The sequence below is a fragment of the Ruditapes philippinarum genome, unplaced genomic scaffold (genome assembly GCF_026571515.1).
Source record: "Ruditapes philippinarum isolate M1 unplaced genomic scaffold, ASM2657151v2 ctg4996_1_1_1_1, whole genome shotgun sequence".
NCBI classification, from domain to species: Eukaryota; Metazoa; Mollusca; class Bivalvia; order Venerida; family Veneridae; genus Ruditapes; species Ruditapes philippinarum.
The window spans coordinates 79,827-151,915 of NW_026863171.1; the positions used below are offsets into that span (position 1 = coordinate 79,827).

At 31.7% G+C, this 72,089-nt stretch overlaps 4 protein-coding genes and 1 long non-coding RNA gene across 9 annotated transcripts in view; 1 reads left to right on the forward strand and 4 right to left on the reverse strand.

Annotated features, from left to right (window-relative positions):
• The first annotated feature begins 946 nt into the window (after positions 1 to 946).
• LOC132721326 (cyclic nucleotide-binding domain-containing protein 2-like) lies at positions 947 to 14,501 on the forward strand. Its single transcript, XM_060705609.1, has 17 exons — positions 947 to 1,905; positions 4,505 to 4,728; positions 5,378 to 5,451; positions 7,784 to 7,913; positions 8,405 to 8,479; positions 8,856 to 8,944; positions 9,636 to 9,709; positions 10,145 to 10,382; positions 10,733 to 10,810; positions 11,090 to 11,150; positions 11,372 to 11,486; positions 11,771 to 11,829; positions 12,225 to 12,314; positions 12,532 to 12,690; positions 13,102 to 13,161; positions 13,727 to 13,861; positions 14,166 to 14,501. Exons 1-17 carry the CDS (start codon positions 1,533 to 1,535, stop codon positions 14,253 to 14,255), a joined length of 2,124 nt encoding a protein of 707 aa, XP_060561592.1. The 5' UTR covers positions 947 to 1,532; the 3' UTR covers positions 14,256 to 14,501.
• On the reverse strand, positions 14,182 to 23,302 carry LOC132721327 (acid ceramidase-like). 2 transcript variants are annotated; one of them, XM_060705610.1, is made up of 13 exons: positions 23,186 to 23,302; positions 22,665 to 22,731; positions 22,386 to 22,429; positions 21,967 to 22,051; positions 21,388 to 21,471; positions 20,775 to 20,853; positions 20,290 to 20,410; positions 19,868 to 20,012; positions 19,554 to 19,608; positions 19,168 to 19,331; positions 18,579 to 18,755; positions 16,066 to 16,122; positions 14,182 to 14,721 (listed from the first exon to the last, which is right to left on the reverse strand). In XM_060705610.1, the coding sequence occupies exons 2-13, from the start codon at positions 22,725 to 22,727 to the stop codon at positions 14,632 to 14,634; spliced, it is 1,164 nt and encodes a 387-aa protein (XP_060561593.1). In that variant the 5' UTR covers positions 22,728 to 22,731; positions 23,186 to 23,302; the 3' UTR covers positions 14,182 to 14,631. The 2 variants fall into 2 exon arrangements, with proteins under 2 accessions (XP_060561593.1, XP_060561594.1); XM_060705611.1 differs by having other exon boundaries at positions 22,665 to 22,733; positions 23,220 to 23,263.
• A 4,989-nt stretch (positions 23,303 to 28,291) lies between these two features.
• LOC132721328 (acid ceramidase-like) lies at positions 28,292 to 38,770 on the reverse strand. 4 transcript variants are annotated; one of them, XM_060705615.1, is made up of 13 exons: positions 38,647 to 38,770; positions 37,478 to 37,546; positions 36,820 to 36,863; positions 36,278 to 36,362; positions 34,727 to 34,816; positions 33,704 to 33,782; positions 31,669 to 31,789; positions 30,874 to 31,018; positions 30,419 to 30,473; positions 30,042 to 30,205; positions 29,260 to 29,430; positions 28,840 to 28,896; positions 28,292 to 28,400 (listed from the first exon to the last, which is right to left on the reverse strand). In XM_060705615.1, the coding sequence occupies exons 2-13, from the start codon at positions 37,541 to 37,543 to the stop codon at positions 28,311 to 28,313; spliced, it is 1,167 nt and encodes a 388-aa protein (XP_060561598.1). In that variant the 5' UTR covers positions 37,544 to 37,546; positions 38,647 to 38,770; the 3' UTR covers positions 28,292 to 28,310. The 4 variants fall into 4 exon arrangements, with proteins under 4 accessions (XP_060561598.1, XP_060561596.1, XP_060561597.1 ...); XM_060705613.1 differs by lacking the exon at positions 38,647 to 38,770 and adding an exon at positions 38,263 to 38,360; XM_060705614.1 differs by lacking the exon at positions 38,647 to 38,770 and adding an exon at positions 38,040 to 38,067.
• A 3,664-nt stretch (positions 38,771 to 42,434) lies between these two features.
• LOC132721330 (uncharacterized) lies at positions 42,435 to 46,827 on the reverse strand. The gene is made up of 2 exons (XR_009624449.1): positions 46,027 to 46,827; positions 42,435 to 43,429 (listed from the first exon to the last, which is right to left on the reverse strand). It is a non-coding gene; the product is annotated as an uncharacterized LOC132721330 (long non-coding RNA).
• A 20,326-nt stretch (positions 46,828 to 67,153) lies between these two features.
• Positions 67,154 to 72,089, reverse strand: part of LOC132721321 (PDZ domain-containing protein 8-like) — a 25,277-nt gene continuing 20,341 nt past the window's right edge. The window contains exons 16-20 of the mRNA XM_060705605.1: positions 70,637 to 70,788; positions 69,580 to 69,734; positions 68,994 to 69,137; positions 67,964 to 68,153; positions 67,154 to 67,276 (exon numbers count right to left, since the gene is read on the reverse strand). Coding sequence (XP_060561588.1) covers positions 67,167 to 67,276; positions 67,964 to 68,153; positions 68,994 to 69,137; positions 69,580 to 69,734; positions 70,637 to 70,788 — 751 coding nt within the window. The 3' untranslated portion in view covers positions 67,154 to 67,166. The remainder of the gene's footprint in view (positions 67,277 to 67,963; positions 68,154 to 68,993; positions 69,138 to 69,579; positions 69,735 to 70,636; positions 70,789 to 72,089) is intronic.

Genomic DNA, 72,089 nt, shown 5'->3' on the forward strand with positions numbered 1-72,089 from the left:
TTGAGATATCAGACTCAAGTACTTGGGTAAATAATGGTGTGATGATAAATCTCCTCTTCGTCACTCGACATTTCAGCCAAGTAGAAAATAAACCCCACGCTTCTCTAACGTTACCCGAGTGAAAAATACGTTACATTAAAGAATGTTAAACATTGACTTAAAAGGAGCTGAGGTTCGTGTTGAGGGTTTGACTGAAAACTTAAAAAATGATTATCATGTTTAAAATGGTTTGCCAATAAATGAAATTAAGTAGATCATTAACTTTTAATTAACGTTCATCTCCATGTATATCGGTTTAAAACAATTTTGTAGTCTGAATTTATTTCAATATATTGGAATAAACAGTAAACATGTACGAGTATACATGTTTATAGAGCATATGTTTGGTAAAAAGTTTATCCTACATTTTTATGTTTAACATACATTTTCAACTTTTGTTCATTTAACTCAAATTACTGGTTAATTCCAATGGCCCTTTCACATGCTTATTAATTATCAACATATCAACACAATTATGCCGTGTCTAACATTGTCCTCCCTAATCAAATGTGGAGAGAAAAAAATGTTGATTTAATTTTAATCGTTCTTTTATTCAACTGTTTTAATATAAAATGAGAACATCTCCCTGGCCTCTTTTAACCATCCACGTTATTTATGTACATTCAATCATCATCCAGCTTTATTTATTGTTATATAAAATACTATGAATTTTTTCAATTGCCTTTTAACCATAAATAAAGACCGCCTCTCCATTTAAAGTTGTTTAAACATTTGAAAAGAGACGGTGTTTGTTTTTGTTTATTGCGCCATTATCAACCTTTTAAATACAAAGTGTTCCTTGGTTAACAAGTCGTTAATATTTTGAGACTAAAGCACACAGTAATTTCCGTTATTTATAAATATAAAGAAAGTTCTCGTGAGAGATTTTTTTCGGAAGAAAAATAGCCGTTTCAGTTCAGCTCCTTTTGGTCATCTAAATCACTGTAAAAAATGTTCGGGTGCTTTATTTTTTCAAATAAAAAAAGATAAGTGAAACACGTTTAACAAAGGTTTCGTAGAGGATTTAGGTTTATATATTAAGATAAATAAATCTCCTTACAAACGACAAAGATAAAACCGCTTTAACATATTACTCTAGGATGCGAACAAAAGTTGATTGTGGCTCGTTTATATGAAGGGTTTAACACATTTACGGTAAAATATCACAGAAAAATAGCAGCTGATTAAACTGGGAGCGAGGGTTTTAATCGATGTCCTCACTGTTAGATCTTTCAGAGCACAAAATGGTATCGTGGATTTATTGAATGGTGCTATTTCTGTAGGCATTTTCTAAGGAATTAATCCTTTTGGATTAATCTTTACATTACAACTAGTTATTTGAAGTGAAAATTGAATGTACAAATAATATTCATAATTATGATGATTTCAATATCGAAAAAGAACGTTCGCGACGTCATGACGTCAATATGTTTACGTCACTATATTTTTCGTTGGTAAGGACGTAAGGCGTCGAGAAGGTGTGGTGACGAGCGATGGCCGGTAAACATGACCCGGCGGCAACGGATTTGGACTATTATTCAAAACCAGAGAACTATACAGGTTCAAGTCTTCAAGCGTTTCAGCGTTTTGTCGTAGATAAAAATAAAGAAGAACGAAATAATCTCCAAAATGAGAAAAAGCGAGTTGTTAAGGACGCAAAATATTATTTTTTCAATCGTTACAAACACATTCTTAAAGATGTAATATTTTTGGACGAAATTGCGGAAAGAGAAAAAGAAGAAAGTTCCGATGAAGATGAAGATGAAGAAATAGATTTACCAACAAAAGATGACACTGGAAAATCTGGCAGGAAAACTCCAGTGCCTGACATTTTGCAGCCTATAACTGAAGAGGGCGGTGATAAAGGTTAGTTTATTTCCTTGATCTATGAACGTTGTAGTATATGTCAGCACAAGTGGTTATTTCATTGCCCCATGATACATATTTAAGCCGCGTCAAGACAAAACTAACATAATGGGTTTGCGACCAGCATGGATCCAGACCAGCCTGCGCATCGCTTACCAACCCTATTACAAGTATAGAAACTGATAGCGAACAGCATGGATACTGATCAGCAGGCTGGTCTGGATCCATGCTAGTCGCAAACCCATTATTAGCTCGACTTTTCTATGAAAAGGGGAGCTATCCTACTCGCCCCGGCGTCGGCGTTGGCGTCACACCTTGGTTAAGTTTTTCGTACCACCCCACTTTATTTCAGAAGTATTACAAGTATGGCTTTGAAACTTACCATACTTGTTCACCATCATAACCTCCATCTACAGACAAGAGTACATAACTCTGTCAAGGTTTTTGACAGAATTATGGCCCTTTTTTGACTTAGAAAGTGTATTGAGCTTGGTTAAGTTTTTTGTACCACCTCACTTTATTTCAAAACCATTGGAGGTATTGCTTTGAAACTGACCATACTTGTTTACCATCACGACCTTCATCAACAGACAAGAGGACATAACTCTGTCAAGGTTTTTGACAGAATTATGCCCCTTTTTGACTTAGAAAATACATTGAATATGGGTAAAATCCACTTATTGCCTTAACCCTTTGAGATATTGCTTTGAAACTTTTAATGCTATTTCACATCATTACCCCCATCTGTACGCAAGAGAAGGTAACTCTGTCAAGGATTTGTTTTAAAAATTAAGGCCTTTTATCGACTTAGAATCTTGGTTAAGTTTTTAGTACCAGTCCACTTTTTGACTGAACTGTTTGAGATATTAATTTGAAAGTTGGAATACTTGTTTACAATCATGATTCCCAAACATGTCCAGGAGAAGGTAATTCTGTCAAAGATTTTATTTGAATTATGGCCCTTAACTGTCAATGTTTTGTATTATAGGCAAGCACTAAAAAACTTAAAAAATCTAAAAAAATTCATTCCTATCCACTTGTTCACTTTACCATAAATTATGTCATATAAACATTGCTGTAATATTCAAGGGTATCAAACAACTAGTTATTTTTCTTTTTTTGTACTTGAAATTAAAATCAGTAGTATATGCATATTTCATATATCATATATACTGCTTCCTTGGCATAGATTTCTTGTAAAATTATGTTATTATGTCATTTACCAAGGTGTTCTGAGTGACGTAAAAATACCTTATTCTCTCAAAGTGGGTTTAATACTATTAAATTTATTTAAGGCTCAACTCAGTTTTTTTTTTCTTTCTTACCAGCCCTCTTTTGACTTAAACATTTCAAACTTTGCTGCAGTGTTCAAGGGTATCACACAATTCAGTAAAATAATTCTTCACTAAATATCTTAATGCTCATGGCCATTGTTCACTTTAAAAATACAGAGATTCTTGTATTGCCTTTTACTGCAAAAACTTTTTTTATTGGCAAGCAATAAAAAAGTCGAGCGCGCTGTCTTACGGACAGCTCTTGTGTTGGTTTTGTCATGACGCGGCTCATTTATGTACTCGTTCCTTTCCTTGTGTGTGGCAGTGAGCCTTTGACGATATAACAATTTCTTTAGAAAAGATTTTCTATTGCATTGATTTTTTCTTTGTAAGCATCTATTGCACTAAACAACTATTAAATGCAGCAATTACTTTTTAATGACATTATATATTGGATAGAAATTAGACAATTAATGGCTTTAACTAGTGTGTGTTAAGATATATTAAGAGGATATTTTTTTTCGATTTTTGTGAAATATGGAAAATATTTTCACGAAACGTGGTTATATTTAATATATTTTCACGAGACGGAACGGCGTGTGAAATATATTTAATTTTATCATTTTAAGTGAAAATATATATCAAATTTCACGAAAAACGAAAAATAACCCTTTTGTTTAATTTTACTTTTTCAAGAAAAAAACAATAAAAAATGTTTACGAAAACTTCTTTTTGTTACACAGCGAGCTGTTACATCGACATTTTTAAAGGTGCGCAATACACAAATTATCAGTAGCCATCCTGAATTGTCTTGTGAAAATATCTGAGAAAGTATAGACCTACAAATAAATATGAATTTTAGCTCTGCCACTTCCATATTATTTACTTTTCATAGTTGATTTTCTTTTACAAATATGATATATATTTGACTGATATAGCACCATATATCATGGGTAAAACTAAGTATTTAAACTAATAAGTATTTATAACGTATTTTTGATATGGAGACAACCACATTTAATAAGAGCTGTAACTCGTTTCTGAACAGGAAAAGTCAGGCATTATTTAGAAATCACCTTAATAGGTTTGTTTTGTCCGTTCAATGGTTTAGCAACTGACTAAAATAACTGAATTTTATTAATTAAAACCAAGTCTTGTTCATTTTTTTAGCAAATGCTTGCATGATTTGTGAATCACATTTTTTGTTGCCACTATCTTTGGTAAGTTTTTTGCAAACAGATCCGTTTTATTTCGATCCTTTCTTAATCTAATTGACATTAATTTAGGTCGTATTGGACTGTCACAATATAATTTAACTATTTCAGACCTTGATGCTAAAAGTAGGGCGTCTCTGTCCCCCGAAAAATCTGTGGGTGCTGCTATAAGTGGAATGACTGATGACCGCTTGACCCCTGATTCTGGAATACTTACGCCTCTTGGCGGCAAGAAACGGAGCCAAATGGTTATGTCAAGCCCAAGTGGGCGTCAGTCAACCGCATTTCAGCGCATTCAAATGGAAAAAACTGCGAAAGAAATTAGAGCCAAGCAGGTAGTCACTGATATATGATATAAACGAAAGACCGGTGAGGACATTTCAACTTCTTGAATTCAGGATTTCAACTTCATGATTCACAATTTCAACTTCTGGAATTCAACTTCATGAGTTCACGATATCAACTGCAAGAAATTCAATTTCCCTCTTCACGAAATTGAAAATCATGAAATTTACGAAGTTGGAAAATCATGAAAATTTACGAATTTAAATCGTTTATTCCAAACGTGAATTTTTAAGTTTAAATCGTGAACTATGAAAATTGAAATTTTTTAATTCCCAAGGGAAAATTTAAAACGTGATTTTTGTTTGTTGAAGACGTGGATTCACGAAATTGAAATTGAGAATTATTGAAGATGAGCCCGAGGATTCAAGAAGAAGAAGTGTCCTCACCGCTCTTGTGTAGTTATATGTTTCAGTTTTTGCATGACTTAATACATTGTATGACCATCTATTAATTCTTGAAAATACTGATTTTGTAATGATTTTAAGTTAGTTATTTTCTGTAATTTTATAAATGATAAACATATTAAGCAAAAAAAAATAAAATAATTAAATAAATCAAAGTTTGTCTTACTTTTGAAGTTCTGAACCATTTTATTATCAGCTTTATTAATGTTGAAATTATGATTACTTTATGTTACAGCTAAAAGATAGGTTTGTGAACTGTGTTAAAGGGATCAAGGCGATTTGTCGTCTGTCAGCCTCGGCTAGAGGAAAGTAAGTAGTTTATTGAATTATAACCGAAATTCAATGAGAAATATCTAAATACAAATTTTACTTTGCTCAAAATCACTAGTTTTCTTACGTAAACGTTTTCCAGTCCGATGAATTTCAAACTGGGACACATCCTTTCTCTTTCTTTTTTCGTATATATTGTTCATGTACATAAATTTCATAATATAACATTGCAATCGGATAATGTTGTATTTATTTGGCTAAAAAATTATTTTTGACATCTGTCTTAGTTATTGATTTATTGAAAGTTTACATGTCTAAAAGATGCCGCTTGAAAGTGCACAGTGCTATATATATGACGATACGATAAAATGCTAGCTATATTCTTAAAAAAAAACAGAATTTCAAAAATTGAATTTTTGAGCATTTTCTGGCTGTATGTAGACAATCTAAATCTAAGTGTTCTGTAGCTAGACCCTTTCAACTTGAACGCAACTTAACCCTGGACATGAGTTTCCCTTTGACGTAATTGAAATTTAGCATTAACACATTTACCTTGACCTTCAAACGTATTGCTCAAAATTAAGGAAAATAACGTTACATATTTTTCCTTATTTTATTTTTATTCATCTTAAGATTTTGATGCGGTTGCATTGTGTTATGCGAACACATTGGCTGCTTCTTCTGTCTTTAATATGGAAAACACATAGTTGAATTACCGTTTAGTTTATTATAAGAAATAAACCCATAACTGAATTACCGTTTAATTTATTACACGAAATAAACCCATAGTTGAATTACCTTTTAATTAGTGACACGAAATAAACCAAAAGTTGAATTATCGTTTAATTTATTACACGAAATAAACCCATAGCTGAATTACCGATTAATTTATTATACGAAACAGTAGCAGATAAGTTTAATAATTACCGGACTCATAAAAGTGTGTTAATAGTGTTGAAAATAAACTACCATTAACGCGGATCTTTTAAACTTCGACATAAATGAGTTTAAATACAGCTGTAAATTATTATATATCTATATATAGCGATTCGACCTTTGTGTGAACAGATAAATGCTCATAAACTAACTTTAGAGCTTTAGTATAAAGATATATAGTCAAGATGAATTACTATAACTTTTGGTTGTTATCGAGGGGTCCCCGTTTGGTCAGATTAATATTTTGAAACAGTGAATTGTCAAACCATGTAATAAAAGAAATGTTATTTACTTATAATGTTTGATGAATAGCCGAGCGATTAGTAGTTTGTAAAAAATATGTTGATGATGAACATTGTCATCATGGAACAGTCTGTAATTTAGTATGAACTGACTTTTTACTTATTTCGGAATCATTGCGAATTCAACGCGTGTTATTTTGAAGCCTCCCTTATTTTATGAAATATTCATTTTCGAATATCGTTAGCATTATTTTTCTAGTTTAGTCAAGCATTTTCCTTTGGGTGATAATTTTATTGACATATTAATACATGGGTCGTTATCAATTATCTTTTTTTTCTAAATTTTATAGTTTTGCCATCGTTGTGCGTCCATGCTTTAATTAATCTCAGATCTTACATGCCAGATATTTGCTGATTGACATTATTGTTGATATTTAAGATATTTCACTGAATTCTGTGAAATGTTTTAGGGCGGAGAGTATGAAACGGTAATACCAATCGCAACTTTCTTACCTTCTTTGTAAAACATAATCTCTGTCGTAGACAAAAATTGTATGTTTTTCTCTACTGTCTGTTTATTTTTTATCTTCAATGTAGAAACATATCGGACAGTTTTTGCTTGTAACAAAATATCTCAAAATCTCTTCTTGTTCGGACATTACCACATTCCATGATCTTTTATAAAAAAAAATCTTTACAACTTTCTGTGAGTGAAAACTAGGATCAGTCTTGTAGATTAATAGTAGTAGTGAACATTGTGTATATCGTGTATCCAACTTCTAAAATGTCTGTTAGTGCATCTTTATATAGAGTAGAAAATAAGTAATTATACTAATGGATATTTATAAGTTTAACGTTGGAGACTATTGCAAAGTCGACATAATTACCTTATGTTATATGAAATAAATTATTGACATAACTTTAGATATTGAGCCATACAGGAAATAGAACAATAATCTTCCATTTTATCTTAAACCAATCATTCTAGCATTTGAATATTACTGAAAATAATTATGCCTTATGTGAGTGTTGGTATTTCCACCGAAAAGTATTAAAATGTTTCCTTTCAATGTCGTATTTCTTAATTTATATCATATTGTGTACTGGAATGGTAAGAATTATTATGAAATTTAATATTAGATCGGTTATATTAGGTCATATAACCAATATAATATGATGTTTAATATTAACAGACAAGCGTCTAGCAATATGACCACTATGAGAACATTTATGGATATTGCCAGTGAAGAAGCCACGACAGAAGAAAACATGAAAAATGCTGGACTTTCCTTCGATCCTAGCTACTTTAAGGCGAAAAAGGAGGTATAAAATCTGATAAAATGTGACTTTGATATGATATTATCAAAATAGAATGTAAATGAAATTTTTAAATCTAAATACGTTTGTTACATTTATATTTCAAACCATGTAAGGTCTACCCGCTGAAAGAAATCAACTACTTTACGTTAAACTGAAGTAATATCAATGCACCCTCCTCGTTCATATATTTTACCTGCAGTAATACAAATGAGCCGTGTCACGACAAAACCAACATAGTGCGTTTGCGACCAGCATGGATCCAGACCAGCCTGCGCATCCGCGCAGTCTGATCAGGATCCATGCTGTTCGCTATCAGTTTCTCTACTTGTAATAGGGTTGGTAAGCGAACAGCATGGATCCTGATCAGACTGCGCGGATGCGCAGGCTGGTCTGGATCCATGCTGGTCGCAAACGCACTATGTTGGTTTTGTCACGACACGGCTCAAATATTGTTATATTTGTGGTTCTATTACATTGTTAATATCTTATTTCAGATCTCCCTGAGTTCTGAAACAAAGGCAATATTAAACACAGCATCTGAGGATCGCACACCGGACCAGGTTCAAACGGTAACATTTTTTCCCCCTAGCGACATTGCTTATGTCAAAATTTGACTGTCAACAGAGTGTATTTGATGATATTTTTGCACTATATAAAATGCACGTGGAACTTTAGAATTAATCCTTTGATGGTTTTATTGCAGCAGAGAAAGTTGACATATTAACTGCAAAATCGAAAACTAAAATTACAGCTTCATTAAGTTATATATAGTTTATAGTTACTTACAATGAGTCTGGTATTCATATAAGGCAATATTGTAAGCAGGTTGTTTTAACAAGTAGGAAATTAGTAAATGACATATTATCTATACATATGTTTTCCTAGAAATAAAAAAAGTTTTTTTTTCTCATATAACATTTTTAACGGTAAAATGTGTTAATGCAGGCAATGTTTGGGCTGCAATGTTTAAGGTCATATGCTGAATACCCACTTCACATGCAGGAAAAACTTGCCAAGGTCGCATGGTATGAAAAGTAAGTACATGTATATTTTAGTATATTGTCCTATAAAAACTAATTTGACTACCTGTATTTTATTCCTGTTATCATTTCAAAGTAAGTGTTTCTAAAGATAAATGCATTATATCAACGGACGTACAAAAACTACGCTGTAAGACAGATTTTCTAACACCGGTTTAAACAGTAGACAATCTTGTTTGAAATGGCAAGAAATCAAGAAATAAAAAAAAAGAGTTTATACTTTTTACTATTTTCTTTAATTACAGTTAAGGTTGACTTGATTATTTAAATATAATCAGTGACTTATTTACTATTAGTATTAGGAACCAACCCACTCTTCTCTGTTACATCAACAGGCGCTCAATGGCCGAACCACCATTCGGGCTAGCAATAAATGGTCTTAACACAAACAATATGTAAACTTTAGTGTGATTACTGCATACATATGAGCCGTGTCACGACAAAACCAACATAATAGGTTTGCGACCAGCATGGATCCAGACCAGCCTGCGCATCCGCGCAGTCTGATCAGGATCCATGATGTTCGCTATCAGTTTCTTTACTTGTTATAGGGTCTGTAAGCGAACAGCATGGATGCGCAGGCTGGTCTTGATCTATGCTGGTCAAAAACGCACTATGTTGGTTTTGTCGTGACGCGGCTCATTCTAGTATTTTAGTTAATTATTGCTTTTCTTGATTGTTTCAGTGTCGCACCAAAACGAATCATTATTCGACAAGGTCATTTTGCTGAAAACTTTTACTTTATACTCTCGGGTCATGGTAAGCGCTTGTGTTCTTTGCAAATTGTCAATGATGGAAGTATATGTAACTATGTTTTTTTTCCCTCTAAACCATTTATAGAGAGAAAATGAACGTAGTTAAGGATGTGAATTTGAATATATAAATATATATCGTATAAGTGAAACGTACTAGTAGATGTGAAACAAATATCTTTTTATATATTTGAATGATGTGTTTAATGGCATTCTTTTCCTTTAAAGTTATGGTACCCAGAATGCTTTGGTTCATATAAGGGTAATCAGCTTTCTGGTCAAAACCATATACCGGTAATACAACGCAAATAGTCTAAACAGTTTGAAAATTGCATCGGAAACCTCATTAACTGGTACCGAACATACTCGCCTTTCTATGTTACAAATATATGTGTTTAGTTAGATACCGCACTATTTATAGATCATGTGACTTGTGTTACAGCTGTTGTAACGATTTTGCTCAAAGATCCGAAGACGGGTGCATCATTTGTTAAGATAGCAACAGTTATGAAGGAAGGTATGAGTTTCGGCGAACTGGCATTACTGCATCATTCTAAACGAACAGCTACTGTTACCAGTCAGGACACCGTCCAGCTGTTGTCTATTGGCAGAGAGGATTTCTTTGATATATTCATGTCCGGGGCCGAGGGAGATTTACCTGATCATATCAAATTCATCAGGTTTGTTATTTTCCAAGCTTTTTATTGTTACATGCACTTGCTTTTTCACGGTTAATTGTTTCCTTATCCCTTACAATGCTATGATTATACGTACCGTGCGAACTAGTCATTCGGCTATTGGAATGACACAGTGCTCGATTATCTTTATAAAAGTTGACTTTAAAGTGAATAACAGAATCGAATCTTATAACTTTCTCCCCAATCAAAGTTTAATCAATTTATAAAGTAATATTGTGAGGGTCAGAGGTTGTTGAAGTAGACCTAAGATGCGTGTTGTATTTATTCTTCAGTTACTAGATAATGTAATATATTTGTCCCTACCTCACTAGTCATATACATGTTGATTACAGTAACCTGGATTTCATGAAAGATTGGCCAATAGAACAACTTGTCGAACACCCTGAACATTGCCTGCTGCATTTTTACAAGTAAGCCTATTTTTATTTTTCATATTTTAAATTAAGTATTAAACTTATAAGTTTAATAGTTTCTTATTAAAATAATATATAACTGATATATAAATGTACTACGATCGCATTTTATAAACGAATTACTGGAGTTTTTGGAAAATGTAGGGGTTATGTTTGCTCTTTTCCGAAACATATGCTTTGATTTCACAGGTGATTTTTTGTAATGTTCATTCTTTTTGCATGAAAATAATCGTTTACCCTTGACAATTAAAAGCAAGTATGTGATATTCTTTTCAGGAGAAATACCACAATTGTTGCAAATAGTAACAACTCTGAATGGGTGTACATTATAAAGTCGGTAAGAGAACAAAGTTTTTATTATAAATATCGTCTGTAAAGTCATTATATTTGTTAATTAAAGTGTATGTTGATAGGTTCGTGATATGAGATAATCTCTCTTCAATAAAGACTATATTGCACTATATTAGAAATTATAATTGACAAAATGTCATTGCATTTTATTGATGTCGTGAACATTTCTAATACAAAATAGAACACAAATTATTATTTATATAACAGGGTTCATGTGTTGTCCTGAAAAGACTTAAAGGCGTGACGGCCAGCGCCTATTCCGCTAAACCTAAGGTCAACGATAACCATATGTCCACGGCTAAAATGAAAGCTGTCATCTTCGGTAAGTTGCTAATGAATGTATATCTATATGGCTAAACCCAAGGTTAACGACAATCATATATCAATGGCCAAAATGAAAGTCGTCGTCTTCGGTAAGTTTCCAAAAATGTACGCCTATATGGCTTAACCCAAGGTTAACGATAACCATATATTAATGGCTAAAATGATGTTTCCAATGAATGTGATGTAAAAGTTTTTAAAATTCTTTATAGTAAAAGTTAGTCCAATCTAATCAAGATAATCAATTTATTTATCTAATGATACATTTTCCATGTATTATTCCAGCTCCAAAAGTAGATTCTGGTCTACGAAAAAGGAAAACTATTGAAGAAGAAGTGAAAGAAGTAAGTTATTAAAAAACGCCAAACAAACTTAGGGACAAGCTTATAAAAGACGGTTGGATAGCTTACCTTTTTTCTTTACATTAAAGCCAACCATTGTTCAAATTTATCGCGGATTTCTGGTTGGTTGTCGATATGATTGGTATAGCATCGCCTAGGTCTTCTATCGCCCTTACATACGACTCTATTCTCTATTGGTACATTGTATTTCCAAAACTATACATAATATAAAAGGATCGGAACAGGTTGGTCTCTAAAGAACTACTAGTAACTTGTATTGTTCGCAGTTTATTCAACACTTGGTTTACAAAATGGAAACTTGTCTTTTTAAAATCGTTTAATCTTTTAAAAATAGGTTTTCCGCCGATCATTGTACAGTTTTATATTTCTGCTTTTAGAAAGATGAAGGTGACAAAGAAGAAAACGTTGATTCAAAGTTTACAAAAGAGAAGTACAGTCAATCACCACAAACAAAGAAAGCTCATTTTGTAAGTTTACTAAATTGGTTAAGAATATTTAAACTTATATAACGCAAGAAACGTATAGTTCCAGGTAAAACTAATAATGCGTAATAATGCGTGCAATTTGTTTTCAAATTCAAATGAACAAAACTAACACCGAGTCTTAAAGGAACTATGTATTGCATACGACTTTATTATTATTATTATTATTATTATTATTATTATTATTATTATTATTATCAAGCAATCAACAAAGAGCAGTTTTGACAAGAGAAAACGTTATGAACCACCATCAAAGTGTCTTCCTAAGAAACGGGAACTAACACCTGACCCTTCTGCCGGCCAGGCAAAACCAGGACCAGTATTTGTGCAGGTGTCAATCATGAAACCCAGGGATATATTTGTGAGTCTGCATGTAGCCATTTTATAAGTCAATAAAACTGTTGTTTTTTTTTTTCAACTGACTGATTTCTTTACTATGACCGAATAAAATTCCGATTGTTTAATCAGCTATTGACTTTTTGAATTTTTAGTCATTTTGAATGCCTTGTACAGCAAGGAAAAGGGCATATCTATTTACTTATTGTAATAAAGCGAGTGTCACTTTATTTCTTAATTCAAAATGTCAAGTATTCTGTTATAGAAAACTAAAATAGTTTTTTTCTTCATCATTTTAATCGGTGAGTGACCTGCTTTTGTTACAAAAAATCCTAGAAAAGAGTTATTCAAACATTAATGTTGTATCATTACTTTATGATAATATTAGTAGAAAAGAAACCTATTTTCTAATTTTGTGTGAACAAATTGATTTCAGGGCCTGGATTCTATACAATTTGACGATGATATTGAAGTCTCTCATACCTCTGTTAGTCTAGTAAGTACATAATATCATAACTTATATCACAATATTATTATAAAGTAATGGATCTACAGTATTATTCGTTATTTCGTATTGTACTCGTCTCTTTTACATGTGGTTTACATTGAGATTATTGAAAAGTTGAACAAATAATAAAATCAGCATTGTTGCAATGTATACAAAATATCAATCGGTGCCCTTCTTTACATATTGTGTAAGATCGACAAAACTAATAAACCATAATGATGTATATAAATATATCAGTTAACCATGAAATGTTAATAGATGTAAAAAAATGACGAATACATAGATCTAAAATGACATATATTTGTTACGTTTTTACTTTGAACCTTTGTTGTTGACCTTTTGTAATTTGTTTTTGTTGTTAATGTTGTTTTGGAAGAATTTTATCGTAATAGTAATAGCAATGTTTACATAAAGACAATAATGCAACCATTGGTTGTAGAAGTCCGGTATATCCACAATCAATTTACCAAACTGATTACAAAGTTATGATTGAAAGAAATTTAATCATAATATCAAGCAAGAAAAAACATGTGTAAATATGTGCTTGTTTCAGGTGAGTCGTGGTGCGGAATGCATCATGTTGTCAAAGGCTTTCTTTGCCAAGCACGCAAATGAGGCTGTAAAGAAGCGAATCCGCGAATCAGTGCGTGCTTATCCGGCCGAGGAAATATTCCAGGAAAATTTGCAGGTAAATACAATGATATATAACATCTGTGTTTGCTATACCCTTATACATTTCTACTTTCATAATAAAGTATAAAAAGATATTTAAAACAAAATTAACGCATTGGTTTTAGAAATGTTCCAATATTCGATAGTCTTGTTTGACTAACTTGTATAGGTTCAAAAACACTAAGCTTAAGACGTCTAAGTGTAAATGCATGGGAGTTACAGTATTTTTTCTGGCTCTTCACTGTCTTTCATAGCTTTTAAATTTCTTATAAATTGAGCTCAAATATTATTATAAGATTACATATATTATTGTATTACAGATAAAGGAAGACTGGATAATGTACAAGAAAGTTTTATTAACTGATCTGACAAGTCAATTACGTGAATATGCTAATAGATTCGGATCATAACATTTTATTGTTTGACATTATTTATTATTATATTATTTATATATATAAACAAATCTTACTTTTTTATAATTAGTGTTCATATCAGGATATTAACTATTTCAGCGTAGACAATTTTCATGTTTAAATTCTTGATAATGAAATAGATGTAGATTATGAACATTATTTTGGAGGAGTGTGACATCATTGACATGTATTTAGAGTATTATCAGAGCTGTGATATATTGTATAATAAATTAATTTATTACGTCACTTCTTGCTTAATTATTACATCACATCTGAATCATTACCATCAAAATATTTTTTACATTTTATATACTTGAAAAAAATGTCTGAATGATCAATCCATCCATCCGATCTCCTTGCTATGTTACCATGACTACCAGGGTTCACACGGGTCAGGACAATATTGTAACCAAGTTTCAAGTTTCCCAGAATCCACCTCCATCAGGGCACTATAAGTGGTTAACTGAAATGTATACAATATGTTAAAATTCAAAGTGATAGGACACGAATTAAATTAAATATAATACAAGTCAAGTTCGTTTGCTTATATAATGGAGTTGATTTACTTTTTGGTGTATTTTTAGATATACATGCAGAATGTAAAGATGTACAATAGCATTTATTGAAATTTAAATTTTTCCTGATCTTAGAAGATAATACTAGAATTATCTTAAACGAAAATCGGGTGTCATCGGGCTCCTTTTCCAGTTATCTTCCCTTGAATTTGAAAAGTTTGCTTATTTCAAGGGCAAATAATTCACAAGCCTTAGGAATTCTTTATAATTGATTTAAATACGCTGTATAAACCTTTAAGTTAGACAGCAAAACTGAAAATTAAAGAAACTTAAAGGTACAATATTCTTCAGAAACGAATAATTTTTTCCCGTTTTTAGAAAAGGAAAATATGAGAAACATGAATTCTATAACATTTGAATAATCATTTTAGAGCATGTTACATGCTTATCACCTGTAGAAAGTAGCGCTGAATGTAAAATTATTTGTCACAATAGTATTAAAATGTAAACAAAAAGTACATGTATTTTGACTTCCATACAAAATACTAAATCGCTGTAACTGTACTTATCGGCAAAGGGCAGCAGAAGCAAAGATGATTCATGGAATTAGCAAAAGGGTACCTTTCGGAAACTCTTACTGGACATCAAAAATAAAAAAAGCTTTAAGAAATAAAAATATTAGTATTCCTCAGGCATGATGGGCCTTTAATAAACTTTCACTCGATCATCTTCGGTTAATTTTATTACAACCGACTGTCTGTCGTAAGTGTAATCAACATTGTTATAATTTATAGATATAGATCTCTTATACTTGTTTTATGTCATGAAATAATAAATTTGTTTTCTCACGAAATAAAACCGTCAAAGGCTCGAAATTCATACCTCCTCGTCAAGACAATATCTCAATAAATCGACTAAAATGGAAAACTCAAATACCACAGCCCAGTTTTATAAGACTCTTCATTCTTTAATTACGTTGTATCTTTATCACGGAACATGAATCAGGAAAAAATGAATATCATATTTTATCATTTCTTTTTAAATCATTGCTAGAAATTAGAAAAGTAACTTTACCATTGTATGTGACAAAATAAACTCCCAAGTAACAACTTCATATAGAGTGTATTGTGTTCAATTTGGACCATGTGTTTTAATATCAAACCACTAACATTTCGTGAGGGAAGAAGAGACCGAGGGAAGACTTGTAAGTATGTGCATGTGGATTTGGTTCTATTCTTGTCACATAAGCACTAGTACTGAAAGACCTTAAAACACTTGATAATTGTACTTACCTTGTTTAATACTGGTTTAGATGACAGAACATTAAATAGACCGGCAAAACCTGCATTCTGTACAAAAACAAGATCAACAAGTTATCATAATTGCAATTTATGATATAATTTATAAAAATATTTAAGTCTTAATTTAAATAAATTATGATATACTTAATACTGAAGTGTCAACACCATATATCCAGTGTTTGCTTTTAAAACGGCATACTTTACACCTCTTTTATTTATTCAATGACTTACATTTTCTTGTTCAAATAAATCATAAACTATTTAAGTTTTTGCTAACTAAATCGCAGAAGTCAATATCTTAACTAACAAGAGCCACCGCCGGGCGGGGGCAACGCTCGACTTTTTACTTTTTCTAAACGCAAACATAGAAAGGTTTGAACATATATTGATGTTTCCTTTTTATAAATTTAGTTGGTCTGTCTTGTCACATTAGTTTTGTTTATATATTTTGTATATATATGAATAGAAACATTAAGCATATTTCTAAAAATAGCAACAGTACGCAATTTCTAAAAATAGCAACAATGACGCAATTTCTAAAAATAGCAACAATGACGCAATTTCTAAAAATAGAAAAAATGACGCAATTTCTAAAAATAGAAAAAAATGACGCAATTACTAAAAATAGCAACAATGACGCAATTTCTAAAAATAGAAAAAATGACGCAATTTCTAAAAATAGAACAAAAATGACGCAATTTCTAAAAATAGCAACAATGACACAATTTCTAAAAATAGAAAAAATGACGCAATTTCTAAAAATAGGAAAAAATGACGCAAATTCTAAAAATAGCAAAAATGACGCAATTTCTAAAAATAGAAAAACATGACGCAATTTCTAAAAATAGAAAAAATGACGCAATTTCTAAAAATAGAAAAACATGACGCAATTTCTAAAAATAGAAAAAAAATGAAGCAATTTCTAAAAATAGAAAAAAATGACGCAATTTCTAAAAATAGGAAAAAATGACGCAAATTCTAAAAATAGCAACAATGACGCAATTTCTAAAAATAGAAAACATGACGCAATTTCTAAAAATAGAAAAAATGACGCAATTTCTAAAAATAGAAAAACATGACGCAATTTCTAAAAATAGAACAAAAATGACGAAATTTCTAAAAATAGAAAAAAATGACGCAATTTCTAAAAGCAACAATGACGCAATTTCTAAAAATAGAAAAAAAATGACGCAAATTCTAAAAATAGCAACAATGACGCAATTTTATAAAAAAGAAAAAATGACGCAATTTCTAAAAATAGAAAAACATGACGCAATTATATACATGTATGTATATATGTATATATATATATATATATATATATATATATATATATATATATATATATATATATATATATATATTTGATATATATATATATTTGATATATATATATATATCTATATATGTATATATATATATATATATATATATGTATATATGTATATATATATATATATATATATATATATATATATATACATGCACATATATATATATATATATGTATATATATATATATATATATATATATATATATATATATATATATATATATATATATACCTGCATATATGTATATATATACACACACACATTTATATATATATTTATATATAATACATATACTATACATACACACACACCGATAAATGCACAATCTGAGAAAATTCAGTAATATAACCTTCAAGGTCAAGGTCATTAAAGAGCCCAAGCAAATTTGGGTTTGATAAACAACAAGGTCTGGTCCTTAAGAATGTTCTGTTATAATATGAAGTTTATCCCTTCAAAAATAGCAAAGTTACAGTCAGTTACTGCCAAAACAATGAAAATTTCAATAATTTGACCTTCAAAGGCAATGTCATTAATGAGTGAAGGTCAAGGTCTTTCGGTATATTTTTAACAGTTATCTTTGAAGATTATTATGTTCAAGTTTGAAGACAATACATTCAAAAATAACAAAGTTACAGCCAATAATAGCCAAAAAAATGAAAATTTCAATAATTTGACCTTCAAAGTCAAGGTCATTGATGAGTGAATGTCAAGGTCTGACTGGTTATTTTTAAGGGATATCCTTGAAGATTATTATGTTCAAGTTTGAAGACAATCCATTCAAAAATAACAAAGTAACAGCCAATAACAGCATGAACAAGCAAAAATTGGACTTTTAACCTTGAAGGTCAAGGTCATTTATGGATGAAGGTCAAGGTTAGTGTGGTCTACTGAAAGGTCTTGTCCCAAGGGTTGTTGTGGCCAAGTATGAAGACAATACACCAAGAAATAAAAAAGTTATGATCCAGGTACAAGTTTTCGGACGGCAACGGCAACGGCAACGGCAACGGAGACGGCAACGGCAACGGCAACGCCGACCTGACTATAACAATACCTCTACTTTTTTTTTCAAAAAAAAAAAAGTCGAGCTAATAAAACGGTCTTAATCTTGGGAGAAGTTTGTTAACTTTTCTTATATCAACATAAAGTGACCTTTGACCCCTTATGATTACCTGTATACCCATTTTCTGTGTACAGTTTATGGCAGGATCTCTTCTGTTGTCAACGACGAGCGGTTTCTTCCAATGGTCATAATTTGTCTCCAGAATAAACCAGCCACCAGCCGTTTTGTCCGTCATCGCCCAAATGTCCGTACCATTAACCTCGCGGTTCCGTGTGATAACAACTCCCTGATTTAAAATGTATGTACATATATTACTACATGTCGTATATATGTTTCAATTATCGTTAACAATATGCCGCTTTACTTACGAAGTTCAAGACTCGAAATTTTACCAAAATAGCATGTATTCAATACATATTTAACATGTAAAGAAATTGTATGCTAAGAAGGAAACATGAAATTTGTTGACTTACAGCGTGGATATATAATATAACATCAAACTTTATTGGCATATTTAATTACGCTCATTTGATATCATGTCTTAAACATTGCAAGTAATAGAATAGTCAAGAAAAGGTTCAGTAAAAGTTACTTATACATATTGCTCTTCGTGTAACTGCAAATGAGATTTCAGTTCACTATTCTGATAATTTATGTAATAAAATCTATAATTCACACTCAATGACTCAAACATTCACCTCTCCAGGTTTGGTCCCGCCCAGTATAAAGTAACCTGGAGCTATAAGCTGGGTATTGGCTAGTTTGTCACGTGCATCAGCAAAATCAATCGCGTTTTCAAATACTTCTCGTGCCAAAAGACTTGTCCAACTACCCGTTTTTTCGAGAATATAAACCAGAATACCTGGTGATATAAAACGTACATGTTATATTTATATGTTCTAGAATTGAGTTTCCAAATTTCACGAAATACAGGGATAAGCTAAGTATGATATTCTAGGCATTATATTAAAAATTTGGTAATTCTGTCGTCATTTTGGTCTGGCTTTCAATGAATCAATTGTAAAATTTAATAACACATAACACAAAACTGTATTACAGTACAAAACAGTAAACGTGAAATTACCAAGATAACCGCCATCTACACTGAATCTCTCGTCTAAACTGAATGTAAACTTATTCTGAAACAAAAAAGAAAACAAGAACAAAATTAAAACTTGCACAAAGTTGGTTATTTCATACATTAATACATCATGTTGATGTTATAAAGGACAATGTCTAGCTTACATTATTTAACAATATTATTTCATTTTCTGAGCAATACAGTTCAGCTCAAAGCTCAAAACTAAACGAGGGATGTCCAAAAATACGTTAACTTTTCAAATGGATTTTTTACTGACATCTACAGTTGCATATCTAACAGATTTAACGGTATCATACCGGTTTGATGGCAGTAAGAACACCGACATATCCGGCATAGTTGACAGATTTAAACACCGTCTTCCCGCCACGCTGCCAGTCTACGTTTACAATGGCTGGTCGTAACATATCAGTCAACTGCCATGTACGATTCTTAGGGTCCCATCTAGTTACATATAAAGCACATTTTATGTTATTATGAGAGTGTTACAATATTAAAGTATTCTCAACAATTATAAATAAAATAATGTTAATGGCTACGTTTTTCATTGTATTAAAATAACGCGCATTCCGGAAATAGCAAAGGACAATTAAGCTTCACAATGTCAAATTATAGTCAAACATCAAGGCACTTTGAGGTATTTTGTTATGTTATAAATTATAATTGATTGGTATGGGTAACGTAAGTGAAGAAGAATATCATGAAAAGGTAAAATGCAAACCCTAGAAACAGTCCGAAGTCGAGGTTTCTGACATGGTACATTTTTCCTGTTGAGTCATGTGCTATGATAGACGTACAGACAGTGAACAACTCGTAGAAAATATTGTATACAAATATCTCTCCTGTGAAAACAGAAACATAATTAAGATGAAACGACGATTTTGTTATTTGTTCAGCATTTAGTGTCTAACATGCATGCAAGATTACATTGCTGCGTTTCCATGTTACAAATAGCTAACCAATAATTGCAAAAAGATAGTACATCTTTTTATGTGTCGTTATATTTAGTGTTGGTTTAACTTTTTTAAATTTTTGAATGAATGTTGTCCTCTGTAGACATGGTTTTATATATATATTTAGGATTCTTTTTCTCGTGTTTATGTATTTGTATGCATACTGAGATAATCAAATAAACTTGGAAACTTGGAAACTCATCATAAAAAGATTTTAAAGTTTTATAAAGGTAGATAATGTAATGCAACAAACCTTCATATATTCCGGTAGCGTTTGCTATTCCTTTAATTTCATCCCTGTATGGATTTGGTAATATAGCATCAATATTATCCTGCGAAAAAATGTCTATAACAACAGTAGGTTTCTTTCAAAACTAAAACTAGATGCCTCAAATATTTAACTGGACCAAAAATAATGTATTATATTGAAATCATTTAATTTTGCATGACTTAATGACTTAATTTAAATAATTTATGTTTTGTATACGATTAAGTCTTATGAGACGAGGGTGTCATTTCAGTTCAAGGGTTGCAAATATATACTATTACCTTGAGAGATATGTGTATTTTTTATTATACCGAACTGATATAGAATCGACCAGGGGAGAGAACTAGAGCATTATGTTTTCTAGAGTCTATTTAATTATATAGACTGCCCGTCCCAGGAGAATATTGCACCAACTAAAATATTGACCGAGTGATATTCATTTCCAAAATGATATATTGAAGTAACACCATTTGACGTCACATAAGGCTATATAGTAAAACTTTTACTTGAGGTATAATCAAATAAGTCTAAAACATTTATGTGAGGTATAACATAATTTGTTTATCAATGTTATTAGTATCATAATAAACATACATACACCTAAGAAATCCACAATTGTGATTATTTCCCCACTTCCCCATTCCATGAGAAACTTCTTAAACTCTATTATCAACGCAACAATCTAAAAAAACACCTCACACATATATACATAAATACAAAGAATAATTGCTATATGCCAAATAATCTTTTAACAGCATTCAAATTGGCCAATTCATATTTCATTAACTCATTTTTTTTCTATGACAGAAACTCACAATTAAAAACAACAATTTCGTGTTTTATGTTCATTTACATGTACCCCCCTTTTCTTCACTAGAATTGTTAAAGCTTCTTCTTTGCTAGACATGTCACTGTGTATAAAGATATACATGTGTGTCTGCTTATGTGTTTAAATTTAAAAGCGGAATACTCCCAAAAATGCTTGTATAGACGAAATATGGTAGAAAAATGCCTCAAAAGCGAATGGCGCTGCACAAAACAATTGCTAAATGGTTAAAATCCTACTTAAAAGTTCATTATTTTCGTAGGATATAGCTTTATACCCATTAATGTTCGTCTGGAAAATTTGACGTGTTGTGCGGTTATGAAATGAAAGTAATATTTAAGCTTTAATCACCTCATGTCTTTTCTCAGAAGCAATTTGTTGCCATCTTTGTTCTGGAGGCAGATCCAAGTTCAGAACATATTCTTTCACACCTCGTCTGTAAAATCAAAGAGTAGACGAATGTCAAACAGAAAGTAACTTAGATTATTTCATCGCTTACCTTTTTCTGTTTCAAGTCTTAATCGGGTAGTTATAAGAATTTAATAGGGATATGAATATTTTCTAGTTAACATAAAAATTAACAAAAATATCAGTTTAATTATCAAGGCTTTGCATAATTTAACTTAACGCGGCATCTAAATCTACCCATGCTAGCAGTGCAGTCCAATGTCTGCATTTTTCGCTATGCATTCAGCTTTATCTAAAAAATATGTTTGGTTTTTGTTCGGATGGACAAGTCAATGTAATAAGGGTTAAAAGAATCAACGTACTGAGCTGGAGGCGGATACATTCCTTTCACACATGTGTCATTAAACTGGAAAAAAGTTGAAAGTTTTATATACTGATGAATTTATGATTAAATAACAATAATTATATACATGTAGTTAAGTTAAAACTAAGATAAAAACTTTTGTTTTTTTTTCTAATAAATCGACAGTCTGTAAGGAAATAAATCTGGCAGATCACTGGATTTGTGAGGAGAACATAAAATTTTGTATTGTAAATTATATAAAACAGCATGTACAGTTATTAGAGCGTGTGTTGCTCACCCCAGGATCCTGTGACACGACCACCACCAGAAGCATGCATGCTGTAACAACCCGTGTAATCATTGTCCTGAAATACAGTTTTAAATTATATACATTCACTGTATTTTCTTGATTTCATCAATTCAAATATTACTTGATTAGAAGTGGTAGGACCGATCGCTAATATTGTAAGAACTTGGGCCCAACCCTTTTGCTATTTGTTATTTCGAAATCAATTTGTTTCTCTGTATATTTGCAATAAAATATGATTAAACTTAAACTTGATTAAATTATTTCTTATAACATTATTTATTAATATCAATATATGAAATAATGAAAACAAATACATGTACATTTTATTCATTTGATGCAGATAACTATTTGTTTCTAAAGTAATTTGGTGGATATCTGAGAGAATGTTAGTAAAAATACACGATGACTAAACATTTAATACTCATAAATAATCAACTCAAAAATTCGTTTTCAACAAAAATATTGCTGAACAAAAATGTATATGTTTTATCATAAAGAAAATCACTTACTTTCTTTTGCGTTTTATAATACAAAATATTAACACCGGTTGTCAACACATCCCTTCAATTATGTTCTCTTTGATCAAAACAATAGTTGTTAATATTAGATTATATAGGTTAAAATTATAATGATAACAAACAATGGTGAACAACTGGATGATCAGATAACGTTATGATAAGTCATGTGATCTTATTGTTTCATATATACAATATTCTACCCGACAACAAGACTGTCGTAGTTAGACGTAGTTTTGACCTGAGTAATGGTAAAATCTACATCGATGTGATTACTGTTCAGACACCAACAAAGTAGTATTTTATCACGAGAGGTATTACACTACTTTTTATTATCTCTCATACACAAATCTGACAATCCCCCCCCCCCCGAGTCATTTCTCATCCATTTTTTTCATTGCTCACGTTGAAACAATGCATTCAAGAAGTTGCACTGTGATCAAAAAGCCTAAAATACAAAATCATACGATCAATTTTGTGCATAAAAAAGTTAGAGTCTAGACACAAATGTGTGTACCTTTAAACTCTACTTGTGAGAATGTGAAACATTTAAACTTAAGTGTGACTTTGACTTTTGACTAACGGACATGGGTCTAAAATGAAACACATAACCATGACGTGTTTGACTTTAGTGCTAAGTAATTTTATAATCCTTCCATGCATGACAAAGCTACAGTTTGGACACAAATGTATACATTCAACCTCTAAGTGACCTTGACCTTTTAGGTGGTGATATGGGCCTTAGCAGCGACACATTGTCAGGAGATGGTAGACACTTGGGCCAAGTTATTTAAAAATCCTACTATGAACAACAATGTTACAGTCCGGAGAGGATTGTGTACATCCTTCAAATTATAGGTGTGACCTTGACCTTGGACGTAGGGACATGGGTTTTTGACCTGAGACATTGACGCCAAGTTATTTAAACACCCTTTGATGAATGACAGAGTTACAATCCAGACACAAATGTGTGTACCTGTAATCTCTAATTGTGATATCGTGAACCTTCAAAAATGTAAGGGTGACCTTGACCTTTGAAGAAAGGACGTGGTTCTTGGATGTGACACAACGTTGTGAAATGGTTAACATTTGTGCCAAGTTATTTCAAAATCCCTCGGTGCATGACAAAGTAATAGTCTGGACACGATTGTTGTGGAAGTGGCGACGCACGGACAGACACACGGCCATGAGCGTTAGCCGTGACACATCGCACTCACAGGACAGTAATTATGTGGCTAGAGGGACAATAGGTAACTGTCCTTTCTCTTTGATGTCATTCATTCCGTAATGCTTTTATGTGGCTATTTTCTTTTGTGTGACTAAAAAGACCAAAAGGGAGAACAATAGAGTAGCCACATTATCACTGTCCCGTTAGAACGTCCATTTTGATGTGGTAAAAATTTGTACCAAGTTGTTTTAAAAACCTTCAATGCATGAAAAAATTAGAGTCCAGTCACGAATGTGTGTACCTATAAACTCTAATTGTGATAAGTGAAATTTCAAAATGTTAGTGTGACCTTGACATTTGAGGTAGGGATGTGATTCTTGGACATGACACATCGTCTTGATGTGGAAGACATTTGTGTCAAGCTATTTTAAAATCCCTCAATGTATGACAAAGTTACAGTCCGGACTCAAATGATGTGGGGAAGCACAGACAGACGGGACCTTGCCATTTTAATATGCCAGGGGGGCATAAAAAACTAAATTAATCTTAAACATTTACTTCACAGGTATTATCTCCTTAACAAAACAAATAAAAGTGTAAGAAAATAATTTATTATCAAAAGTTTGCAGGATTGTACAACATGATATTAATAGAACAATATATACATGTATATATATATAAGTTTCATTGAAGCACACTGAGAATTATGAAACAAAGTGTAGATAACTATATAAATGAAAAGGCACCGTACGTTTCCATGCAAATTACAACATGCCTTTATATTCACTCTTAATTTTCATAATTAGTTCTCACTTGTTTACATTTTATATAGACTCAATATTTTCCAATACAGTTCATAATTTAATGCTTTATTACTAGTTGTTTTTTTTTTTTACAAAATTTAATTTCAATATTATCACATCATAAAAAAATCTCCATCCAATCTCTATCTGTTACAAATAAATATTGCATTTTTTCAAAAAATCAGATTAAAAAAAAAATAAAATATTGCAATTATTCAAGGAATGGTAACATGTACATGTTTAATGTTAGTGACCTTTCTTTCATAGCAATAAATACTAATTATCTACATAAAATTATAGTTAAAGAACAATCAAAAGTTTAATCATACTTATATATCATACCTGAGCATAGAGAGTGATATAATACACCATATTAACATATTAGCACTGTTTGTAAATCATATAAATAAACTGAGATTCAAAACAGTCTTTTGCAAACAACAAACATAACTAGGAAGTCATATAATATTAGCAATATAGTGATAACAACAAAGTTAAATTAACATGTATATCAGAAATAACCTTCAATAATATCTCAATATTTACAATGCCCATGCTCCAAAAAAGTCAGTGCGCATTATACTGTACACAAGTAAGTACAAATTCAGTGCGCATTATAATGCACACAAGTTAGTACAAATTCAGTGTGCATTTTGATGCACACAAGTTAGTAAAAAGTCAGTGCGCATTATAATGTACACAAGTAAGTACAAATTCAGTGTGCATTAAAGTACACAAGTTAGTACAAATTCAGTGTGCATTATAATGCACACAAGTTAGTAAAAATTCAGTGCGCATTATAATGTACACAAGTTAGTACAAATTCAGTGCACATTATAATGTACACAAGTCAGTACAAATTCAGTGTGCATTATAATGTATACAAGTTAGTACAAATTCAGTGACACAAGTTAGTACAAATTCAGTGCGCATTATAATGTACACAAGTTAGTACAAATTCAGTGCACATTATAATGTACACAAGTCAGTACAAATTCAGTGACACAAGTCAGTACAAATTCAGTGTGCATTATAATGTATACAAGTTAGTACAAATTCAGTGACACAAGTTAGTACAAATTCAGTGTGCATTATAATGTACACAAGTCAGTACAAATTCAGTGTGCATTATAATGTACATAAGTTAGTACAAATTCAGTGCGCATTATAATGTACACAAGTTAGTACAAATTCAGTGCACATTATAATGTACATAAGTGAGTACAAATTCAGTGTGCATTATAATGTACACAAGTTAGTACAAATTCAGTGACACAAGTTAGTACAAATTCAGTGCGCATTATAATGTACACAAGTTAGTACAAATTCAGTGTGCATTATAATGTACACAAGTTAGTACAAATTCAGTGTGCATTATAATGTACACAAGTTAGTACAAATTCAGTGCGCATTATAATGTACACAAGTTAGTACAAATTCAGTGTGCATTATAATGTACACAAGTTAGTACAAATTCAGTGTGCATTATAATGTACACAAGTTAGTACAAATTCAGTGTGCATTATAATGTACACAATTTAGTACAAATTCAGTGCGCATTATAATGTATACAAGTTATTACAAATTCAGTGACACAAGTTAGTACAAATTCAGTGTGAATTATATTGTACACAAGTTAGTACAAATTCAGTGCGCATTATAATGTACACAAGTTAGTACAAATTCAGTGTGAATTATATTGTACACAAGTAAGTACAAATTCAGTGCGCATTATAATGTACACAAGTTAGTACACATTCAGTGTGCATTATAATGTACAAAATTTAGTACAATGCATAATGTAATTTTTAACTACTGCATATGTCCAGCCAAGCTCAACAAAAAGTTAGGCAAGTATTGTAGGGCAAGAAAAACCTTTCCAAGATGTTATATTTCTGGAGTGTAAAATATCAGGTACTGTGACATTACCTTATGTAGAATATTTGTCATGAAAGAAAGACCTATCTAATAGATAATCATGCAGAAACTTAGAGAAAATAGATAATTATGTACATGATGTAATAAAAACATCATAATTAAAATAAAAACACTAAAATATAAGTTTGACTATTTGTGTAGTTATTGCTAAATATTATGCATACAGGAATGATGAATCACATTATAAAAATATTTATCACTACATTTACATGTATATTGAAACACTGCAACACGACTTTTGCAACCAAAAAAGGAAAACAAAAACTTAGTGGGCATTTAAAGAATTTGTCAAAATGTAATGAATTATAAATTAAAAATAAATCAATCACAAATACTGTAAAATTATGTTAACAATTAGTTATACAAAATGTAAAAGATCAAAGTCCAAATCTGTGTAAAAGTTTCATAACACTTATGTTTCCAGGAAAGCACTGTAAAATAAGTCTGTGGCAAGCTTTTGTAACAATTCTGGGGCATTTAGAACTTAAATATACATGAAATGAAACCCATGCATTGTCAAATGATATTATTATTATTTAAAGCAAATACAGCAAAATCATCGAGTGACATGTTGTTTTAAGATGATGTCACAATCCCTGCTTTTATAAAGAGTTGATGATGTCAGGACAATTTATGCAGGTTATACTACAACCAGCAATGCCATATGATCATGTAATATTTGAACAAGTATTGCAGTATATAATAATATATTACTTATATATACAATTACTGTAATATAAAGACTTTATCTGTTGGTAAATACAGGGGTATAACTGGCAAACCTTATAATGTGAGTCCAATAAATTAAAAAAATTTGACATTGGAACGAAGGCAAAAGAACACAATATTTGTTAAATTATTCATATTTAGACACCTCACTAAAATGCATGACTATAATTTAGTTCTAAATACCTTAATAAAAACTCCTATACAAAATAATGACAAAATTAAAATTTGCATAAACAATTCATTTCCTTGTATACTAACATATACACAAACACTTCCGAGAACAAATTTAAGTTACATAAATAATAATATCAAAATACACAATGTATAATATTAGCATTGTTTCTATATTGCAGATCAGTTTCCAAGACTTCAATTAAGTTGAGTGTTGTCATGAGTTTCAAAATATGACATAAACGCACTTGTAGTAAGATGATGCCAGTTACTGTAGTTGTTTCACTAGTAACACAAACAGTTTCCATGGTTACCAGGGTACACAAGGATCATCACAATACTGTAACCATGTCTCTAAATGTCCTGAATTCACCTGCATCAGGGCAGTGTATGTAGTCAACTGAAATAAACACACATACTGACATTATATAACTCTTCTACACAAAAAAGTTAAAACATATTCACTAAAGTCTTGGTAAAGATTTTCACGTAAAGTAAAAGACAATATACTCAATCATCAGAAGACAAACTGAAAGACAAAACTGACCATTGCTGGTATATTTCTCCTTTTTTTCATTTAGAAGAAGAAAAAGAAGAAGAAGGTTTATTTTTCACTTAAACTACAAGTTTCTTGTAATTTAGAAAAGTTTAAGTGTGCAGTAAAAAATTCAGGCTATCAAAAATCATGTAGAAACTCAATGCAAATTGCATGCTGCTTCAATATTTGGTTTGAAAAATTGTATGAGAGCTATATTTAAATAATAACAAAGCAACATTTATGTTTTTACAGTAAGGAGAAGTGAGAAATAACATAATCAAAAGAACCACCATAGCTGTACCTTATTAAGAACTGGTTTTGAAGACAGCATATTAAACAGTCCAGCTATACCAACACCCTGTAAGAAAACACATTGTAAACTTAATGACAAACATTTCAGAAATATTTCTGGTATTTTTAAAGTGTACCATAAACCAATAAATAATCATGTTTTAAATTAAACAATAATAGATCATGCTTTAATCAAATAAACATCTGATTTATTCAGCAAGATGAGAATCTATCTCTCGTAATTAGCACCTGACCATGACACTATCTGTATATGCAAAGCCAAGAACTATCAACATACTCCATAACAGTTTTCTCAACAACTGCTGTATAATGATATAAACATGAAAGTGAAAAAACAAAATTCTGATGCTTAGTTTTATTAAGAATATAACATTAAAATATTTGTATTCTAGTAACTTGTTTTACTTACATTTTGTGTCATATTTCTCATACATCTATTAGCCGGTGTTCTTCTATCATCAAGAAAAAATGGTGCTTTCCAGTGATCATAGTTAGTCTCCAGTATATACCAGCCACCTGCCTGTGACATCTGCCAGATATCTGTACCATTTACTTTCCTGTTCCTGGTAATTACACATGCCTACAATAATATACACTTCATACTAAGATTGTTCCTTAACCAGTTTTAACAGCAATACGGTACTTCACTACATCCAAATTAGAACTATAAAATGCTAAGAAGATTATATGTACAGCAATACCTTGTTTTGCTTAGATATAGAGATATTAATTAAGCAATTCTAGTAGCCATCCGAAAAGCTCAGTTGGTAGAGCATTGGACTGTGCATCCGGTGACCTGGGTTCAATTCCGGGATGGGGCAGGTCATTTTTGTTGTGATTGAACATGAAATCCTTTCTACGGTTATTTGCACTGTACCTCTGCTCTTGCATGTACAGAAGAAATCAGTTCCTTGCAATAGTGAAGGCAACTAGTACTGGTAAAATGGTCGACAGCCTTCCAAGGAACGATGCGGTGGCTGAACTGTGCTCTGGTAAACACAATGTTGCTTACAGCAGTGATCTGGAGTGAAAACTACCAACACCACCACTACCACAATTCTAATAATTATAACAATTAACCATTTATCAGTATATGATTCAGATACAGTTAAAAATTGCTGATAAACTCTTCTAAAATATTGCCTCCTGAAAATAACACTACATATTTTCTAAAGTTATGTCAAGCATTACCTGCCCTGTCTTGTTCCCGCCCAATATGAAGTAAGCTGGGGCAATCATTTGTTTAAATGTCAACATATACTTGGCTTCATCAAAACTCTGTGCTGTTTCCATGGTGTTGCGTGTAAGGAATCCCATCCATGTTCCTTTACCAGTGAGGATGAGATCTATGATTCCTGTACATTATAAAAATTATATCAAATCTTTTGAAAATTATAAAGCATTTATTGCTTAGTACTGGTTGGTTCCAGGAACAATTTTAAGGGTGTTTCAAAAAGCTTATAGCTTTCAACACAATCAAACTAAAATAAATTTGTATAAACTAACGACAATATTAAGTATATTTTATATTAAATATCTATAAAAAATATATCTTATAAAATACATACCTCTATATCCTCCATCAATATTGAATCTTTCATTCATTGACAGTGTAAACTGACCCTGTAACAAAATGATAGCTGATTTATACCTGGACTCAAAAAATTGATAAAAACACAAAATAAAATAAAAGCTAAAATTTAGGTTTTAACTATAAACTACAAAGTAATACAGCAGGATTTTCCAAGGCATTTCAGACACTTATATGGATGTACCAACAATTTTTAAATTTCTATTCTTTGTGAATTAATTGATCTATACATGTACCTTTCAGATTTACACTATATTGAATCACACATAAACCTGTAATAGGTTTGTTAATTGAAATTTCATTTTATGAGGAAACTAAGCTAAAGTATTTTGTTGATTGTTGAGCTTTAACGAAGTTTGAAAAATTATACTTAAGTACAAAAATTTAATGCAAATCATAAGACATTTCTTAAACTTAAAAAAATATACATACAGGTGAGACGGCAGTCAGTATACCAACATATCCAGCATAGTTGACAGATTTAAACACTGTTTTACCAGCTCTCTGCCAGACCAGGTTGACAATAGCAGGTCGCAGCTTCTCTGTTATATACCATGTCCTGTTCTTAATATCCCATCTGAAATATACAATACTAATTCTATAACACATGATAATTCATATAATGATAACATGACATGTTTATAAAATACAAATGCAACTTTCAAATCTGTTTATGATTGTTATAAGATATGCTAAAATTGGCTGAATTTTGAAAATATAACCTTAAAGGTTAAGGTCATTCAGGGGCCAAGGACCTGATGTTATACATTTGTATTTCAATGTATCATCTAGACGTTATATGGCACTTTTTAAGTATAATAGCTCAGCTTATAAAATAAAGATGCTATGCCCAAGTTAAAGTTGTCTGCAGACATGTGCCAAAAATGGGATAAGGGTTTTTTTAAGATGGCCCTCTACCTCGTTGTACAATAAGACTGGACTAAATGAATTTTCCCACTACAGGGCATAATTATACTGTGCTTTGTGAAAACTACAGCAGACATGTATGTAAGCTCATTTACAGCTGTATGTGCAACATGTATAACCAATCCAAATTTCTTACTTTCTACAGCCTCAAAGTAACAGCCTTACACGCTGATAAACTTACATGGATTATCATTAATGACATTCTATAAATGCTACAATCATTTTGAAGGAATAACAGAAATTTCTTGTTAATGTCAATCAACATAAAAAAACTTTACCAATGTTAACATAAATCATTACCCCATAAACAGTCCAAAGTCTAGGTTTCTGGCATGATACAATTTTCCTGTTGGACTTTGAGCTATCACAGATGTACAAACCGTAAAGATCTCATAAAATATATTGTAGAGGGTTATCTCCCCTGAAACATAAGTACACACTTGAAGTTTTTTTATTTCAATGAGATAAACAGATGAAAGTAAACAACACTGTAATAGAATATCATTATACAACTTCATACATACTGTACATCTCCTGTAAAGTAATTCAAATAGAGCACCTTTGCCTTTCATCTAGCATTTCAATTATAATGGTAAAATACACCAATAAGTTCAGTAATCTTAAACATTTTAACATAGATCCTCTCGCAGCACTAAGCTTTTGATCAAAATCTAATAATGAAATAATAATTAAAAGTATTGTAAGAACGAAATACTGATATTGTATACACTCACAGTCATATTCATGCCTATTATAAAAGTAACACTTTGTGTTGATAGGCTGAGTTTTTTACATCTGGTTGGATTGTTTGTTACATTATTTTAGTTGATTGTATACTGCTAAGGTCAGTTATGTAACAAGTATTGCCTGGTTCTGCACCAGAATAAACTTGTTTTATCATGTTCCTTCAAATTTATCCAAATATATTACATGTACTTGAATCAGTAGTACAGGACACATTGTTTTAAACCACAGCATATGTAATGAACATATCTCAAACATAAATCAAACAACACTGGATTTAACACTTACATTATTGAGTTAAGTAAAAATGGACAAGCCTTTTGATATTAAACACTGTAAATGGTGCTTATGTAACCATTAATGAAATAGCTAGTCTGTTGTGATTCTGTGTTTAATGTTATTGAATATTTTGTACATTTGAAATGAAGTACAACTGTATAGATGTTATGACTAAGATATATTTCATCAATCTACTAATCATAATAGATAAAAATTGTATTACCACAAAATATATAATTATTGACAAAAGAATATTTGTATCACCAGTGGCTTATCCACAATGTCACTTCCAACAGCTTATGTCAAAGTCATAACCACACTGTGATAAAAAGTAGGAAAAATCTACTTTTAGTCTTGTGACTTTGACCCAACTAACATGAAAACTTATCCAGGGTAGAGGGTTCAAGCTTCAGGACAGTACTAACAGAAACAAATATTTATGACATCAGTCAATAAATATAGGAGCTATGAGACACTAGTAGAAAGTGTGACATGGTGAACAGTACAAAGGCTGAACAAACAATCAACTATACACTCTGTCAAAAATTGTTGCATGAAAAACATAAAACAACAAGAGCCGGTTGAACCGGGTGATGCTCCCCGAATAGGTTTTGGACACAGAAGATATACCTCTTGTAGTGTCAGAGTTATGTCACAGACAAAGTTAAAAGTGTAAAAACAACCAAAATGTTGTGCACAATACATTGTCTCAATATGGTGATCATCTCTGTGAAATTTTGCTGCAAGGTCATGCTGTGACCTTGACCTTCAAGGTAGCAACCCAAATGTTGTGCACAACACATTGTCTCAATATGGTGATCATTTCTGTGAAATAGTTTTAAAATCCAACTTCAAATAACGAAGTTATGAATCGGACACAATTTTGCTGCAAGGTCATGCTGTGACCTTGACCTTCAAGGTAACGACCTAAATGTTGCGCATGACATGTCATCTCAATATGGTGATCATTTCTGTGAAATAGTTTTAAAATCTGACTTCAAATAACAAAGTTATTGGCCAGACACGATTTTGCTGCAAGGTCATGCTGTGACCTTGACCTTCAAGGTAGCGACCCAAATGTTGCGCGCGACATGTCGTCTCAATATGGTGATCATTTCTGTGAAATAGTTTTAAAATCTGACTTCAAATTACAAAGTTATGAGCCGGACACGAATTCGGGACGTACGTATGTACAGACTGACGGACGGACAACCCGACGACTATATGCTCCCTCGGAATTTTTCGGGCAGCATAATAAGTGTAGTTTAGATTGTTCAGGTCATGATTTAACATGATGAATCTGTTCCATTACCTATTTCAATGCCTGTAGCATTTGATATTCCTCTTAGTTCATCTTGGAATGGTTGTGGCAATGCATCAACAACTAATGGCTGAAATAAACAAATGCATGTATAACATAAACAATTCTGAACTTAACAGTACATATATGCAGCAAGATGCAAGATGCTCTATAATAACAAGTAAAACAATCTATACGAACAAGATTCTTGAAACTACCATTCATAACTTCCCATGAGATCATAGCAAAAAGTAAAAATCTTTACAATTACAGACTATATCATCTGGGGGAACATATTTCTAGAACACCATGCCAGACATTGTTTACCAATGTGCTTCAAACACTGGTCTTAAATGCTCCACATTGTTTACCATTTTGTTTCAAACAGTGATTTAAACTGCTCCACATTGTTTACCATTTTGTTTCAAACAGTGATTTAAAATGCTCCACATTGTTTACCATTTTGTTTCAAACAGTGATTTAAAATGCTACACATTGTTTACCATTTGTTTCAAACAGTGATTGAAAATGCTCCACATTGTTTACCATTTTGTTTCAAACAGTGATTGAAAATGCTCCACATTGTTTACCATTTGTTTCAAATAGTGATTTAAAATGCTCCACATTGTTTACCATTTTGTTTCAAACAGTGATTTAAAATGCTACACATTGTTTACCATTTTGCTTCAGGCATTGGTCTTGAATGTTAGAAATTGTTTAGCACTGTGCTTCAAACACTGGTACTGTTAACTGTTTTGCTTTGGACTCGGGTGTTGAATATTTCACATTAGACATTTTGAGCTTCAAACAAAAGTACTAAATGTGATAAAATACTTATTGAATATTTGAACCAATTCTGTAATGCCCTAACACTGTAATTTTCTGTCTTTCCTACATGCTCTCATTAATTGACTTCTATGAAATTACAAGTTATTTCTAAATTTCATAGCTATAATACATCTTTGACAATAAGAATTATCATAAAGGTAAAAGTAATAAAACATATAATGATGATAAAACAAAAATTTAACTTACTCCAAGTAAATCTATAAAATAAATCACTTCTTTTGCAATAATCCCAAATTCACCAATAAAAGTTTTGAAGGCATCTAAAATGGTTCTGATCTGAAATAGAATTACTAGTATCTGATTATATTATATATATATTTTTTAAGATTATAAATCAAATTCTCAATATCACCTCATATATCCATAGCTAACATGATTTATTTATTTATTTATATTGGGTTTTACGTCACATCGACACAGTATATGTCATATCGCGCAACCAGCTTTTTTACAGGTGGAGAAGAGCTCAGGTGCCCTTCTGTGCATTATTTCAGGCACTAATGGCCACCTGAGTAGAACCACCGACGTTCCGTAAGCTAGCTGGATAGCTTCCTCACATGAAAGAATCCAAAGTCCCTGTAGGGATTCGAACCCACAGCGGTGAGGGGCAAGTGGTTTGAAGTCAACAACCTTAACCACACGGCCACAGACTCCCCAGCAAACATGATACTTCAAACTGAAATCTGAAACCTTACAAGAGACATGCATAAAATTATCATTTTTTATAACTTATCAGGTGGAACTATAAGAAAATGATGGCAGGTTGGGAGACTGACACATACACTTACTTTCATTCATCATGAAATGGAAACATACTCTGTTATACTTGAAAACCAAACTTGTAACACTTCTGAGAATAAAGGGCCGGCAAAATCTGATTTTGACTTACTTGTCCCTTTTTATGTGAAGCATTTTTTAACTTGTCTGTATGATATTTAGGTAGTTAATTCTTGAATATTTTCACTTGTCCGTACAGGCTGTGGGACAACCTGGGCAATACGGACAATTGATTTTGCCACCCCTGGAATATCAGTTTCTGTATTTTACCAGACATAAAAAAAAATTCATAAAGACCTAGTTCTAAGTTAATGTCAGTGTGTAATGAGGTAATTATTGTCAGTGTGTAAAGAGGTAATTAATGTCAGTGTGTAAAGAGGTAATTAATGTCAGTGTGTAAAGAGGTAATTAATGTCAGTGTGTAAAGAGGCAATTAATGTCAGTGTGTAATAAGCAACTTAATGTCAGTGTGTAAAGAGGTAATTAATGTCAGTGTGTAAAGAGGTAATTAATGTCAGTGTGTAAAGAGGTAATTAATGTCAGTGTGTAATAAGGGACCTAATGTCAGAGTGTAAGGAGGTAATAAATGTTGGTGTGTAATGAGGTAATTAATGTCAGTGTGTAATGAGGTAATTAATATCAGTGTGTAATGAGGTAATTAATATCAGTGTGTAATAAGAGACCTTATGTCAGTGTGTAATAAGGGAATTTATGTCAGTGTGTAATAAGGGACCTTATGTCAGTGTGTAAATAGGTAATAAATCAATTTTCAAGCAACCATAGGTCATAATTTCCTTTTGAGAGTAATTTAAACAGCACAGCTTTATCATTAAAAATATTATAAATAGTTAACAATGTTATTATAAAAGGAGAAATGTTATTGCATGTGTGTTAGAAATTTGTGTCATATACAAATAAAAAGCTATTAAATCTGACATAAAAATATGTATTACAGGCTACCTCATTTTTCTTATCTGAAGCCAGCTGATTCCATCTTTGTGAGGGTGGTAGGTCTAGATTTATTACATACTCTGGAACTTTAAGACTGAAATAACAACGTCATATTACAAGCATATCAAACAAAAAAACTCAAAGAACAAATTCTGCCTGTACAGAACAATACTGAGTGGGGAAATGATATTTAATCTAAGCAAAATATAATTAAAACAGCAACTGTCCTGGCTTAGATGCTACCTACACTCAGCTTTGTCAATTTGGTATTATGAAGTTTCATGCTGTTACATAAAATTGACTCAAATATAAATAAGCTCAGGACAAAGTTAAGAATGAAAAATTACAATGAGCTTAAATCTAACATTGTCAAGAATGAAAAATTACAATGAGCTTAAATCTAACAGTTACAGAGGGCAATAACTGCAAATTTATTCAAAAAGAGAGTTATAACTTTTTGGGCACTATATATTTTTTTCATTTAATCAGTTTGATATGTTATCTTCTGCAGACATAAAGCTTTAAGGTTTATGGAACTGTTAATTACTCACTGTGCTTTAGGTGGGTATGCTCCTTGCACACATGTTTCTGTATACTGTAAAAAAACCAATAACAACAAAAGTGATTGATAGTATACATGTTCATGATGAAAATCACAGCTTCTCACTAAAGGCTTGTTAGGAGAACAAAATATACATATATATAAAATGTTTCCATATTTGCAAAGTCATCTTATACAATAACATTAAAGTATTAGCGGTTGGACACAATGTATAGTCAGCTAGGTTTAAATTATCATCAAATCTAATAAATTTTATGACCATTAATTGAACTTAAAAACTATTTCAGATATCAAAAAAACAAAAGATTCAACTAAAGAAAAATAGAGGCTGAGCAGTTATAAATTAATTCTGATCAATGTTTAGGTAACAAAGAAGATAAAGAAAGACAAATAAAATCATATTTTTTGTGAGTTAATTTTACTTTAATACTGATCTCATAATGTCAGATCTAAAATACAATGTATCATGCTTATGTCATGAAACTGACTTTGATGTGGAATTGACTTCATACTTTAATTTATAAACATATGTATAAAATTCAGAATATTATCTTTGAATACAATTATGTGCTTTGTTTTGAGTCAAGATTAAAGTTTATTAGAAATTAGGTACAGATCAACATATAAGGAATTCTACATGCACTTACAGGTGGAACTTGGGCCGCCACTGAATAGATCAAACACATCAACAAAACCAGGTACATTTTAATCATTATCTGTAAATATACCATGTCAGATACATAACATGTCAACAATTAAACATATTTGTATTCTAGATTTGCTTTAAACTATCTCTTTTAAAGTGGAACAAATCAATGTTCAGGAAAGCAAGATATACATGTATTTGGCATATCTTATAACAAATGATCAAACTGGCATATGGATGCCTCCTCTCTGTTGTATACCAGCCAAATGTGTCTTAAAGTGCTGTGACACTTAAATTAGTAATAGTCTAGAGTAATCATTTGAGTCTTGCTGAGTTTAATTTAACCAGCTCTGCCTAAAATATATAATATGTATAATTTATGTCTGCAAATGGTCATAATTACATTAGTATAATGATTATATCACAAAACCCTGATAATAATTAATATACACTAAACCATTTTCAATGAAATCCTGTGAGTAGTGAAGGCCCTACACTATGAGATGTCATAGTAAAAATATTTTAAAATACCAAAGCTAGACTGTTCTGAGTCAGAATCTTACTTATCTTACTGTAGAGGAGAGATAATTTCATTAATTTGCGTTTGCATAAAATACATACGGTAGTCGAATGATTGTTTCTGAATATTACAGTATTTTTAATTTTTTAGGTCCAAACATTATCTACTACTTCATTTTGTTATTTAAATTCTTAAACAAATATACTCTCAAAGCATAACAAATAAAAATGAAACTAGTTAAATGAACAATAAAATATGATACATACAAAATTTCCGGGGTCAGAAAGGTTATAAACCAGTTCATACTCATTTTCACGTGATAAAAGTGAAAGTAGAGTACAAATTAAAAGTTGACGAAATAAAAAAAAATAGTTGTATTTTTTTTATCAGAGGGTGTATCATTCGATTACAATTTTCGTTTTTTCGAAAAAATAATTACATACTTAAAGGTGCTTCCTTATCAAGATCATTCTGAGTGTAAACTATTCGCGTTCTCGCGTTGACCGACTTGTGTAGTTTTTCGTTTATTGCACTTTCTTCATTCAGACGCTTGATAGGTAGAGACGTGTAAAAATTGTAACTTGAAAGCTTGGAGTTTTATCACTTATACAGTTAAAATGTCTCAAGTAGGTGTTTTCATATTTACTCACCTCAAAAAGAAAATTATCATACGTTGAAGGTCGCCAGAAACCGAATATTTTAATGCAGTAAACTCTAAGAAACAAATAAATAATGTATCTGTGCGTCAGTGTCTGTAGGCGCTCATTAGATCTTGCTCAATTTTGCCTTATGCGATATCTTTAATTAATTATAAATCATATTTGGATTATCACACCTTTCATATCACTAGTGACACTTTAAGAGTTAATGAACGAATGAGTTTTAAATTTATATTTAAATGCAGATTGATTAGAAGTATTTTTATTCCATTTTTACTGTAAACGTCCTGTGAATTTATATTTTGAATGCATTATGTGCATTTATTCACGAATTCGAAAACCTAGCTAAACGCCGTTTTCCGGGGGCAGCACGAAATACCCAAATATACCCAAATACACCCAAATATACAAAATATTGCCCAAATATACCCAAATATACCCAAATATTGCCCAATAATACTAAAAATAAATGTTTTACACTAAAAAAGTGCTGTTTTAATCATGAATACAATATACACTTTCACTAAGATATAATCAAACATACCCAAATATACATTTTCCTATTGTTTTGAACCAAAGTACAGTATATGTACTCCATTAAAGCTATTTTAAATAACATGGACATTTGTATATGATATGTAATTTCAACAAAATTACACCTTAGAAATGTAGACAACAAATATCATAACTTGAATTAAAATTGCAAGTACATTCATAATGAACTGTATTGTAGATAAGCAAATGTCACAACTTTATTTTCTTACAACATCTTTAAAACTGCCCATTTCAACGGAATGAATGAAAGCTTTAGCAGGCTATAAGTCATATTATTTTATAAATATTTATTTATTTCTCATTATAATCTATATTTTATACAGACAAAAATAAATATTGCTATATTTGGGTATATTTGGGTGTATTTGGGTATATTTGGGTATTTCGTGCTGCCGTTTTCCGGTACATTCTGTACATAGCTCTGGGGAATTCACCTAGTGGAGTGTAATAGCAAATTCAATGTTTTCGGCCTTTTTTTAAATTAAATTGAAATAAAACAGTTTTTTCTTTATACGAAAATAATTAAATATCATTGTATGAATAATTCCATACAAAAAATAAAGTAAATACACAAGTTTACGCAGAAAATAACCTTATATATTATGGAAGATTCCACTACGTCTGTTTTAATTTTATTGATTTTCATTATCAACAATTTATTTTTTGAAAAATTTGCAATAGATATTAAAGGAATATTGATAATTTTCAAATACATCAATTTTTTTCACCTTAAACGGTAAAATAATGATAGAAAAATAGAAATATCATGTATCTGTGTTATGTACTTCATTTGGTGTAATTCCCCAGAGCTAAATCTGTAACGTACCGGAAAACGGTGTTTAGCAAGGTTTTCGAAAAGGTCAATACCATTTTCAAACTTCTTGTAAACATGCCAATAGCGGGTTGGATGAGCCATTATTGGGTCACATGTTATAATGATTATGAATGGTGGTTTTCTCAAAACATGAAAAATCTATCACATTGTTCCTGAACAAGGAAAATATTACACAAATATCCCGGTGTAACCTAAATTAAGTGATAGAAGAACAAATGTCAATGGCATTTTCAATTAATTACAGTAATCTATAATTATACTTGATATAATTTTACTGCAACTATTTTAAAGTTACTTAAAGTTGATTTCTAACTAACTTTGTGTAATGGTTCAGCAGTTGCGAAATAATATGAAATTAATACATTTATTTAAATGGGAACTGTAAATGTTTTTTACCTGCAGCCACAGATAAATGTATTAGCTTTCAGAAAATGTATTACTTTAATGCATTTTGTTTGATTTTTGATGAATAAGACTAAGAGTTACTTGCTTGTACTAGTTCAAAGTTTAGCAAGCATGCATGATATCTTAACTGGCTAGGAAGTTGCCTATCTCTTGTATCTATGTCATTGGTAATATATTTTATATTAGAGCAATGCACATGAACTGGTTAAAATGCATGTCACCTAAAATATGTTGGGGGGGGGGGAGGATTAACTTGTCCAGGATGAGGTGACCAAAAAAAGGGCCAAGTTGACCAAGGGACCAGTTGACCTGACATTGTTGATAAATAGAATATCATGTGGAAGAAAGGGGTTTCATTATGTTGTATTATTAACTGTTATAAAATTTGAATAGTAAATGTCTTCATCTAATAAACTTGTTTCTGCAGTCATTTAAGTAAATCCCATCATAAATAAATCACCATTTAAGGTTATTCTTGTTATTTTCAATATATTTGTCTGGAATAGATGTGTTTACCCACTGTGTGTGTTCTAAATGTATAATATTTTCAAAGTTGAATGATTACATCATACTTCAGGTACATGAGTTTACTATGGGTATGACATGTGAGGGATGTGCTGGTGCTGCTAAACGAGTTCTAGGAAAACTAGGAGGTATGAATTAAAATAAATTGACTTTTATGTATGGATTTAATATATGTATAATATTTTACCAAAATGAATATGAAGTACTCAATGTTAAATTACTAACTTGCTCCTCATCTCTGTCTCTGGGTTGAAGTCAGTGATACTTTGTCTGAGTTTTTTTGTTTTTTAGCACACAATAATGATTGCCTAGTAAATTTATTTTTGAAAAATTGAGAATCCTTCCACTGCAAAGTTTCCATTATTCTTTTCAAAAATTAATTTCTTTTCAAATTTGGCAAATGGAAATGATAAATATTTAAGTATTTAAAAAGATTTTTGTTATTTTTTGTCAGAAAATGGTATTTTTATCTTTATTTTAGCATATAGTAAACTTGAGATATGCCATTTTGTAACAGGAGAAGATTAATGCATGTTTGTGACCATCTTTATCTACAATGTCTTAAAACAATAATTATGTCTTCCTAAACAGATGGTTATATATTATTAAAACTTTGCTAGAATGACCCTTATATGATCCTCAATGAAATATTTATTCCTAGATATGTAAGATGCAGGAACTATAAATCAATCTGATAAACAAAATTGTAATAATTCTTCAAAAATAAAAAAATAGTTACATAAAATTTCAGATAAAAAAATAGTTTGTGTTACTTGTTTTAATTAACCTGACATAGGAAAACATTTGAATTCTTTTCTGAAAGAACAGGGCTTATTAGGTATTTGGTAGCATAGCAAAAAATACAGTCAAAAACTGTTATAAATCATGCACCTAGGATCAAAAATAGCCCTGTATTGTCAGAGGTCACATTTTAATAAGACTTTTATATGGTTAACTTTTTTCCCTGAAACTGACAGGCCTAAAGATATGATATTTGGAATGTAACATTTTTAGGGAACCTATACAAATATTTCATAAATCATAAAATTCATAACCCTGAAGTGCTACCTTGGATTTCACTTGTGTTACAAAACTTATACAGGAAAAGAAAAAACAGAAAGAATCTGCTCCTGGTAAAGGCTTAGGGCTCGGGTGTTTTGTGTATAACATTGTCTGTATTGTCATTCATGTGGACCAGTTCTAAAGTTACCAGTCAGTACAAAAGTTAGTTATAAGCCAGTACAAAAAGTTTGGGGCCAGTATTCTGGCATCATTTCACAACTGGTTGTTTAAAATAACTAAATCCTCAGGAAACTTATACATGTACAATATTATTCCCGTAAAACATTTAATAAAAAATGTTGGCCTAACTATAGCTGTACTATACTGGTAACAGTTATTGGTCCAAATAAGCATCTTGACTTTGTAAAAAAAAAACCTTTGACAAAGTCATCATATATATATGAGGCACGACGCGAGAAAACCGGTCTTAATGACATTTTTTTCGAAATTTGGTTTTTCACATATTATTGTAGAGAATTTCTTTCTGAATATGACGGTGAAAACCGTTTTCAAATCAAAGGGTTAGTTATTTAGATATACCAATTTAACGAACGTCATATATTTGATCACTTTGTTAGCAAATGACGTCGAAAAATTAAATTTTGACGTTTAACGTTGTTAATTGGAAAATTAAAACGGCAATAATATTTAAATCTTAAGTTCACTGCATCAGTATGTTTAAGCTGTAAAGAAGTTAGTAATTAAGTTATTTAAACTATAGACTTCCCGCTTATTTCGATTTTAGCGTTGCTTAGCAACGTTATAACAACGCCCATAAGCGAGTCATACATGGCGCAAATAATTGTTTTTTCAACCATTACAACACTATATACCTTTAATGTGGACAAAATTATTCATCATCTTTACGGGAATTTTTCATACTATATACTGCTTGAAAAACAAATATATATTGAACGGGAAGGTGGGTTTTAGTATGCCCGGGTCACATAGATTGAAATGAGACAAATTTTTAGGTAAATACCAAAAGAAATAAATCAACAAAAGTATATAAGTCTACGTTTAACGTTTAATACTTATGAAAAAAAAAACATAGTTAAATAAAAAAGTTCTCTTTTTCTTTATAACAGTTTCTTTATAACAGAAGCAATGGCCGTATATTTTAACAACAACAGTTTTGGATATTTAAATCTGCACTTAGCTGTTATAACAGTGCACCTTAATCACTGATAATATGATTAACTGTCTTGACAGACGAACACACGCACACTTCGCGACACTGCTGACATTCCCTATGCGTAATAACGCTTGGACGGACACATGAACTGAACCGGAATCCTTGTTCTTTCAAGACTTGAATCAGATATTCCTCGCCTTCAGGTGTTATTTTGCCCATAACCACACCCGGTGTGTTCGACTGGAACCGGAAATTTTCTATCAATAGAAAAATGATAAATATTAATATCCGTAATGAAAAATAACGCAAACTTATTTCCTTATATGCTTTAATAAATAAAAAAACAACATTATTCGGAGCACATTCACAACTCGGTAAGTTAAAAGAACGGAAGAGCTTGGACAGTTTTTAGAGCATGACAGTAAACTTGGTCACATGACTGATTTTCATCAACTGTAAATGTGTGTAAATTATTTATGTTTTTGTAAAATATTACTATCCGTACATATAAATCTAATTAAACCAGAAAAAAATGTTACAGAATTTCACATTAAAGTGTATTAGCTGGATATATGTTGCGAATTCCCTCTGCATAATATTTTGCTCCGAAACATTTTATGCTGATCACGAACAATATACATGTGGAGACATTCTATGTAACAACAATTTCTATTAATATGTGATTACACAACCTTTTTCCTTACGTTTTTTTCTGTTTTTTTTTAAATTTTATTAGCTCACCTGTCACAAAGTGACAGGGTGAGCTTTTGTGATCGCATTTCGTCCGGCGTCCGTCCGTCCGTCCGTCCGTCCGGCGTCCGTCCGTCGTCCGTCGTCCGTCCGTAAACTTTTGCTTTAAATGACATCTCCTCATAAACCACTGAGCCAATTTCATCCAAACTTCACAGGAATGTTCCTTTGGTGATCACCTTTAAAAATTGTTCAAAGAATTTAATTCCATGCAGAACTCTGGTTGCCATGGCAACCGAAAGAAAAATCTTTAAATATCTTCTTTTAAACAACCCTAAGAGCTAGAGCTTAGATATTTGGCATGAAACATCTTCTAGTGAGTGTCTACCAAGTTTGTTCAAATAAAAGCCCTGGGGTCAAAATTGGCCCCGCCCCGGGGGGTCATTGATTTTCCCTATATGCATATAGTAAAAACTTGAAAAATCTTCTTTTAAAGAACCCAAAGAGCTAGAGCTAAGATATTTGGCATGAAACATCTTCTAGTGAGTGTCTACCAAGTTTGTTCAAATAAAAGCCCTGGGGTCAAAATTGGCCCCGCCCCGGGGGTCATTGATTTTCCCTATATGCTTATAGTAAAAACTTAAAAAATCTTCTTTTAAAGAACCGTAAGAGCTAGAGCTTAGATATTTAGCATGAAACATCTTCTAGTGAATGTCTACCAAGTTTGTTCAAATAAAAGCCCTGGGGTCAAAATTGGCCCCGCCCCAGGGGGTCATTGATTTTCCCTATATGCATATAGTAAAAACTTAAAAAATCTTCTTTTAAAGAACCCAAAGAGCTAGAGCTAAGATATTAAGCATGAAACATCTTCTAGTGAGTGTCCACCAAGTTTGTTCAAATAAAAGCCCTGGGGTCAAAATTGGCCCCACCCCGGGGGGTCATTGATTTTCCCTATATGCATATAGTAAAAACTTAAAAAATCTTCTTTTAAAGAACCATAAGAGCTAGAGCTTAGATATTTGGCATGAAACATCTTCTAGTGAATGTCTACCAAGTTTGTTCAAATAAAAGCCCTGGGGTCAAAATTGACCCGGCCCCAGGGGGTCATAGATTTTCCCTATATGCATATAGTAAAAACTTAAAAAGTCTTCTTTTAAAGACCTAAAGAGCTAGAGCTAAGATATTTAGCATGAAACATCTTCTAATGAGTGTCTACCAAGTTTTGTTCAAATAAAAGCCCTGGGGTCAAAATTGGCACTGCCCCAGGGGGGTCATTGATTTTCCCTATATGCATATAGTAAAAACTTAAAAAATCTTCTTTTAAAGAACTCAAAGAGCTAGAGTTTAGATATTAAGCATGAAACATCTTTAAGTAAATATCTACAAAGTTTGTTCAAATAAAAGCCTGGGGGTCAAAACTGGCCCTGCCCCAGGGGTGTCATTGTTTTTAACTATATGTGTATAGTAAAAACTTTAAAAATCTTCTTTTAAAAAACCCAATGAGCTAGAACTTAGATGTTTAGCATGAAACATCTTCTTATGGGTGTCTACCAAGTCTGTTCAAATAAACAAATAAAAGCCCTTGGGTAAAAATTGGCCCGGGGAGGGGGGGGGGGCCTATATACAGGTGAGCGACCTCAGGGCCATCATGGCCCTCTTGTTATTTGTTTGTTTGGGTTTTACGTCACATCGACACAGTATAGGTTATATCGCGACGTTCCAGCTTTACTGGTGGAGGAAGACCTCAGGTGCCCTTCCGTGCATTATTTCAGGCACGAACGGGCACCTGAGTAGAACCACCGACGTTCCAGAAGCTAGCTGGATAGCTTCCTCACATGAAAGAATCCAAAGTCCCTGTTGGGATTCGAACCCACAGCGGTGAGGGGCAAGTGGTTTGAAGTCAACGACCTTAACCACTTGGCCATGGACGTTTAATTTTATTAAGTATTTTAACAGATAGAGCTTATTACTCTTTAAGGATCATTTATACAGTATCTACATTGTCTTCATAATATAAAGTTAAACTAAATCGAAGAAGAAAATAAAGCTTCTTGTAAACAATTAAAGAAACAATTAACATTTAATTTTTCATGTTTAAGATATTTTCTGAGTCTGGAGTTCTGAGTTTCAACATTTGCATTTAAATAAGATAAACATATGTTACCTTAAACCAATAATTGGTTTGAAAAATCCCTCTAGAACGGGTTTCCATTGTCGCCATGACAACTTGGGGTAACATACAGGCTGTTGGTTGTAGATGACATCTCTTTAACATGGGCCAGCTGTTGAAGTGTTTCTAAATCATGCCACCGGAATTTAATCTTTAGATGTGCGAACCCCGTATCAACTAAACACCGCGCATGTCCTTAAAAGAAAATTATTTTTTTTGTAATATTGAAAAGCCTTAATTACCTGCTGCGATTTGAAGTGCTTTTTAACAATACTACAGTGTTCATGATACATATATTTTGTATTTTGTCTTAACCAACGCAACCAGCCCTAAAATATAACGAATGCTTGTTAAAATATAGTCCAATAAGTAATTAATTACACAATCTATACACAAATTAAGTCTTTTAACTTTAGAGAAAATAGTAGGACCAAGTTAAAAGACTGATATTTTAACTGTGTACAGACTTGGTAAAATGATAGTAAAATCCCTAAAATGTTAAAGCACTGGTATTTATTTGCTTTCAAACTAAATATACTGGTGCAGCAGTACTGGTATTTGTACTGATACTATATGAGTTGACAAGTAGTGGTTGTAGTATGTTAGTAGTATATCCCTAGTACTGATATATATCTGATTGTATAAGATGGTAGTTTAGAGTATATATTTAACATCTTGTCCCTTATATCATTGTAAATATTTTGCTACAAAATAAAAAAAAAATCAGGATAAACGTAAGATGGACTGAGTCACGTGTGGCAACACTACGCCTTATGCACTCATTATATAGATCACGTTCCAATAAAATTACAAAAAGAATATCCTAAGTAAAACATAAATTTGAAGTTTTTAAAACCACGATTTTTGTAATCACGGCCATAGGAATCATGATATCGTCCGAATAAAAATCACATGCATTCTTTTAAATTCTTTAGTGTATTGAATCTTATAAAAAATACGCTTGGAAAAAATTCAAGCATGGCAGATATTTGTTTAAATTATTTATAATTGTATTGCTACATTATTGTTCTTTTCCTATTATTACAATTTTTTCTATTATTACCTTTTTGTGCGAGAAGAACTTGGTCGTTGCACTAGTGTCACATTTTTCCACGTCTGAATAATCAAAGTCAGTATCTCTCGAAAAATCTGTTTTGTGAGTTGATAGGTGTTCTCCCAAAATAATCAGAGTAGAGGGATTTCAGATCTTATGAATGACAAAAAAAAATAATGAATAAAAAACGGATATAAAAAGTTGGCATCAGCCAGGATACGAACTCGATTTACTTGAATGTGAGGCCACAGCATTATCCACTGAGCTATTCTCTCAGCAATTCTTAAGCATGCTAATTAATCAATAAAAAACAATATTAAATCTAAAAAAATTTTTTTTTCATTCCATGATGATGGACATATATTATTTTATTGCTTGCATATTCTAAATGAATTATAGAAACATATTCTAGATGAATTATGAAAAAGAGTATTAATGTAACTTGCGGCTGATTAGCAACCTAAATTTAGATTAGCCTATAGAACATGAAAGCAAATGGTAAACCCCTACAATACAGTAGACTTAGATCTAATTAAGATCAAAACAACGTAAATATATTCTATATAAAGGCACCGATGTACGTTGCCGATTAATTTATTCTTGTGTATTTCAAAGCATACTAGTCTTGGTGTACTGTGGATATACAGTACAGTACAGTAGTGAGTACAGAACTGTAAACGTCAGTGTTAAATTACCAACAGTAAATATTTATCAATTCGATGCTCTGATTAATAAACATGATATGTTTTTGTTGCTGTTTTTCATAAATTATACATTATAGACACTTACTTCTAACTCCTCCTCCATCATATAAACTTTTCTGTGAATCCTAACGATAATACACTTAAAAACAATAACACACGATAAAAAGCATTTCCGTGTTTACATGTGTATACGCAATAAGAGTGACGTCATTTAAATCGCTGTAGTGCACATTTATTGTAGTGTCATTAAGACCGGTTTTCTCGCGTCGTGCGTCATATGTTGTTGCTTGCTACTTTAATGACCTGCCATGAGCTGTGACTTCTTGTAATGTCTTACTATACAGTCAGATACTCAAACATTGTTTAAGTGGAAGGTGGCAACATATATACATGCCATTGTTACTGTAAGAACAGATGATATAAAGTTTACAGTGCAAGTTATGATATGGTTAATACAGTGTAATTTGCTGTTGAAGGGATCCCATTGAGGTCTTTTGATCTTACTGGCCTAGAGATTTTTAAGTCTAAAAACAAAGTTATCATTATAGGATATCAGTAAGAATTAAATAACTTTGTTATCTGTATATGGTCTAATAACTTAGTTATTCTTCTTCTTCTTCCAGTACTGTACATAAACCACTCTGGGGCATTAACATACAGTATTTAGTATAGGCTTTAATGACTTGGTTATTGGTATAGGATTTAATAACTTTGTTATAAGTAAATGATTTAATAACTTAATTATCTGTTTAGGGTTTAATGACTTAGTTATCAGTAAAGGGTCTCATACTTACATGTAGTTATTAGTAAAAGGTCTAATACTAGTAACTTAGTTATCAGTAAGGGTCTAATAACTGAGTTATAAGTATTCTATAGGATTTAATTAATAACCTTAGTTATCAGTATAGAGTTTAATAACTTAGTTATCAGTATCATATAAGTGTCAAATAACTTTGTAATCAGTAAAATGTACAATAAATTAAGTTATTAGTATAAAGTCTAATAATTTAATTGTCAGTATAAGGTTTAATAACTAAGTTATATATGTATAGTGTTTATGTTTTAGTTATATGTATAGGGTCCTATAACTTTGATATTAGCATAGGGTCTGATGCAAATCATGCATGTTCGGGAACTTCTGGTCTACTTTCAAATAAATCTATAAGTATAGGCCTTTAACTTTTATTTCCTTGATAAGCGTTGATAAGGGATTCTCTGAAACTTTCATTTACATTTGTACTGTACAATAAATAAGACACATAAAAACATTCACATTATCAATAAATTAATTATTATTATTATAAATAATTTACAAATTACATAGAAGTGTCGTACCTTTAAATTTAAATCTTAATGAATGTAAATTATCTATAAAAAATTGCATTTATTTGTTAAACTAAACATACTGATTTTGACTTTTCTGTATATATAAAGTTCAAGATTTAAACTGAGGAGATTCTCAATAACAAAACAGAAATCTGATGATGTTGACGTAAACATCTGATGGCGCGTAAAGGAGTGTTACATATTGACCACATTAAAAATGTTTGCAAAATCTGAATTACTAAGAAATTAAATGTTTCTAACAATGTTGACATAGATTCTCGGGTCATAGTTTTTGTACAAATGTGTTGTCTTTTTGGTCAAATAACGGAGCAACCTTATTTAATATTACAGATAAAGTAACTAATGTAGAAACAGATGTTGATAAAAAGACAGTGATTGTAACATCAACTTTGAGTGTGGAAGAATTACAACAAACATTGGAGAAAACTGGGAAAGAAATCAAATATGTTGGCTTAAAAAAGTATGTTGGTATTATTTTTATCTGTGAAACATCTAAAAAAATTTATCAAGTTTTGATTCCTTACAATCAAATGCAGAAAGATAAAAATTTTAAAATTTTAAGTTTTTTGACAACCAGAAATTCATCTGTCTGTTGTGTGTAAACCTGATTGTGATATACCTAAGAATAAAGATTTGTATTAGCATACATAATGCATAATATTGCTTAAAAATGATCTTTGAAAATTGATCAAAATATATTATTATAAATCAAAATGTGGCTGATGTATATTGAGTTTGAAGTAGTTGTTTTGTCATAACCATTATTACCGGGTTTTCTTGTTTTATATTACAGCTAGGTCTCCTGTTATGGTGGTCTTATAAAGCTGTTGTGGCCGTCATATCAAAATGGAGAATTAACCTTTATATTTTATACTCGGACTATGATCTTGGTGATAATTTTCTATAAGATGGCTTTGTTATCAATTTTCATGTACATACACCACTTCTGAAATGTATGATTATAAGTGCTTATCATAGTTTTGTGTTAATTATTTAAAGGTCCATGGAAGGGAATAGAAAATAAGATTTAATTTGACAATTATTATCACTAATTAAGTTTTATGGTCAAATACTTGCTAAGCATTGGTGCATCTAAAGGGGGGGGGGGTGGGGGCTCTTGTGAACAGATTATTTTGTTAAATTTGTTTTTTATAATGTAAACATTGTGTCTATTGTATTATGTGTGATTGTATCTCTTTGAATAACATTCCATTATATTGTCCAATTTTATTAACCTGTTAATTATGCATACATTATAGATCTTAAATAGATAAATTAAGTAGTAATAGTCATCTATTTCACAAGAATTACTACAGAATTTATAATCTAATGTTTTAAATAGTTACATTATCAGAAGCAAATAATGACATAGACAGTTGACACCAGTAAGCCAAGTGGGTAAGGCATTGGCCTTTAATTACATACATGTAGGTTGTTGGTTTGAGCCCATTAGTTGATAATATTCTTTCTAATTCAGTGTGTTTTTGTACAAAGAAACTTTTTGTATTTTGATAGAAAATCCCTTATATTTTCAAATGAACTGCTCCAAATTCAAGCAGGGCAAATCCATTACACAAATTCAGTGGGTTATGGATCTTTGATGGATATTTGTGTGCATAGTTTAAAATAGGTCAGGATTTGAGCAGCATCATGTTAAAGCACCCCTTTTGTTATAAACACCCTACGTCTATTCTATGTCACACCCTGAATGTTAACATAATTGTTAGCTTATTATTTATCTTACGTCTTTAATATGAAACATAAAAAACACAGCTATCAAAGATTTATTCATCATGAACAGTGATTGTATTTTATTAGCATGTAATTGACAGGTTAATAAACTTGAACAATATCCCTGAATATAAATATATGGCGATATAGTTTCAATTCATTTATGACTCAATAAATCAGACATGTCGTAGCAATTTTGGAAGTCCAATGTTAGATTCTTATTAATACAAATGTACATGCAATGAAATAACATTGAAGTATTTAGTTTGCTTAAATTGAATGCTAGGCTACATATTAGATATAAAGTGCTAAAATCTGTGTTATAAAATAATGAAATATTGTTCTATGCCTTCATGCTTGACATATTTTTAGGTTTGATTTTGTTTGGGTGCAAATATTTATTGGTTATACAGCCTTTTTATGTTATTTGTTTATCGTAACCAATGTGTTAACATAAGCTTATTTTCTCTATTTGCTGTCATCCTTTTCATGTTTCATATATACTTGTTCTATATACATGTATGTTTGTTGTGATAGATTATGTTATATTATATTTTAAATTTGTATTGAACTAAACATTTTTACAAATATCAAGAGATCAATTATTTACAGATTTTTATATCATGTGAGAATTTTTAGCAATGTACATTTGAGCCGTGTCATGACAAAACCAACATAATGGGTTTGCGACCAGCATGGATCCAGACCAGCCTGCGCATCCGCGCAGTCTGATCAGGATCCATGCTGTTCGCTTACCAACTCTATTAAAAGTAGAGAAACTGATAACCAACAGCATGGATCCTGATCAGACTGCGCGGATGCGCAGGCGGGTCTGGATCCATGCTGGTCGCAAACCCATTATGTTGGTTTTGTCGTGACACGGCTCATTTATTCGTTTAACCATTACCACACAAAGTATATTAAATGGAAATGTCCATTTTTCAATCTGGACAAAACTATTCATTATTTATAGGTAAACTTTTCAGAGTATGTACTCAGTTGGTAGCCTGGGTTCCAGTCTGTCGATTTTGTTTATGTGCTTCTGTTCGGCAAACCGTTGATACTATCAAAACCAGAGATGTTGTGTTATCTATGACGATCGAGTATGAAATAGCGCGCAAGTTATGAATAAGCAAAAAAATATCAACGCCTGAATCCCAGGCTACTCAGTTGGCACAGATTTGTCAACTAATCATGCTCTGCACTGGTTGCATTGATAGAATATTGCCTCTTGAAGGCCAAGAGTTAATATTTGTTGGTATTTTATCATTATCTTGAAGATTGAACTTGTATTTGTTAAAAATGTAAGAAAAATAATGATGTTTAACTTAAGTGCAATAACTTATATTGATGATTAAGTTTTTTTTTATACTAGTCAAAAATAATAATACATTTCCGATGTATCTATCTCGATAATTACAAGACAGAATAATTTGTCAAGTTGAGTTTTTATAAATTCAAAATCAAGTTATTAGCAAGTTAATTATTCTTGGAAATGAATGTGTTTTTGTGCTTTAAGTTTTCTATTTGTATTAATCTTTCAAAGACCTGTATGTATTGTTGTATGTTTGAAGTGAACCTATAAATGAATTCTTATTTGGTAATTAAGTAAGCTTTAAATGTTTACTGTTATATTTATATCGTACTACTGTACTATATTATTTATGAACTGATCAAAGTTACTGATTTGTTATATTAACTACAATATTTATTGCACATTTCAAGATCAGGGTATGATTGATCATTCAAAAATTTAGCTTTCAAATCACATAATGTGACATTCAAAATCAACGTGTGAAGGAAACGAAGTAAAGGAAACAAGCTGTTTGAATTAATTTACATTATGAATAGTGTAGTATGTAAACATTATCAGACCAGGATGTTACAGGTTATTATTGTATAGAGGGTTTAAGATTTCAATCTTATACAGGAAGTTTTGAAATGACATGCAATGTCTTTTTTATTTGTTGCTTGAAACTAGCTTTTTGTGTTAAAAAGGAAGTAGAAATACATAAATACCAAGAGTAATACACAAAAAATGTTCATAGAAAATGTTTTCTCCATCTTTATTTTCAGACTTGATCTTATATTATAATACTCGCCAATTTTGCTGTAGGGGACACATTTTAAATCTGTTAAAATGAGAAAACCTGTTTATATATTCATACTTTTAGCTATTGATGTCAAATAAGTTAAACATTTATTTAATGTGAAGATAGTTAATCTTGCATGTATTATGTAAATTAACATATCATTGAAGAAGATTGTGACAAAGTGAACTATACATGTATGCACATGATAGGGCACTTGTTGTTTTATATTTGACACATGGATTTTTATCATATTATTATATAGGGGATGTATTAGTGTGTATGTCTCGAAAGCTTGATCTGAATAAAGTTGTGATTTAGTCCTAATACTGATGACTTTTTCTTTCTTTTCCAGTGTGGCAATACAATAATGTAGCTGAAATAATTATCTATTCGCTATCTGTTCTTACATAAAAATGATATGCATGTATTCAACTTGTGTTGCTTATAGTCCAAAAAGTGTTTGACCTAGAGTCATGAAACATTGCAGAAATGTTGGTCAATATATGTTGTTGTGTTCCTTGGAGTTTGCTTGCTGATTTATTCAATGCCATTGACTTAGTAAATATTTGCAATTTTCAAGTTGTGTTGTGCGTAGCCAAAAAAGTATTTTGACCTAGTCATGAAACTTTACAGAAATGTTGGTCCGCATGTGTAGTTGTGCATCTGGGGTTTTGCTTGTTTTTATTTACATTCAAGCATACTTTAAATTGAGATTTGAAATTCTTAATACTGGAATAATCAGTTGTCAATTTCATGCCCCACTCTGTCTTACTGTCTTGATGTACATCAGTAGACTGACAAAACAATGGAGTGTGGGCACCGGCATCCATCTACTATGGACACATTTCCAGTTTAGATTCTTTCATGTGAGAAAGCTATCCAGCTAGCTTACGGAACGTCGGTCGTTCTACTCAGGTGCCAGTTCGTGCCTGAAATGCACGGAAGAGCACCCGAGGTCTCCCTCCACCAGTAAAGCTGGAATGTCGCCATATGATCTTTACTGTGTCGGTGCGACGTAAAACCGATTCAAACAAACAAAATCTAGAAAGTTTTTTAACCTTCCATGTATGTAAGACAGTTACAGATGAAAGTCGAGTCAACAGTGTCTTTCGGATGGAAAAAAACAGTTTTTGAACTTATACTTAAAGAATGGTTGAAATCAAAACTTTTCAAATTTTATTGGGAAGATGGCCTATACAATTATCTCAAGAGATTTCCCTGGTATGGTCAGATCATATAGGTTGATTGTCAGTGGTCAGCAGAGGAACAATTTCTGTTCTAGGGTAGGCTCATGTTAGAGTGATCTTAAAAGAATAAATGTTTATACCAAGATAACAGCTATATGAGCAGTCATGTTTCAATAATTATGCTTGGTGAAATAGCTTCTGTTCCACTTCATCATTATGCAGAAAGTCTAAATTGATGTATATGCAGTTTACTGGATTATTTTGTCTTGAATTATAAGCTCACTTACCAAGAAATTGTTATAATGGTCTATAATGAAGGCAAAATTAAACTTGAGCAATGATTAGTAAATTGTGATCTTACATGTAACATGTCAATTCACTAAATGCTCGCCATTTGAATACAGATCCCTATCAAAGGTGTATTACACTGCTGCCAAGAAAAGGTTTCCATGGAGATATAAATAACAAGACTCACAATACATTCAAAATTTAAATATATTCTGTTCAACATGTGAATACAAGTGATGAAAGAGAAATCTTAACTACTGCCATCACCTTAGTTGTTTCACTATAAAAGAACAACTTTTAATCTACTGATTTTCTCTACTGCACCCAATCTCAAGATAGTTTCATACACTGTAAATATAACATTGACAGTGACTTAAATTAAGAACATACAATTCAAATCACAGGTGTTAATACCTCAGACTGATCTTTAAACCTTGATTAATAAAATCGGGTAGATATTTCTTTATATTGTACAGTTTGCTTTCTTTACACAAAATTTTAACCTGTGCCATATAAAATATTTTTTGGGCAACAACAAATATTTTATTCAGAAACAGAAGGAATTTATGTTCAAACATTACTTGTCTTCCGAATCTTTGATATTGTTGACAAATGTAAATATTCAATGTTGTAATACTAGTACCCACTTAAAGTTGAACTGAATTTTCGATAGTAAACATTTTTAGGTGTTCAAATTTAACACATTAAATTGACATCACATTTATATGTTTGGTAACAAAATATCACATAAGCTCAAGCATACACTATATATAATGCTTGTAAATTTACAATATCATAAATTATGCACATTGAAAAATAAAACATGAAATACTTGTAAAACGAATACATTTGTATTTCAAGGAGGGGAAAAGGTATATAACAAACATAATATTTCTTTTTTAACATCTTAACCCATTGCTTCATGAGCATTTTGTGAAAAATGGCTGTTTTCATTGAAAAGTCTCCCGTTACAAGTTCAAATTGCTATAATACTATAAAAACTGCTTCAACACTAATCAAACTTGGCACAAATGTTGACTGGACCATTGCCCTTGCAACAACATGCTCAGGCTTAAATTTTCTGTTACCATGGCAATGAGGGGACATCTCAAAATTGCCAAAAATCACTATTTTGCGTTGATTTTTTCCATCAAAATTGATTTCAAAGTGCTGCAACTTCTCAATGGATTGAGATAGAGTCAAATGCTTTTCAGCGTTGGTTACACGTTACCTTATGATCAATCTGGGGTCATTTACAGCCTCTCACAAGTCCAAAATTTTCTTGGCGATGAGGGGGACTCCGCCCCCCTTCAAACCCCCCAAACAGAAGGGGGCACATCCCCCTTCTGGCAACCCCCTGATGTATCTTTTGGTTGGGGGGCCGCGCCGAAAAAGAGGTCACTTTTTTTAACAACATTTCTCAAACAAAAACAAGTGTTTGGGGCCTAAATAAGGCATTTTTTCATCATTTGAGACAACAAAAAGGGGGGGGGGGTGAAAAAGGCGTTAAAAGGCGTGTATATGAAGTAATGGGTTAAAGCCTCACCAGGTAATAACTCAGTCTCACATAAGAGAAGAAATGAACTCTTATAGTCACAAATCTTGTCCTTATCAACATCAACATCAATTTAACTTCAGCATATAACCATAAATGTTAATGTTTTTGGTATAACAGATTTTTTAATGGAAGAAAGACAGTAAAATATTCCTAATATGCCCTTAACTGTAAGTTTTGCATAATTAACTATATTCATTTTATCATGTCCTGTGCACATATTACATCATATTACATAATGAGTTACTTATGAGTTCATAAAAATGCATCATTTCAGGTGTGTAGCTAAAATCAAATTAGCCATCATATGCCCGTAATAATCAAAATACCCTTTCAAAATAATAAGTATTAGATATGTAAAGTAATAAGTTTGTAGTGAGTTTGATAAGCTAATACCCTTACCATATCATCTTTAAATGGACTTGTCCATCTTACATATCTGGACAAAAACAATCATCATTTTTAGGAAAATTTCAAAATAACTACTGGCCAAATAGCGAACAATGCAGACCACTGCCCTGGTCTTGGTCTGCACTGGTTACATGGGTGGTAGTTACAACCAGCATTCTAAGGTTCAATATCATATGCTGTAGAATTGTATGACAAATATCCAAAATGAAGAAAATAAAAATCTTCTGCATATGTGTGAGAGATTTGACCCATGGCCTTGACCTTGGCACAAATATAGTAATAGCAGGTGGTAGTACACAGCGATGTAAGTACAGAGCAATGTCAAACAGTACAGATTTGTATGGTAGTGATGACATGCCTGTCAAGCTGCACACATGTGTTCAACAATGCTGACAAGTTGTCAGACTGTACAGATGTAATTTAGTGTTTACATGCCTGTCAAACTGCACATATGTAATTTAGTGTTTACATGCCTGCCACACTACACATATGTAATTTAGTGTTTACATGCCTGCTACACTGCACAGATGTAATTAAGTGTTTACATGCAGATGTAATTTAATATTTACATGCCTGCCAGACTGCACAGATGTAATTTAGTGTTAACATGCCTACCAGACTGCACAGATGTAATTTAGTGTTTACATGCCTGCCAGACTGCACAGATGTAATTTAGTGTTTACATGCCTGTCGGACTGCACAGATGTAATTTAGTGTTAACATGCCTGCCAGACTGCACAGATGTAATTTAGTGTTTACATGCCTGCCAGACTGCACATATGTAATTAAGTGTTTACATGCCTGCCAGATGTACAGATGTATTCTACAATGTTGGTATGCCTGTCAGACTGTACAGGTGTACTCTACACTGTTGACATACCTGTCAGACTACACAAATGTGTTCTATACAGTTGACATGTCTGTCAGACTGCACAGATGTCTTCTACACTTTTGACATGCCTGTCAGACTGTACAAATGTGTTCTACACTGTTAACATGTCTGTCAGACTGTAAAGATGTGAAATACACTGTTGACATGCCTGTCAGACTGTGCACATGTGTTCTACACTGTTGACATGTCTGTCAGACTGTAAAGATGTGTTCTACACGGTTGACATACCTGTCAAACTTACAGATGTGTTCTACACTGTTGACATGCTTGTCAGACTGTACAGATGTGTTTGACACTGTTGACATGCCTATCATACTGAAAAGATGTGTAATACACTGTTGACATGTCTGTAAGACTGTACAGATGTGTTCTACACTGTTGACATGTCTGTAAGACTGTACAGATGTGTTCTACACTGTTGACATGCTTGTCAGACTGTACAGATGTGTTCTACACTGTTGACATGCCTGTCAGACTTACAGATGTGTTCTACACTGTTGACATGCCTGTCAGACTTACAGATGTGTTCTACACTGTTGACAGTGCCTGTCTGACTTACAAATGTGTTCTACACTGTTAACATGTATGTTAAACTGTACAGATGTGTTTGACACTGTTGACATGCCTATCATACTGAAAAGATGTGTAATACACTGTTGACATGTCTGTAAGACTGTACAGATGTGTTCTAAACTGTTGACATGTATGCCAGACTGTACAGTTGTGTTCTACACGGTTGACATGTCTGTCAGACTGTAAAGATGTGTAATACACTGTTGACATGCCTGTCAGACTGTGCACATGTGTTCTACACGGTTGACATACCTGTCAGACTGTAAACAGATGTGTTCTACATTGTTGGCATGCCTGTCAGACTTACAGATGTGTTCTACACTGTTGACATGCTTGTCAGACTGTACAGATGTGTTTGACACTGTTGACATGTCTGTCAGACTGTACAGATGTGTTATACACGGTTGACATGTCTGTCAGACTGTAAAGATGTGTAATACACTGTATACATACCTTTTAGTATGTACAGATGTGATCACACTGTTAACATGTCTGTCAGACTGTACAGATGTGTTCTACACTATTGCCATGTCTGTCAGACTGTACAGATATGTTCTTCATTGTTGACATGCTTGTCAGACTGTTCAGATGTGTTCTACACGGTTGACATGTCTGTCAGACTGTAAAGATGTGTAATACACTGTATACATACCTTTTAGTATGTACAGATGTGATCACACTGTTAACATGTCTGTCAGACTGTACAGATATGTTCTTCATTGTTGACATGTCTGTCAGACTGTACAGATGTGATCACACTGTTGACATGCCTGTCAGACTGTACAGATGTGTTCTACATTGTTGACATGCCTGTCAGACTGCACAGATATGTTCTTCATTGTTGACATGTCTGTCAGACTGTACAGATGTGTTCTACACTATTGCCATGTCTGTCAGACTGTACAGATGTGTTCTACACTGTTGACATGTCTGTAAGACTGTACAGATGTGTTCTACACTGTTGACATGTCTGTCGGACTGTACAGATGTGTTCTACACTGTTGACATGTCTGTAAGACTGTACAGATGTGTTCTACACTGTTGACATGTCTGTCAGACTTACAGATGTGTTCTACACGGTTGACATGCCTGTCAGACTTACAGATGTGTTCTACACTGTTGACATGCTTGTCAGACTGTACAGATGTGTTCTACACAGTTGGCATGCCTGTCAGACTGTGCAGATGTGTTCTACATTGTCGGCATGCCTGTCAGACTGTACAGATATGTTCTACATTGTTGACATGCCTGTCAGACTGTACAGATGTGTTCTTAACAGTTGGCATGCCTGTCAGACTAAACAGATGATTACTACACAGTTGACACACCTGTCAGACTGCTTAGATGAGTTCTACACTGTTGATAAGCCTGTCAGACTGTACAGATGTGTTCTACACCGTTGACACACCCGTCAGGCTGTACAGATGTGTTCTACACTGTTGACATGCCTGTCAATGTGTTCTACACTGTTGACATGCCTGTCAGGCTGTACATATGTTTTCTACACTGTTGACATGCCTGTCAGGCTGCACAGATGTGTTCTACACTGTTATGTGTTCTACACTGTTGACATGCCTGTCAGACTGTACAGGTGTGTTCTACACTGTTGACATGCCTGTCAGGCTGTACAGATGTGTTCTACATTGTTGGCATGCCTGTCAGACTGTACAGATGTGTTCTACACTGTTGACATGCTTGTCAGACTGTACAGATGTGTTCTTAACAGCTTTCATGCCTGTCAGACTAAACAAATGATTTCTACACAGTTGACAAACCTGTCAGACTGTACAGATGAGTTCTACACTGTTGATATGCCTGTCAGAATGTACAGATGTGTAGTACACAGTATACATGCCTGTATTATGACTAACATTAAGATGGTTCATATTGGAAAACTGGGTACTGTAATAATGAAAACAACATAGCATATCAAACATTCTGAACAAAGTAAATGTACTGGCATTGTGCATTTATAAAAAAGTAGGCTAAGTTTTAGTGAACACCTTTGTATAAAATTTCAATCAATACAAATGTTATAAGGTAGTCTTATTTACAAGGAAACATTCAATAAGTCAATACTAGTAAACAGATTGACTAGCAAATAATATACAAATTCACCTAAAGCACCAAAGAGCAAATATCATTTCGTTTTCTATTCATTAAAAAATGAAACCTTCAAAGTTGTTTGTGCATTCCCTCATGTCTAGGTAATCAACTTCACTTCCAATACTGCTTGGAAATCATTTACATACAATTCTTTTCAAATTGAAAATCATTTTCTGATATATCACATTAAAATTTCATTTTTGTAATAACTTGACACAAAGATATTCTTTATTGCTTTGAGACTTAATTTGATTTATGAAAATCTTTAAACAGACAAATTTTAATCCTAAACATAACATAAAGATTTTCTTTAAGCAAATCTGATAAGTCTAATATGTCCTAATATGTATATTGTTGACACATCTGAACAATTTTGTACATGTTCCATTCAGTTTTCAGACTTTAAAAATGCTTAAAGTTGAATGACTCACATGAATCTAGTTCATAATAATAAATGTACTCTATTGCCAAGAACATACAACACTATTATAGGATAACCTGCCAGAACAGATGGATGTAAACTTGACCTGATAGGTGACCAACAAACCCATCCCTTGTGTTAATAACAATTGTTTATCATCATAAGTAACGAAAGTGAAGTTACACCTATAATTCTTTTTCTTCCGGGTTAAATGCTGGACCCCTCTAGGATATCGTAGCAAATAACTAAAAAAAATTAAAATGATTTTGAGCTAGCAATGGCTCTGCTCATTTATAAAGCTTCGAGTTAACAGCATAGAAAATAATGGTATAAAAGTAAGCAATACATGCTGGTTTACTGGTTTTCTCAAATACATTTTTGAATTTTAAAACATTCTACAACTTGGACACAAAGGGAATAATATTTCACAGGACTCACAGCAAGCTGTTCCATAGATAGCAAAATATTTGAGGTTTATATTTTCAGACTTACCATATTAAACAATTACAACAACAACAACAATAGAAATATGTACATACCGGTAAATTTAAAATAAACATATAAATATATGTACATGTAGGAAGATCAAAATAGACAATATATATTACTAAATCATACATTATAAAGGGGTGTATCAGAGTATACAATGTGGATGGAATGTACAACATGATACTATGAGATCACAACACCTCATGTGAAAATATAATATTTGGTTTATATTACTATGGCATTATATACATTTACAAAGAGAAAAAAAACCTGCCATCTACCAGTCAGCCTATAACCTATATATTTCTACATTGTGTTTTATGTTATACAACAGAATCATGTTCCCATTCGTGTCATTTCAAATCATGCTAGCAAAGTTTTCAATCATAATATCAATAACAATAATAATCAAAAATTATATGAAAATGTTTGTATGCTATATGTAGAAATAACTGATGAGATGTCAAAACAATTACTCTTGTATTGACAAATTGTACTATGGAATTCAATTACCAGTGCATGTGCACATGTACATTACATATGTGTCTAGACTGAAGACAGTACAAGCATTTAAATGTTAACAAAAATACTGTAGCTACTTAAGATTATTCCTATAAAATGAACACTTTTTTAGCTTTCTTGACAGAATTATAGTAAGTGTGCAATGATAAATATTGAACACAATTATAGACTTATTATTTCAAAGAAGACAGATGAATGTTGTCACCATTTCCATTTCACCACCTCTACACACTGCAATCATATATTTATATCTACATCTTATACCAGACTGTATTATGAGAAAGTCACACATATAGAATTCTTATATCATCACCTTAGTGCAGTAACTGGTTAAGTCCTTCTAAATTTAAAAGGAGTTAACCTGTCAATGACATGTCTTGACACAAAATATAACATTGATATCAGAGCAATATAACATGACATTTGTAGCTAATAATATTTCAAATGATAAACTAAATTTTCTAACTGTTGAAATTGTCAAACTTGAAAAAAAAGTAGGCCTAAATATGTATAGCTGCAAATTATTTCACAATCCAAATGAAAAGGAAAATAACATGACTCATGTATAGTCAATGTAATCTTTCAGGCTTCTACATGAACAATGATATAGCATATATATTTTCAAAATGTTTTTTATATCATATTTGTAAGATATTTCAAATAAAAAAATTTGGACTTAAATACAAAAATACAAATTGACAAAGCGTAAATTTTTACATCATATTTCAATAATCAGTTGAACACTATACTTTGATGAAGTCATTGGATCTCTTCTAAGTTATATACTGTATTAAGATAGAGTGACTACATCACTTTGTGAGTTTCTATCATTAAAGACCTATATATACCAATATCACTTTGATACACTTATAAAATATGTTTAGACATTATAATTATCATTTTCTATTTATTTATACAAAATATTTTATCGTTTTTTTCCTTGCTTATCAACAAATAAAACAAAAGTGAGGTAATTACCTTAATTTGTCATCAGATCATTCTCATTCTATCAATGCAAGGAATACACGCACCGACATATTATAGGTCATATGGCGCATTCCAGCTTTACTGGTGGAAAAAGATCTCAGGTGCCCTTCCGTGCATTACTTCAGGCACGAACAGGGGCCTGAGTAGAACCACCGACGTTTAGTAACCTAGCTGGATAGCTTCCTCACATGAAAGGATTCAAAGTCCCTGTGGATTTTTGAAACCACAGCGGTGAGAGGTAAATGGTTTGTAGCCAACTACCCAAACCACTCGTTCACTGAAGCCACAACATGTCTAGTAAACCATCCCTAATAATTTGACCACCTTGTAAACATGGACAATGTACATGTAGATTTGAGCACTACTATTACCTTCTAACCTTTATAGTAATATAACATACATTTATACATGTAACACAATGAGACATTAACATTAAATTATGGTGAAAAATATAAAAAATTCCAATATCTAACATTATAGCATATTGCACTAATTATTTGATCAATCTGAAGCAAAATCTGAAAATATTGCATTGCAAAATTAACAAAAAAAAAGTTCAAAGTAGAAAATAAATAACAAAATAAGAAACATTACAAAAGTTTGATTCAATTCAAAGTGAAGCAACAAATGAAAAAAAAGGTTTATAAACGCACAAAAAATGTTCAATAATGTCATAATATAGCAGTTTACTTCAATTCAACACTAAACAGGAACAGAGGAAGTGAGAAAGTATACATTAATCTTGATAATATTCAATCCAGTTAGATTATAAGAAATAATCGTGTATCCATTCCAAGAATATAATATTATGATAAAAATTTCATTATGCCATTATAACAAAATTTAATCAACTTTAAAACCACAACAGTATTGAATTAAACCAGGACCTCATATATATACAGGAACTATTTTGCACCATTTAACATTATAATTTCATGAGAGTTTTATTCTTTTACTATTTGATAAATAGTTAAACCAATAAGCAAACTCCACAAACAGACGATAAATGAGTACAGTAGACATAAAATACTGCCATTTTTAACACACAAAAATTAAACAAAACAACTGAAAATACTCATAACATTTCCATGACTACCAAACAGTACTGAATTATTTCCATGTAGAAATAATTCAGAACTGCACACCATCTGTTTCTGTGGTAGTGTATTAAAATAAATATATAAAAATAGCATACCAAAATATATACCAATCAAGAAGCAGGCTACCAAAATATATACCAATCAAGAAGAAGACTTCCAAATTATATACCAATCAAAAAGAGGCATCCAAATTATATACCAATCAAAACGCAGGCTACCAAATATATACCAATCAAGAAGCAGGCTACCAAAATATATACAAATCAAGAAGAGGCTTCCTAATTATAAACCAATCAAGAAGCAAGCTTCCAAATATATACCAATCAAGAAGCAGACTACTAAACTTTATACCAACCAAGTAGCAGGCAAAGCTATAAAACAATACAACCATACTGATACTGCTTAGAATTAGATTAGATTAGGGGAATTTTCAAGCTTTAAAACATATTTTATCATGCTTTGCTGTCCATGATATTGATTAGTTTTCATCAAATTTTAAAACTGGCATATTTTTTCCAAAGCAGATATCTTAATTTTAAAGTATTTAATGAACAATGGACACTAAACTCCATAGCACTATTTAACGCAATTCCCTCTATACATCACCTTTACTTTCATCAGGTTAGGTAAAAATCAAACATAAAAATACATATATAGTTTTCACAAAAAATAAATAAAAGCTATGTATAACAAAATAGTACACTTTACAAAAATATAAATAGTTATACAGTTGTGATTTATATGTTACTATGAGAGATATACCTGTATTCAAATAATTAATGCTGGGGTCTTATAACACAGTAGTAACTGTGCAATAAATTTAAGGTGTTTATATGAACATATACGGTCTATAAGTATCAAAAAAGCAATGTGAAATGAAATGTTTTCAAGTATTTCTCAAGAATTGATGTTATGAAGATACATGTTACAATATATCACTTTATTTAAATTTATATAGCATGAAATGTTAATAGATTAAGATGTGCTGTACATTTGTATATCAATGTGAAGATTATAATTTTCTCTATGTTTTAGAATAAAATCTGAAGAGAAACGTTGTGTATGTGTAAAATACTATTAATTCATCAGAAGGAAAACACTGACTTATACAAAATATATGACACAAACAAAACATGGACATACATCAATATAGGATCAGTAATTCTTTGTTATAAAGTAGACACTGACATTAAGTAACAACAACTATTAATGAAAGGGTCGGTACTGTACTGTCATCACTCAATCACTCATTGAACAAACAAGTTGTGACAGACCTGATACATACCTTAAATTAGTATCTCACTTACAAATACCGATTGATAAATGTTTGCCTAAAAATATACTTGAAATGAACACCTTATACATGTACATTGTATCAAAATGTTATATGAAATGTTCACTGATGGTTGTGTCTATTACCCTGTTCACCATAGAAACTCACCTATATTTGAGCCGAGTCACGACAAAATCAACGTTATGCATTTGCGACCAGCATGGATCCAGACCAGCCTGCGCATCTGCGCAGTATAATCAGGATCCATGTTGTTCGCTATCAGTTTCTCTACTTGTGATAGAGTAAGTAAGCGAACAGCATGGATCCTTATCAGACTGCGTGGATGCACAGGCTTGTCTGGATCCATGCTGGTTGCAAATGCACTATGTTACTTTTGTCATGACGCGGCTCAAATTAATGATGGTATATCAGTATTATAACACATATGAACTAATATATTGAAAATTACTAACTTAAAATCAAACTGTATCTGTTGTAGATGAAATTTCTTCCCAAACAAACAGTCACTTATATAAATTATATATACACAATGTACTTGAATTTGTTCAGAGTGACTATAAATCACATCCCACTGAAACTGTAGCAATAAAGTAATGTCAAAAATATCATAGTGATATATATACCGGTACCAGATTCATGAAAAATAATTACATTTTTGCTAAACATTAAATCATAAATCATTTGATGATGCAAAATGTAACAGAAAGTACAATATGGAGTATAACAGAAAGTCATAAATCAGTGAGAATATATCAGTAAGTCATAAATCTGTGAATGATACAGAATATAACACTAGAAATGTGTCATCATGCCACGGATGCCCCCGCATGCAGCCAAAATTTCAGATGGTGCATTAATTATTTTTTTCATTTTAAGTTTAAAGCCCTTAAAACTTTTCAATGTTAACACAAACCATTTTCATAAAATGTTCAAGGCATTGAAACTATTCAGTCTAAACCTTTTAGAAATAGCATATTGCATATTTGTAGCCAAAATAATGGCTAAAAGTAAGAGTGCTGAAACTGAAAGTTCAAAATTGTTCCAACATTCAGGAATTATAAGTTTGTCTTAAATCATTGAACTACAACCAAATTCAAACTTAAACTGCTTATTCCTAAGATGTATCTATATTATTTTCAAAGTGAAAGGGACATAACTCTGCCAAAAAATCATCAAACCATGACCATATTCCAACTTGACCTGCCCATTCCTTTGACATATCCATATGTCAAATTTAAGTTGAATATGTAACACTGTTGGGTAGGTAATGAACAGAAACTGTAAATTTCATATTATTTTCAAAGTGAAAGGGGCATTACTCTGCCAAAAACCATTGAACCATGACCAAACTCAAACTTGGCCTGGGCATTCCAAAAACATATCCATATGTCAAATTTGAGTTGAATGTGTTGTACCATTGGGGAGATAATGAACGGAAACTGAAAATTTCATATTATTTTCAAAGTGAAAGGGGCATAACTCTGCCAAAAATCATTGAACCATGACTAAATTCGAACTTAACCTGCGCATTCCTTTGACGTATCCATATGTCAAGTTTGAGTTGAATGTGTTGTACAGTTGGGGAGATAATGAACGGAAACTGAAAATTTCATATTATTTTCAAAGTAAAAGGGGCATAACTCTGCCAAAAATCATCGAACCATGACCAAATTCAAACTTGACCTGTATTTTCTCATGACATATCCATATGTCAAGTTTGAGTTGAATGTGTTGTACGGTTGGGGAGATAATGAAGGGAAACTGAAAATTTTATATTATTTTCAAAGTAAAAGGGGCATAACTCTGCCAAAAATCATCGAACCATGACCAAATTCGAACTTGACCTGTATTTTCTCATGACATATCCATATGTCAAGTTTGAGTTGAATGTGTTGTACCGTTGGGGAGATAATGAACGGAAACTGAAATTTCATATTATTTTCAAAGTAAAAGGGGCATAACTCTGCCAAAAATCATCGAACCATGACCAAATTCGAACTTGACCTGTATTTTCTCATCACATATCCATATGTCAAATTTGAGTTGAATGTGTGCAACCGTTCTTAAGATAATGAACGGAAACTGATGATGACGGAATGACAGAATGACGGAAGGACGGAAGGACGGAATGACGGAACAGGGTAACACTATATGCCCCGGCCATTACATGGCGGGGGCATAATTAAGTCATAAATCAAGGAGAATATACTAGTAAGTCAAATCTGTGAATGATATGATATACAACATTAAGTCATAAATCAGTGAATGATATAAAAAAAATATTTTCACTGAATAAACCCAGTATTCATGACATGAGACTTAATTATTTCATTCTATTATCAGTCATCATTTTATAAAATGATTAAGTGTTACATCTATGCTATGTATCTGTGACAATGAACTGTATCCCAGCATCCTCTGTGATGACATCATCATCAAAGTCATTGGCTGGTTCCATGTTTATCAACCTTTTGTGAGCTTCTTCTTGATCTGGAGGATACAATTTAGTGATATATATATAAAGCTAAAGATTGTAAGATTGCTTCTCAAACCAAGAAACCAAGATGATTATTTTATTTACATCCAGACTCACATGTTACTATGCATTAAAGGGACTCCACTGAGAATTTTTTACATGACTGGACTGGAAATTACTTTTTCGACATCAATATTCCATTTGATGTAGATCTAGACCATTAACTTTTGTGCAAAATTTTAGAACATTTTTATATCTAGAATAATTATTGTATTTGTGGAAAATGACCCAAAACTGAAAATCACTTTGGACTCAAAACCGACTAACAATAGCAAAAAAATATGATTTTCTTTTTATTTTCGGGTATATTACTTAATCATCTTTTGCACATCTTTCTGTTTTAAGTGCCTTTGCTGATCTATGTCGAAAATTTAAATTCAATCTTTTAAGGCTTTAGGACCTCAGTGGAGTTCCTTTAAGTTAAAAAACATTCAGTCAACATTTGATGTACCTCTGACCTTTTGACCTAATTTTCTCTTTAAACATTATTATCACTAACAGTCTACAAGATAACAGTTTTATACAAAGTCCAAAAGTAACTTATATAAAGATACATTCATTAAGTGACTGAAGCCAGTATTTGTTAGCTTAATTACTAAAGTGTAGCATAATAAACAGTGAACTATCAATCAATTAATTACCTAGACAATGTTGTAATCCAGCACAATAATGTACCATCATCATCATCAATGCCTCGATTTTCTCGTCACATTTTTCCAGCTGTTGTGACATGAGTCGTCTCTGGTCCGGATCTGTAATCTCCTGGTAATTCTTCATCAACTCTGACTTATACTCAGATTCTTTATCTATTGTATCTTGTAGCTTGGTTACCTTCAATGATGAATCAATTAATTTTGTTACATTATAAAATAAATCCTGCCAAAAAAAATTACTTCAACTGAAGATTTTTTGAAAGAGAAGGAATAAAACTATATATTTTGAAACAATACAAATTTGTTATGTTCAGCATTTTATAAGGTTAGTATTTGAGAAAACATTATCTATTACACATATTGCATATTGGAAAAATTTAAATAGTAACTGGTGCATCGGTGTAATGGTAAAATGTTGAATGGCCATTGAAGACTTTACTATAGTTCATGTAACTTTTACGGGCTCAATTATTTGCGAATTATTTTGATTTGCAAAAATTGCAAAAACTTGTATTTCATGTCACAAAATTAACCACTTATACAGTAGCCATAACATAGTGACTTGTCTGTTGTGTTGTCAAGAGTGTTTATTTTTATGTAAGGTACAACTATATGAGTCAGAGAATCCTGGTAAATGGATTCAACTTGTTGACTTGTTGGTTAGTATTTTGTAATTTGATAATCCACAAATTCTTTTCTTCTACAATTTAGAAATTTGATCAAACAGAGACAGCCATAATAAGTGGAAGCAGCTTGATGACTTGTCAGTCAGAACTGAGTATTTTCATAATAAAAACTCTTTAACTTACAATGAATAGTTCAAGATTCACAGCAGAAAAGGTCCAGTATAATTTAATTCAACCTTACTGGCTATAAGCATTGTGGTGATAAAACGTGATTTGAAAGGGACTCTCTTACCTGTCTGACATTGAGGATTTGGCTAAAAAACACACAAAAAAACACACAAAAAAACACACACACAAATTTACACATGAATATATCATAATAAATAATTTACCATATCATCAAGGGTTTTCTTCCTGTCAGGTAAAGATAAGTTGGCATAGAGTTCCTTGCCTTTCTCCTTGGCTTCTATAACAACATTATCATCTAGACTATATGTAGGGTTACGGTATCTACCTTCATCATCTGAATCATCATCCTGTCATATAATATAACATATATGTCCAACAATTACCTGATTTACCTGAATTTATAACTGTGGTATAAAGTTAAAAGAAAAACATGAACAATCACAGAACCATGCTGTCAATTAGCAGTTTTAATAATATTCTCAAATCTGGGAGTGACATATTCTAACATTTTTCTTAAAAAGAATATGGAAATATACATATCAAAGATGCTTCTGCAAAAGTTATGAATAATGATTCAGGCAATCCTTTCATAAAGGGAAACTTTAGACAGGCAGTACTGATCTTTGTTTTATCTCACATAATGTAAATTGTCTAATAAATAATAAACAGGCTTTAAGACATAGTTATTGTTTTGAATATTTCTATTCAGCAAATTTTGGAAATGATGTTCGACTATATCCTTACCATCTTTGTATACAGATATAAATACAGATTTAATGTAATATTTACCCTCTCCATGGCTGACAGTGATTTGTTTGAGAGATTTTTCGTCAGTCCAGATACATTAAAATGTTTATCAACCTGCTCTGTTAAACTGGCAAATGGGCTGGGGCTCCTTAATGGACTTCTATTAGGTGAAGCTTGAGCCCTATTTGGTATGTTCCCTATAAATATAGACAAGGTAAAACTAAAGTTACTTAGCTCATATATACAGGAAAAAACATGAAAAGTTCAAGCCATAGCTAATTTTCTTTATGAAATATTTTTGTTTTATCAAATTAATAAGATGAATAATTCTGCTGTAGCAAATTCATAAATGAAAAAACTTCTGTTGTAGCCAATTAATAAATTAAAATATTTTTTCAAGCCACTTACAATATAAATATTTTTGTTCTAGACAATTAATAAATGGAATAATTTTGCTCTAGACAATTAATACTGCGCATTCACTTATATTCGTAGTTTTATCAAAACAGGCATTTTCGTGGGTTCTTAAATTAGTGGATTTTCAATTTCTTGTAAAAAGAATAATATAAATAACCTTATGCAAAGTAATCTTACACTTAACCGCCTCGCATTTTACTAACCGCATGAACATATCTTTAAGTATCACACAGCGCTTGTCAATAGATTTAATCCTTGCCTCTGGGCATTCATTACACAAAAATCAGCGGAAAAGCGCATGTTTGTAATACATAGAATAGAGACATGGCAAGAAGTATTTGTTGGGATAAAATTTCTTTGGATCTCAAATTTGTGGATTGACTTACCCACAAAAACCATGAAAATTTGTGCGCCACAAATAATAATGATTTTACAGTATGCGGACAATTTTTGTTCCAGCCAATAAATATATAGGGCATTTTTGTTGTAGCCAATTCATTAATGAAATATATTTGTTACATCTGATTTGTGTAAGAAATATTTTAGTTCCAGTAAATTTAAGTACTAAATGTAGCTTATAGAGATTTTGATTCACCATAAAACAATAATATTTGAATTAAATAGTTCTGAATAAAAACCAAAAAAACCAACAACAACAATATAATGAAACCAAAACACAAACTTTGAGGGATGTTCAAAGGTAAAGATGGCTGCTCCTTCTGTCGGAACTTCCAGAATTTCCCCATACTTTTCCCCTCCTCTTTCTCCATGTCCTGGCCTTTCAAAGGTGGTACCCAGGCTTCCTCTGGTTTTGCTGACATTTTGGGTCCATCCCTATCGGCAAATATAACATAACATTTCTGATAACAGTATGTATTAGATGTAATCTATTTGAATATCTTAGATTAGGATTTTCATGAATTTATGTATTTGGTTTAAACATATTTTATTTAGAATATTTGTACATGTGTAAAAAGCAACATAACAACTATTATAGATTTTGGCCAAGAGCAGAAGCTTACAGAAGCCAAAATTTATGTATTTACTAGTCATATCGGAGATAAAATCTCAAATTTGAAAATTACAATCGGAAGCTTGTTTACTTCTTATCCTCCAAACTAGCTTCATCTAGTGAACAGTCTCATCATAAATGCATCTAAATTTAGGTTTGAAATAAGTGTATTTTTCCACAACTATTTCTACATTATTTGTACCAATTTCTGTTCAATGACTCCCTTTAGTAGTTGTCTAAGCTGTATTTTTAAATTGTTAAGAAATTAAGGAAGTCCCACTCTAATATTTTCCCTCGAAAAAATTACCAACATTGTAATAAATTGGCTATTTCTAAAATGTCATTTTTTTGTATTTTCTGATCGCAGATCAGATAATACATAGCTAACATCCACGGTCTAACACAAAATTTCCTAACAGTCCTAACAACGCGAATTAGTTCTCACTCAAAACTGCTTAAAAACCAGTAATTTAAAAGAAAGAACAATTTTTTGTTACAAGTGTCCAACAAATTACTACACCTTCAAACTTTTAAAGTAGCGTTGGCTAATAGAGTTGTCAATAAATGCACACTCACAAATTACGCGGATGAATATGATTTTAATCAATGAAAATGCTATTTTTAGCGATGTCGATTACCGAATACTACACAAATAAATCTGACTGCCGAGTAGTGGAATATATAGTTTCTACATGTCGGACTGTTTGGGCGAGAAGATTTTCGCTAAATTATTTACTTCAATTTTAAACAACAGGTTTACCCTGAACAAAATACCTCGAAATTACCCTAACCCGAAATGCAATGGAAATTCTAAATTTAGAATTACTTGATTTTATTCAGCTTTTGATTTTAAAACTTCTCCGTGGTGCAGGGGTAACGCGCTCGTTTGGTGTGTGAGAGGTCTGGAGTTCAAATCCCAGTCGAGTCAACTTTTTTTTTAATTCTTTTTTTTTAGTGTCTTTGTTAAGGAAATAGCCACAATATACAAGGATAAAGTGTGGCTATCATAAAAATGAACATAAATTATTTTTTGATGCAACTCTAGTTATGCAAAATTCCGTATGTATCAAACTCTGGTGCCCTGCAAGATGACTTATAGTACATAAAAATAAACTTATACAGG

Excerpts from the sequence above, each read along its gene's own strand:
- LOC132721327 (XM_060705610.1), bottom strand. The coding sequence starts at position 22,727 with ATGATTACACGGGTTGTTACAGCATGCATGCTTCTGGTGGTGGTCGTG. Across the intron at positions 20,411-20,774 it reads CGCTACCGGAATATATGAAG|GAGAGATATTTGTATACAAT; the intron begins GTTTGTTGCATT and ends CTGTTTTCACAG. Across the intron at positions 19,609-19,867 it reads TTCTTACTGCCATCAAACCG|AATAAGTTTACATTCAGTTT; the intron begins GTATGATACCGT and ends TTTTTGTTTCAG.
- LOC132721328 (XM_060705612.1), bottom strand. Across the intron at positions 30,474-30,873 it reads TACTGACTGCCGTCTCACCT|GGTCAGTTTACACTGTCAAT; the intron begins GTATGTATATTT and ends ATTTTGTTACAG. Across the intron at positions 30,206-30,418 it reads TATTGATGGAGGATATAGAG|GAATCATAGATCTCATCCTC; the intron begins GTATGTATTTTA and ends TATAATGTACAG.
- LOC132721326 (XM_060705609.1), top strand. The coding sequence starts at position 1,533 with ATGGCCGGTAAACATGACCCGGCGGCAACGGATTTGGACTATTATTCA. Across the intron at positions 10,383-10,732 it reads GATCATATCAAATTCATCAG|TAACCTGGATTTCATGAAAG; the intron begins GTTTGTTATTTT and ends TGTTGATTACAG. Across the intron at positions 11,151-11,371 it reads GGGTGTACATTATAAAGTCG|GGTTCATGTGTTGTCCTGAA; the intron begins GTAAGAGAACAA and ends TTTATATAACAG.